Source organism: Oryx dammah, unplaced genomic scaffold (assembly GCF_014754425.2).
Source record: "Oryx dammah isolate SB20612 unplaced genomic scaffold, SCBI_Odam_1.1 HiC_scaffold_25, whole genome shotgun sequence".
Taxonomy (NCBI): Eukaryota; Metazoa; Chordata; class Mammalia; order Artiodactyla; family Bovidae; genus Oryx; species Oryx dammah.
In genome coordinates this window covers 75,029,980-75,102,068 of record NW_024070209.1, presented here as the reverse complement: position 1 = coordinate 75,102,068, position 72,089 = coordinate 75,029,980, and the positions used below count along the sequence as shown (strand labels likewise).

General features: G+C 42.3%; 1 long non-coding RNA gene and 1 other non-coding gene across 2 annotated transcripts; both read right to left on the bottom strand.

Moving 5' to 3' along the window:
* Positions 1-21,816: 21,816 nt before the first annotated feature.
* TRNAC-GCA lies at positions 21,817-21,888 on the bottom strand. The gene has a single exon. It is a non-coding gene; the product is annotated as a tRNA-Cys (tRNA).
* A 6,072-nt stretch (positions 21,889-27,960) lies between these two features.
* Positions 27,961-70,137, bottom strand: LOC120851624. The gene is made up of 4 exons (XR_005718364.1): positions 69,864-70,137; positions 69,719-69,752; positions 65,112-65,214; positions 27,961-29,312 (listed from the first exon to the last, which is right to left on the bottom strand). It is a non-coding gene; the product is annotated as an uncharacterized LOC120851624 (long non-coding RNA).
* Positions 70,138-72,089: the final 1,952 nt, after the last annotated feature.

The following is a 72,089-nucleotide window of genomic DNA, read 5'->3' as shown; positions in this document are numbered from 1 at the left end:
TTAAACACATTGTTAAAATCATGTCAATAGCTAAGTTAGAAACCCACAGTAAAAACATTTTATCTGCAAGCTCCATTTTATAGCCTGGTAAGATGATATCACATCCACCTCTGTGCCTTTCAAGATGATAGAAAATTTGCCCAGGTACCTCTATGCCATTCAATCTTTTCTCTCAGATTTACTGAAATTAGCTAATGGAAAAGTCACTCTAACAAGCTCATTCCACCAAGGCTGCTCCAAGCTGGATGGAGAGATGAATTCAAGTCCCTCACACACCAGTGTGGTTCCATTTCCATTTCCTTCCCTAATCCTAATGTTCATAGGGTTGTTTATTATCAACCATTTTATAGATCTCTAGTTAATATTTGCTCAGGGCTTATGTTGATTTCTCAATACATGCAATTTTCTGGTTTCATCTTTATCTTTAAGGATTAGATTGGATCGAGCCGCCTTGTAGTAATTTAGTTTTTATCTTATGCCTTACAGTTTTATGTTCTTGTAATAGCACTTGCTTCTCCTTTTTATTTAATTAAATATATCTTCTTTCATAACTACAGCATTTTTGTTTTGAGTTTATTTATTTAACAGCTGGCAGGGTGCTGGTGTTTTGTAGAGGGAACCACTCTGGGTATTTTTAGAAATTCAGAAGTTGGGGAATGCACCAGCTGAGAAGATGGAAGGAAAATCTGAACTTGGGAGATGAATGCTTAGAGATTAAACTTGGATTGCTTTGGTTGCATGATGGAGCACCATAGATTAAGTCCTTAAAACAAAAACAGAAACAAAAACAAACAACAACAGAAATGGATTTAAAAGTTCGCTCAAGAAAAACACTCCAATACTCTCGCCTTGTCCTTCTAGAGAACAGCTGGCTCCATTCATCAGCTCAGCTGGTACAGAATACAGCCACTGCTAACACCTGAGGGCCACCTCCCCCAGCTGGAGAGGGTGGTAGAGATTTGCAAGGCTTTCCAGCCATATTTGTCTTCACTGACCAGCTCCATGCAAGTCCAGCAGACAAAATTTGGGTCCATACAAGACTGGGGTCAAGCAAGGTTTTACAACCCTGAGTCATACCACCTTTAATTTCGTGTTTTCCAGGAATAACATCCACGTGCTCAGTAACCATAGTGTTCTGTTGAAAGCATGCCCACAGCAGTGTTCAGAATCCTGAGAATGAGTTAACCATGAAAGAATAGTGAACAAGGCTGGAACGGAAGAGGAATTACATATGTTGAGAGCATGCCACTGGCCAACCCTGTTGATTAATTCCCTTACAATGTCTCATTGAATACTCACCAAAACCCAAAACCAAACAAACAAAACACAAAACAAACAAACAAAAATCACCTGTGAAGGACTGATGAAAGCTGGGAGACCAGTGTGTCCAGGCCCAGAGTCTCTGGGGTAGAAAGCGAGGTAGGAACAGGTATAAGAAGATGAAAAGTGAAGAGAAAAAAACCCATGCTTGCTCATGCTATTTTGTTGTTATTGTTTAGTCGTTATGTCCCACTCTTTTGCAACCCCAGGAAATATAGCCCCCCACCCCACCCCAGCTCCTCTGTCCATGAGATTTCCCAGGCAAGAATACTGGAATGGGTTGCCATTTCCTTCTCTAGAAGATTTTCCCAGCCAAGAGATAGAACCCGAGTCTCCTGTACTGCAGGCAGGCTCTTTACCACTGTGCCATCAGGGAAGCTCTTACTCATACTAAGCCCAGCCCAAAGGCCAAGGTCTTCCTTCAGTGCCTTTCTAGGACATAAGCATCCAACAGCCAGTTAGGGCTCATCCTATAAATGCTTCATGCATTTCCTTTCCTTGCTGACTGTTGCTGAAACAAGTCAAGGAATGCTTGTCTTTGGCCCTTGATCTGAAGACCCTGATGCACCATTTGTGCTGAGTCAGACAAGCAGAACTAGCCTCAGAAAGAACACAGGAGGCATTAGGGCTGGTGGGATGTTGGGAGCATTGATGCTGGGAGCCCAGGTTCCCCAGCCACAGTTCTGCCCCTCATTCATCCTGTGACTTTACTTGAGGCAAAGTCCCACCTCAGGCACTGCTAGACCTAGGGACTAGCTTCTGTTTTGCTGAGTTTGCATGTAACCAGGTCACTGAATTAGCCTCTAAGGCCCCAAATGATGTTAGAGTCAGTGTCCAGCATATTGGTCAGGCAAATCCCCCCTGCCTCCAGGCATAATGAAGTGGTCAGCTGAAGATGCAGTAGCTACAGAAAAGCTGCCATTAAACCAACGTTCATATCCCAAGCCCGGCCAGGTGCCACCATCTGCTGCCAGAGTCTCTGCTGGAGCCTGGCATGAACCCTGCATCTCAGGTCAGCATGAGGAGGGGGCTGCTTTTGGATTTTTTGTTCTCATCATCTGAGGCTTTCAAGGGTATTTTGCCTTCCAGATTTATTTCAGCAAGTTGCTGTTAATTGTGTTTTCAATTAGTTATGCTTAAAACATCTTGAGGTTTGGGCAACTGAAATTGCAGTGCATTAATAATTATTAAACAGAGGTTCTAATCCATTATTTATTGAATAAATTTTTAATACTAATGCAGAATCCATTGTCACTGCCACCATGAGTTTGGCCATTAAGGAAAAAGCTGACGGAAGAAAACTGAAGCTCCAGGATCCTTAAACAAAGGCCCGTGGAGCAGAGCTTCCTGGAGTAAAGATTGGCAGCTGTTTCTCTTTCATGTCTGTTTAATCAAGGCTTTGTTGCCTAGAGAGAGAGAGCGAGTTCCCACGTAGTAGGTACTTAGTAAATGTTTGCGCAAGGAGCGAATGAATGAATGAGTAAATAAATGAATTTAAGAGGAATTAAACTAGGAGAGACTCTTTAAGATCTTTTTCTATTTTAACCATTAACAAACACTTAGAGCATTCAGCTAGGCAATGAAGTGTCCATGATGGATAAGACAGTAATCCCTTCCCTCTCAGTCTGACAGATCATCATAATACAAATTTAAACACAGTGATAATAAATTGTAGTAACCCCACGTGGCACGAAAACCCACGTGGGGGATGACCCTTGCTGGAGCAGTTAAAGAAGGCTTCAGTAAAGAGAGGGTGTGAGGCCCAGATGCTGACTTTTCCAGATATAGAAATGAGGAAAAGATACCATAGCTAGCATACTTATGGGTACATGCAAAGACATGGATGTGGGTGAAGTCAAGACCATGAGGAGTTTTTGAGGAGCATGGGAAGTAAGACTGAGGAGGATGGAGGGGGAAATAAACCACACTGGGAAGCTGGTTTTCACTTGCAGACAAACCCGCAGGTGGGTGTCAAGCAATGGACTGCCTGTTCATATTTGTATTTCATGGTAATTCATGCTCTACTGAATAATCTAAGCTCTATGCAGAGAGATCGTGGCTAAAACTGAGGGATAGATGAGGAGAAGGGGTGGGATGAAGATCAATCTAGCAGCCACAAGTGTAGAGCCGAGACACCATCTCGTAGAAAGGGTGAGGGGGTAAGAGATGAACCCAGTGTTTTGGCTGTAGAGGTTTTGAGGAAGAAGGTCTAGGTTGAGCATGTGCTCAGGGTGGGCCTGATAAATACAACAGAAAGCTTCAGAAATGCTAACTCTGAAGTCTCTACAGGATATTCAGGTGGAAATCCAGCAAGTGAGTAGATATAGAGGTCTGGAAATCAGCAAGAGGTATGGGTTGAACTCTAGATGGAGATTCACATATACAAGGTGGCAGTTTGAAGCATTTGTTCAGAATATACTACATCCAACACTTGGTGAGATAAACCATTTGCTGAGGAGAGTCATTAAGAAGGATTATCTCTAGAATGCTTTAGTAAAATTAATGAAACATAAGGAGAGTCTAGGAGATCCAACCAGTCCATTCTGAAAGAGATCAACCCTGGGATTTCTTTAGAAGGAATGATGCTAAAGCTGAAGCTCCAGTAATTTGGCCACCTCATGCGAAGAGTTGACTCATTGGAAAAGACTCTGATGCTGGGAGGGATTGGGGGCAGGAGGAGAAGGGGAAGACAGAGGATGAGATGTCTGGATGGCATCACGGACTCAAAGGACGTGAGTCTGAGTGAACTCCGGGAGATGGTGATGGACAGGGAGGCCTGGTGTGCTGCGATTCATGGGGTCGCAAAGAGTCGGACACGACTGAGCGACTGAACTGAACTGAACTGAACGTCTCTGTGTAGGGCAAAGAAAAGAAATACAGTAAGAAAGCAAAGCAGTGGAATGAAAAGAAATCTTTTTCAGAATTCACACCAGTCTTAGACTCAATTGAAAATGAATGGATCCATCAGTTAATATTACAAAGCAACACCTCTTACCTTAACCTTTAGGAATCCAGCAATACAAAGATGACATCAGGCAGTCCCCTCCCACCCTCACCAAAATCCCTCAGACACTTTGAGCCTCATCTTCACCTGTCTGCCCCACCTGCTTTCCAGAATCTTCTCTGACCACTGAAGACCAGAGAGCTTCAACATTTGAGCACCTTTAGCTTTGTCAACCTCTAATCCTCTGGAGGTTCTGAGCACGCACTGAACCTGTACACCTAAGGCTCCTGCAAGATCACAACCCATCTCACCCCTACCCACAGATTCCAACAAGACCCAGCACAGGGCTGAACATGTAACATTTTGTCCTGATAATTTTTGGTCCCCCAGCAACACTGCCAGCCCTACAAGGTCTCTACTCTCCCACCTCTGCCCCACCTCTAGGGTGGTTCCATTTGGTCAACCACAGAGATGAGCTCCCATTAAACACCTCACATTAGGTGTTTAGGGAGAACTTGGGTGTAATGACCCATTGGATCTGGGTCCTCACACCTCCTCAGGCAATTTCCAGCACCAGCGGAACTCAGCCCCTGGCTTATGCAACCTCACCAGCTGGAGGGAAGGGAGATGGAGACAGAGAGAGGTGAGATGGGTTAGATCCAGTCACCCTCTGCCCTCCTTCTTACTGAAATTCCTTCCTGGAAATACTTTAGAAGCCCTCAAGGCATGTGTGGCACTCCGTCACTTCAGCTGTGTCCAGCTCTTTGTGACTCTGTGGACCATAGCCCGCCAGGCTCCCCTGTCCATGGGATTCTCCAGGCAAGACTACTGGAGTGGGTTGCCACGCCCTCCTCCAGGGGATCTTCCCAATCCAGGGCTCGAACCTGGGTTTCCTGTACTTCAAGCAGGTTCTTTGTCACCGAGCCCCTGGGGAAGCCCAGAATTCCTCAGTACCGATATCCAAAGAATATGACACAATTCCTGTGACAAGGAAAGTGCAAATGAGAGGTACGACGTCAGAATGTAAGAGTGGCCAAGCCTACCTTCAGATGACATGAGCACAGGCCAGCAACCTCGGAAATGAGGTCTATAAGTACTGCCAGAATCAGAGGTGTGGAAACAGAGCCCATGCAGGATGTGGAGCAGTGAGAAGTGAGCCAAGCCCAGAAGCCATTCCCATCCTTCCAGGCTAAACCCCTGACTCTTTCCTTCATCTTCTCACATTTTTCTATCTATCTTTCTACTCATTTTCCTACCCCCATCCTAGATATGAGCTCCTTGAGACTGGGAACGTGAATTTCTCGCTTTTGTATTCTCTACAATGTCTAGCAATGACTTGGCACATTGTAAACCCTCAAAAAATGGTTGATGCCTACAGGAATAAGTGAGCCCTATTTTTAAGAAAGTTTATTTACTATGCAAGAGTTGAGAATTTCATAAATGAGCTTCAGTTCCTTCTAATCCATCATCAAGTTGGCAAGAAAACATAAAACAATACAGTGTCAAACTCTACTACTAAATACTGTAATGTGACTTTCTGAATACATTCTGCATATCCAAGAGGAACAGAAAGAGCAGAGAGGAGAAGTTGAAGGCCATTACATGACTGTGTGGGGTTTCAAACTGGGTCAGTGTCTTCCAGGAGGGACTGAAGATCCATTAATAACATTTGGATTTTAGGGGAAATCTTTTTAAAGGAAAATGTTGTGCCTTGCAAATATTCTGTGTCCTCAGGGAAAAGAAAGCCAAGGAAAGAAAAACTGCAACCAGCCCACTCAGGAGGAATTGGGTTGAGGCCAGGAAATCAAAATGAGAATGAATTTAGCATTGGTGTTGCTGGAACTAATTATCAGGAAGATTCTTTATATATATATATGTTAAGGGCAGGAGGGAAGAAGGAGCAGTACTCTTCATTAAGATGACAGCCAATAAAAGGCAGGAGTGGGATATTCCTTTTTTAGCCACTGGATGTAGTATGATCATGCTACTGAGAAAGGCAGGCCACTGCCACATTTGACATATAAACCCAATGACTTTTTCAATAACAATGGCAACAACATAAGTAATAAAACATATTATGATCTCAAAGATTACATGATCTAATTTGACTACCTTCTAAATACAGCTATTATTGTCCCTGTCCACAGGTGAGAAATTGAAAGTCCCAAAGTTAACCAGTAATAGATCTGAGACTCAAATGGATTTTTTTCTGACTTCTATCCCTATGTGCTTTTCCCCCTCTATTTGGCTTGGAGAACTTCCCAAAAGCAAATTCCCTCTAGGTCTAGGAAATGGTGGTAGTTTTTAATTCCACATGAGAGCTGCAATGATTGAGGTCCCAGCTTACACAGAAAACTAAGAGCCATGGAGGCCCTGGGGTCTCTCCACCCAGTAGGACTTGAATCTCATAATTAGTAGCATGACACATCCATTTTTCCCAGGCATGGATTCAGGATGGAGCTGGCCCCGCTTAGTAGCCTCAAAAGGTTTAGTTTAAAACAAGGCTGCCTAATGGCCCTATCAGAGGGCTGTTCACAGTTGAAACCCAAGGATCAGAGCAAGAAAGACACTTCAGAAATCATGAAACCCCCAAGGGGGTGGCAGCTTCAGTGGCTTGTCCTTAGATTACACTTCCAACCCTGAGACCCCAGCTCCCCTAGCCTGCTGCTTCACCAGCACACTCACTGTGAAATAGGAATGAAAAGAGTTCACACATGGGCTTGTTGTGAGTAACACACTAGAAAAAAAAAGCATGAATGAGCTCTTGTTAATATACCCGATCCTAGCTGAGGAAGAGAAGTCTAGAGATGGGCACAATCAGCCTCTTTCTCCTTACTGCTGACCTTGACCCCAAGGACCAAATATGAGAGAAGACAGAGATTCAGGACTCAGTATACTGGTTAGGGTTCTCCAGAGAAAGAGAACAAATAGGATTTATATAGAGAGATCTATCAGAGGAGACCGATTGTGGGGACTAGATAAGGTGGTCATAGTGGTGGAGAAGCCCCACCATCTGCCTTCTATAAGATGGAAAATTAGGAAATCTAGTGTCATTATGAGTCCAAGGCCAAAGGCCTGAGGGCCAGGAGCTCCAGTGTCTGAGGGCTGGAGAAGATACAAGTCCCAGCTCAAAAGAAAAAAAAAAGGTCGGGGAGAGAATTCACCATCCCTTAGCTTTTTTATTCTATTTGGATCCCCAACAGATCAGATTGGTGGGTGAGTGAGTGCAGATCTTCTTTACTCCATCCATAGAATCTAATGCTCGTCTTTTCCAGAAACATTCTCACAAACAAACCCAGAAACAACGTTTTACCAGCTACCTGAGCATCCCTTAAGCTAATCAAGTTGACACATACACTTAACCATCCCATTCAGGATACACTACAGCCTCAGAACAGAAGTCCAGCCTGGCTCTGTCCCCTGAGTGTGGTTCTGAAATAGAGAAGCATACATACATGCTCACTGGTGCCGATGGCACAGTGTTCCAGGGCTAATTGTGCCCACCTTGCCCTATGCAGACAATGAAAGCATCTCTTAAATGCAAACCCATCTCTTTTCCCTTGACCACACTAAACCTCCTAATTTCTCTTTCCCTCCTCTCCAGTTAGTAACTTAAGTCTGCTTGGAGCTAAATGACCCAGTTAATACAGCCTGGCTGGGAACATGGCTAACTGTTAAAGCACCATCCTGCCCTCACTGGGGAGGGACCCTCACAGCACAGGGGCTCGTACATGTGCCATCATTTTCTATTCCATTCCAAGCTTAAGTTTCTAGGTCAAGAACTCAAGAGGCTAGCAGGTTCTGGACCCTCCCAAAGAGAGCCAACATCACCTAAATCTGACCTTGCCTGTCACACGGTTCATCTCCCACCAAGTCTGGATGGATGAGCACAGGGTTTATTTTGTTTATTAAAGGGGAAATGCTTTCTCTTTTAGAGAAATACACTGAGATATTTATATAGAGGAAATGTGATTTATAAGATTTCCTTCAAAACAGCCTGAGGCAGGGGTAAAGAGGCTCCTTAAATAAGCTTTGGGGGCCTCCAAGCCAGAGAAAGTCCTGTGTTCCCACTGAAGGGGTCAGATTACTCTTTCCAAGCTAAGTCATAGCAACCATGGTGAGCACTCCCACAGTTCTGTCGCTATGCACTAAACCAGCTTCCTCTGAAGCAGGCAAATCTCCTCATCCCCTCCAGATAATACAAAGCCACTCCAGGCTGCTGCTCTGTGGGCATGGGACATGTACATAATACAATGGGTAACTGACTCTTACTACACTTCCTAAAGAAGGTGAGGACCGGCATGACAACAAGAAAGAGCCAACTAGTGCATCTGAGACATGGCTTGAGATCATCCCCTGCTCCCAAGGCAGCTTGATCTAAATGAGCAGGAGGTTGGACTTTTTCCCCTGACTGTAAAAAAAAAAAAAAAATTATTGGAGAAGAGTTGCTGGAGAAATAACAACCACCTCAGATGATACCACTCTAATGGCAAAATTCAAAGAGGAACTAAAAAGCTGACTTAATGGACATGAGTTTAAGCACACTCCAGGAAATAGTGAAGGATAGAGAAATCTGGCATGCTGCAGTCCATGGTGTTGCAAAGAGTGGGACACAACTTAGTGACTGAACAATAGTTGTTTTACAATGTTGTGTTACTTTCTACTGTACAGCAAAATGAATCAGCTATATGTTATACACATATTCCCTGCTTTGGATTTCATTCCCATTTAGGTCACCAGGGAGCACTGAGTAGAGTTCCCTGAGCTATACAGTAGGTTCTCATTAGTTATCTATTTTATCCATAGTATCAACAGTGTGTATATATAGCCATCCCAATCTCCCAATTCATCCTACTTTCCCTTCCCCTCCTTGGTGCTCATATGTTTGTTCTCTCCATCTGTGTCTCTACTTCTGTTTTTCAAACATCTATACCATTTTTTTCTAGATTCCACACATATGTGTTAATAACAAAACTTGTTTTTCTGACTTAGTTCACTCTGAATGACAGTCTCTAGGTCCATTCATACCCTTGAATTTTTAGTGATATGGAGGCTGAGATTCAACAAATTAAATCATTTTAAAGATTTTAAAAATAGTAGGTATTCAGTAAATATTTACTTCAGTTCAGTTCAGTTGCTCAGTCGTGTCCCACTCTTTGCGACCCCATGAATCGCAGCATGCCAACTTAACAAGTGAAAATAATCAGACTGATACATCAGACTGCAGCTTCTTCTTTCTTCTCCTCTAAGAGCCTCAACCTCTAGAGGTAAGGTAAGATCACAAAGAAATTACTTCATTGCACTGATTTCATTTAATCCTAAGAGTGAAGTGAAGTGAAGTCCGCTCAGTCGTGTCCAACTCTTTGCAACCCGTGGACTGTAGCCTGCCAGGATCCTCCATCCATGGGATTCTCCAGGCAAGAATACTGGAGTGGGTTGCCATTTCTCTGCTTTTCCAAACGAAAGACTCTGATATTGTGAAAGATTGAAGGCAGGAGGAGAAGGGGATGACAGAGGATGATATGGTTGGATGGCATCACCGACTCGATGGACATGAGTTTGAGCAAGCTCTGGGAGATGGTGATGAACAGGAAAGCCTGGCGTGCTGCAGTCCATGGGGTCCCAAAGAGTCGGACATGACTGAGTGGCTGAACTGAACTGAGGTACTACTTGTTTTTGAGAACTGTCACGTGTGTTCAGGTTGAATCATAGATAGGGCTTCCTCATTCTCAGAGCTACTGGCTGGAGACACCCCCTTAAAAGTAGGATCCTAAGTTCCTGGTGGGGATGAATCCTTTCATTCTCACCTTCTTCTAATGAACAACCAAACCAGCTGCAGAGGCAAGTTTTCTGCACGTTTCTCCCATCTAATGGAACTGGGCTTAATAGAGAACAGACAGCAGCCACATCTGTTGTACTCAGAGAGGCAAACTATAGGTGTATCACTAAACTGGAGATTAAGTGTGGGCCAGAAGTTACTAAAATTACTAAATTGGGCACTGATTCCAACTTAGCCCCAGCCTTACCAAGGTCTTCCCCTGTGGTGGTGAGGAGTGACCCAAGAGATGAGAAATCTGGTCATTTCTGATGATCAGAATCTCAGGGTCACTTTGTGTGTCCTAGTAAGACAGCTGGAATGTCATCTCAAATGTCAAACAGTGTTCTTACATTTTTTCAAGAAGCTTTGTATCATGTTAATAGATCCTCAGGACAACCCCATGAGAAGGGTGGGGTAAGGATTAGTATCCTCACTGTGTACAGGGCAATATACATCATTCAGCATCATTCAACAAGTCACCTGCTGTCAGACAGGAGTCACTGACAGAGTTGGGTCCAAATCCTGGGGGTGGCCACCAACTCTCCCTACTGGTGACAGCAGTCACTCACTGTCACCATTTCTGGTGCTCAGTACACTCCTCTGGGCCCTCGACACACTGAGAGATCAGAAAGATATCTATCAGAAAATGTCTATCTTCCTCAACTTTTCTCTCTTTACCATCCTTCTCCTGAACATGGTGTGGAACTCACAGGAATGAGGCCAGGTCTGCAAACATCAGCTCTTCCTTGAACCTTCTGGGGAGAGTGCCATATAACATATTCCCAGATTAATCTGGGGAAGGTATGACCTAAACCAAATCCCTTATGATTATATAGTAGAAGTGAGAAATAGATTTAAGGGCCTAGATCTGATAGATAGAGTGCCTGAAGAATTATGGACGGAGGTTCGTGATATTGTACAGGACACAGGGATCAAGACCATTCCCATGGAAAAGAAATGCAAGAAAGCAAAATGGCTGTCTGGGGAGGCCTTACAAAACTGTGAAAAGAAGAGAAGTGAAAAGCAAAAGAGAAAAGGAAAGATATAAGCATCTGAATGTAGAGTTCCAAAGAATAGCAAGGAGAGATTAAAAAAGCCTTCCTCAGCGATCAATGCAAAGAAATAGAGGAAAACAACAGAATGGGAAAGACTAGAGATCTCTTCAAGAAAATGAGAGATACCAAGGGAACATTTCATGCAAAGATGGGCTCGATAAAGGACAGAAATGGTATGGACCTAACAGAAGCAGAAGATATTAAGAAGAGGTGGCAAGAATACACAGAAGAATTGTACAAAAAAAAATCTTCATGACCCAGATAATCACGATGGTGTGATCACTCACCTAGAGCCAGACATCCTGGAATGTGAAGTCAAGTGGGCCTTAGAAAGCATCGCTATGAACAAAGCTAGTGGAGCTGATGGAATTCCAGTTGAGCTCTTTCAAATCCTGAAAGATGATGCTGTGAAAGTGCTACACTCAATATGTCAGCAAATTTGGAAAACTCAGCAGTGGCCACAGCCCTGGAAAAGGTCCGTTTTCGTTCCAGTCCCAAAGAAAGGCAATGCCAAAGAATGCTCAAACTACCGCACAATTGCACTCATCTCACACGCTAGTAAAGTAATGCTCAAAATTCTCCAAGCCAGGCTTCAGCAATACATGAACTGTGAACTTCCAGATGTTCAAGCTGGTTTTAGAAAAGGCAGAGGAACCAGAGATCAAATTGCCAACATCCGCTGGATCATCAAAAAAGCAAGAGAGTTCCAGAAAAACATCTATTTCTGCTCTATTGGCTATGCCAAAGCCTTTGACTGTGTGGATCACAATAAACTGTGGAAGATTCTGAAAGAGAAGGGAATACCAGACCACCTGACCTGCCTCTTGAGAAACCTATATGCAGGTCAGGAAGCAACAGTTAGAACTGGACATGGAACAAAAGACTGGTTCCAAATAGGAAAAGGAGTATGTCAAGCCTGTATATTGTCACCCTGCTTCCTTAACTTCTATGCAGAGTACATCATGAGAAATGCTGGGCTGGAAGAAGCACAAGCTGGAATCAAGATTGCTGGGAGAAATATCAATCACCTCAGATATGGAGATGACACCACCCTTATGGCAGAAAGTGAAGAGGAACTAAAAAGGCTCTTGATGAAAGTGAAAGAGGAGAGTGAAAAAGTTGGCTTAAAGCTCAACATTCAGAAAACGAAGATCATGGCATCTGGTCCCATCACATCACGGGAAATAGATGGGGAAACAGTGGAAACAGTGGCTGACTTTATTTCTGGGGGCTCAAAATCACTGCAGATGGTGACTGCAGCCATGAAATTAAGACGCTTACTCCTTGGAAGAAAAGTTATGACCAACCTAGATAGCATATTCAAAAGCAGAGATATTACTTTGCCAACAAAGCTCTGTCTAGTCAAGGCTATGGTTTTTCCAGGGGTCACATATGGATGTGACAGTTGGACTGTGAAGAAAGCCGAGTGTTGAAGAATTGATGCTTTTGAACTCTGGTGTTGGACAAGACTCTCGAGAGTCCCTTGGACTGCAAGGAGATCCAACCAGTCCATTCTGAAGGAGATCAACCCTGGGATTTCTTTGGAAGGACTGATGCTAAAGCTGAAACTCCAGTACTTTGGCCACCTCATGCAAAGAGTTGACTCATTGGAAAAGACTCTGATGCTGGGAGGGATTGGGGGCAGGAGGAGAAGGGGATGCCAGAGGATGAGATGGTTGGATGGCATCACGGACTCGATGGACGTGAGTCTGAGTGAACTCTGGGAGTTGGTGATGGACAGGGAGGCCTGGTGTGCTGCGATTCATGGGGTCGCAAAGAGTTGGACATGACTGAGCAACTGAACTGAACTGAACACTGATTGTCATGAATGTCCTACTCATAAACACAGCACATTTTTTTCTTTTTTAAAGTCTTAAATGTCCTTTAATATAATATTTTCTACTTGTGTTTTATACATTCTTCATTAGATTGATCCTTACATATCCTGCAGGGTTTTCTTGATACTGTGAATGGCATTTTATACTCAGTTATGTCTTCAATTTTGTTACTTCTGATGTAGAGAGACACTATATACTTTTACATCATCTTGTTTCATAACTGAACTCTCCTATTGGTTCTAACAGTTTGTTGGTTCTGATAGTTTTTATAAGAAGATAGTACCAGTCTTGTATCATCTTTTATAATTGTGTGTTTGTGTTTGTGTGTGTGTCTTTTTGTGTATGTGTTACTTCATTGACCAGGACCTCCATAATTCTGTGACTTAAGAGTGATTTTTGTAATTTAAGTCATTATTTTTGCCTGGTCAGTTTAGCTAAAGATTTGTCAATTTTGTTGGTATTTTCAAAGAAACAACTTTTGCTTTTTTATATTCTCTATCATTTTCTATATTTCTACAATTTATGCTCAAATCTTGTTTCCTTCCTTCTGTTGGCTTTTTTATTAAATAGGAAAAAACTTGATCCTGGGAAAGATTGAAGGCAAGAGAAGGGGTTGACAGAAGATGAGATGGTTGGATAGCATCACTGACTCAATGGATATGAGTTTGAGCAAACTCTGGGAGATGGTGAAGGACAGGGAAGACAGACATGCTGTGGTCCACAGGGTTGCAAAGAATTGGACATGACTGAGCGACTGAACAACAAGAAGGATAAATCCATTTCAGATTTTCACCAATTTAGTTACACTGTGACATAGCAGTGTTACTCCTATATAAACTTATACTTTCTTCTCCCCTGTTGTGCTGTTACTGATATATGTATTATATGTAGATAAGCTACAAACCTCAAAATATACTCTCATGGTATGACTTTATATAATTTTATGTCTGTTAAAGAAGTTTAGAGAATAGAGGAGAATTAATATTTATTTATAGAGTTTGTTGTATTTACCATCTTATTTGCCATTTCTGGTTCTTTGTTCCTGTAAAAATTCAAGTTACCAACCAGTGTCATTTCTTTGTTCCAATACAGTTTTCTCCCAATATCTCCTGGTACTTGTATTGTCAAAAAATATCATTTCTCTTTTTAAAATCCCAAACAATAGAATTGTACACATATTGCTCAATAAATTAATTTTTAAATCATTTGAGAAGAAAAAAGAATATACTTTTATACTATCTTTTATAATAACATAATTATCTTTTAGTCTTTTTTTAATATGGTTTCAAATTACCGTCTGGAGTCTTTTTTTTTTTTTAATCCTGAGAATTTCCTTTAGTATTTCTTGCAGACCTGCCAGCAATAAAAGCGCTCAGATTTTGTTTATATGGGAATGTTTTATTTTATCTTCATTTTGAAAAGATTGTTGTGCTGGGTATATGAATCTTGGTTTGACAAGTTTGGGGTTTTTTGTTGTTGTTGTTGTTTATCCAGCACTTTGAATATGTCAACCCATTGCTTTCTGGGCTCTAATTTTTCCAATAAAAATTAGTTCACAATACTATTGAAGTCTCCTTATATATTATGAGTCACATTCTCTTGCTGCTTGCAGCTCTTTTAAAGTGATATATCTGGGCATAAATCTGTTTATGGTCATCATTTGGAATTTGTTGAGCTTTCTGGTTGCGTAAATGAAAGGCTTTCATCAAATTTAGAAAGCTTTCAGCCATAATTTCTTCAAATACATTTTTTTTGCCCTTTTGGTATTCTCCTTATGGTATTCTCATTATACATATGTAGCCCATATTTCTCTGAGTCTGCTCATTTTTCATTTTTTCTGTTATTCAGATTGCATAGTTTCTAATTGTACTGTTAAGTTCACTGATTCTTTCTTCTGCCGAATTAAACTTACAGGTAAGCCCCTCTAGTAAAATTTTAATTTTGGTTACTGTACTTTTCACCTTCATCATTTCCATCTTGTTCTTTATCATTTCTATTTCTTCATTATTATTCTCTATTTTATTAGACATAGTGATTATACTTCCCTTCCTCCCTTTACTTTTAAAAGTGCATTTTCCTTTAGTTCTTTGAATAGATTTATAATACTGGTAGACCTCATTTTATTGCACTATACTTTACTGAACTTCACAAACACTGCACTTTTTACAAATAGAAGGTTTGTATCAACCCTGCATCAATTAAGTTCATCAGCACTATTTCTTGACAGGATTTGCTTACTTCATGTCTCTGTGCCACATTTTGGTAATTCTCACAATATTTTCCATAATTAAATTAATAACTTCTAAATTATTGTTATATTTATTATAGTGATCTTATCTGTGATCAGTGATCTTTAATGTTATTACTATAGTTGTTTGGGCATTTTTTAGCAGTAAAGTATTTTTAAATTAAGATATGTATGCTTTTTAGACAAAATGCTATTTCACACTCAACAGACTATCAGTTCAGTTCAGTCGCTCAGTCGTGTCCGATTCTTTGTGACCCCATGAATCACAGTACTCCAGGCCTCCCTGTCCATCACCAACTCCCAGAGTTCACTCAGACTCATGTCCATCAAGTCAGTGATGCCATCCAGCCATCTCATCCTCTGTCATCCCCTTCTCCTCCTGCCCCCAATCCCTCCCAGCATCAGAGTCTTTTCCAATGAGTCAACTCTTTGCATGAGGTGGCCAAAGTACTGGAGTTTCAGCTTTAGCATCATTCCTTTCAAAGAAATCCCAGGACTGATCTCCTTCAGAATGGATTGGTTGGATCTCCTAGACTTTCGTACAGTGTAAACACAGCTTATATACACATTGTGAAATCAAAAACTTAGTGAGTCAGTTTGTTGTGATACATGCTTTATTGAAGTTCCCTGGAACCAGACCATTGCCTGGAACCAAATCTGCAATATCTCTGATGTATGCTGATAGTTGGGGCTTCCCTGGTGGCTCAGGGGTAAAGAAGCTGCTTGCCAATTCATGGGTTCAATCCTTGGGTCAGGAAGATCCCCTGGAGAGGACATGGCAATTCACTCCAGTATCCTTGCCTGGGAAATCCCATTGACAGAGGAGCCTGGTGGACTACAGTACATGGGGTTGCAAAGAGTCGGACATGATTTAACAACTTAACAACAACAATGCCTATAATTACTTTAAAGTCTCTGTCTGCTAAATCTGACATTTGATCCCTGACTGACAGTTCCTGTGGCCTGCTTTTTTCCCATCTGGGTCACCTTCTGTTTCTTTGCATGTCTCATAATTATTGAAAACTGGACATTTTAGATAATGTACCACTGTATGCTGATCTCCTCCTCTGGGGTTTGTTGTTGTTTGCTATTTGTTTGATGAGCTGGCTGGATTATTTTATAGCTTATTTCTCCCTAAGAAAGCAGCCTCTGATATCCCTGCTCAGAGGGTTCAGCCTTGGGCATGCATATCGTCACTCTGGGATGGCAGTGATTTTATTAGTGATCTTTCTGTCTCTTTTGCTGATCTCTCTGTTGTCTGCCTCCATTGATACTGTGCCCAGCTATTAGCCTACACTAATTGCTGACTGATTATTCTATTATTTTGACAATGCCCTGGGGCATAAATTGTTCCACAGTCTGTTGCAATTAAATGCAGGTCCCTTTGCAGGGGTAATCTTTGAGGACAGTCTTGGAGGTTTGTTTTAACCCCAGGAGGGTTCTTGTTAGTGATCTCTTTCCATAGTTCTCTCTGGTAAATTTATATATGGTCTAATTTCTATATGGTTTAGCTTGTTGGTCCCATAGTACTACCAATTTCCTCTTAATTGCTTGTCACTATAATGTCCATTGGTTTGAAGAATACTCCTGGGTTTGAACTTCCTCATACCATGATACAAATAAAGTCAGTTCTCTCAGGGATAGCTTTAGAGCTCTAATTCTTATGGCCTGCCTCTCCTCTTGAGCAGCAAATCTGTACCATTGCTCCATAGCTGGGAGCAGGGACAATGACCTACTTCTCTCAGAGTCACCCCCCGATCCTTGACCTTTAACAGTATCATGGGCTAGGACAGCAGCCTCGTCTTTGCAGCTTGCATTTCCTGGAAAGGAGACTTTGCCTTATAACCAAGCTAGGGTGAGGTGACTGGGTCCCTCTATCTCTGGCCTTCCATGCCTGAAATATATTTTCCACCTTATAAGAGGGGACTGGGTAGAGGAAGAAAGCCCCAGACCTCTTAGTTATTCTTGCCAGAAATAAAGCCTCTGAAACACAGAGATGGGAGGGCTGGTAGGGTGAGATGTGCTGATGGCCTGTCCTTCCCTAGGAGACATCACAGCCCTTATCAGGGAACTGAGTGAAAAGGGAGTCCTGTGATCCTGGTTGCATTTGCCTAGAGTGGGTGTTATAGTAGCTGGGAGAGTGAGAAGGGAGGGACATGAATTGTAGCACAAATGTTTCACACTGTTAATGCTCTTATTGAGATTCAGGTAAAGTATCTTGAGTAAATATTTAATTTGCTGTATACCCTGAAGACAATTTCCAGAGACTCTGAATGGAGAGGGTCCATAAAGCATCTTATACCACCATTCCAGAAATTGTGTCACCACAAGTCATTTTGAGGGTGGTACTGGTGGTAAAGAACCCACCTGTCAATGCAGGAAACTAAGAGACACAAATTTGATGCCTGGGTTGGTAAGATCCCCTGGAGGAGAGCATAGCAACCCATTCCTGTATTTTTGCCTGGAGAATGCCATGGACAGAGGAGACTGGCAGGCTACAGTCCACAGGGTTGCAAAGAGTCAGACACAACTGACTTAACACACATGCACAGAAGGTAATATGCACTGTAAGATACTGGTGGCAACTTGGATCCTGGACCAGTGAGAATGGAGACAAAAAGTAGAAGAGATAAAAAATGTAGAGTGTTGGGGAAGAGAGAGATAAAAAGGTGGAAGAGATGTCAAATCATAAGTTTGAGCATATTGCAAGAACAAATAAAAATGAATCTAACTTCAGCCAGTGGCAACTCTGGACACAACTTGGAGGTGTGCAGACATGGTCTTTGGCAGCTCTGCCTTCCATCTGTGAGCTTCTCCCCATTCTAGTAGCCTCCAGGTGAGGGGATTTGTATTCTGGACTTTTTTCTCCCTCATATGGTCTCTTTCCAGCTTTGCGTTTAAGTTCTAGAGGAAGTTGCCAGCCTTAATTCACACTAAAGGAGGTGTCACTGTCTGGGAACTGCTTAATGTGAGATCCTGCTATTGGAATTTGCCTTTTAACAGAGAAAAATCCTACTCATCCCAAATGCATAATCATCTAATTGGGAAATTTAAGAATTCATCACTAGATCAGCCCAGGAGAGGTTAGGCCAGAGAAAAAGGGGTTTTTCTGGAACATTAACTGAGGCATTTTCACACTTTCCTGAGGCCTCTTGAGCCAGACATTCTGTCTGTGGAATTTCTAGCATGTCCACAAATCTGAGGAAGCACACTTTCTCAGTAAGCACAGCTGCTCTCCATTTGGTTAATGATAGCCCGTCTCAAATTTGGTGTATGCAAACAAAAGAGCTAGCAAGCCTAGCTCTATATAGGTTGCCCAGAAAGGCCTCTGTGCCTTAGGCTGCCACACAGTGTCTGGTAGAGACAGAAGTGTCTGTGTTGTGTCCACTGCATCAAGGCTGGACTGTGTCAGGTGAGTGACAGGGATGAACACTGGGATATACTGTGATCTACCAGCATTCAGTAGCAGACAGGGCAGTGAAGGGATTGCAGAAAGATACCAAGGGCTATGCTAGTAGCAATGACAAGGAGTTTCTAAGGGTAGTAGATTCCCAAATCTACGCAAAAAAAAACTGGTTCTCAGAGAAGGTATCAGTCCAAAGTCATACACTTAGTAAATATTTAAAAAGTTAGAATTCAAGTTTTGATATTTTGATTCCAAAGAACATGCTCTGTGTTTTGTGTTTTCTTTTTAACTGATTATTTTACTTTGGATGATTGTTTAGGGCAGCAAACGTGTCCTTTGTGAAGTTTCTGAACTCACAATGCATGTGTCTTTAAATAAAGTCATACCTAAGAATTAAAAGTGGTCCCTTTATGCCCTGCTAAACTTCCCCAGAGTGAGTTTTGCTCCAGCCATTCCCTGAGCTAATCGCCCCTGTCCATGGTGCTGACTTTAAAGACCCGCATAGTTGGCATAAAGCAAAAACAAAGTAATCTGAATCTGGGTTGTAAGGGATCTTGAATACTACTCTGAACTGGCCATTGAAAATCAATAAAGGCTTTTCCAAATCCTCTGCTTTAGCCCACAAGTCTTTCCTTTTTTCCCAAAATCATCAGGTTGAACTGGAGAGAATATGTGAGGCTTTCAATTAACAAGAATTGTTCAAACCAGTTATCTTTTCAGTTCCATAATTCCAAAGATTCTATTATCTGGGAATAAACTGATGAAAAGAGAACATGAGAAAATCTATTTCATAAACATCAACACAGATCTAACCAGAGTTCAAATAAAAAAAATCAGAAACTAGAAACCATCAAGTAGGACTGAAGCCACAGCACTGAGCTAACACGGGTGCTGAAGCTGGTACTGAGAACAAAGGCTGAAGACAGAGTATGTCTTTATATCTGGTACAGAATTTATTTTCAAGCCATAAAAATGTTAGTTAAGGGACACTGACATGAACTAGGGCAGGGTGGGGGGAAAAAGTTGGAAAATAGCAAGTGCAATTTCAGGCTTATGAGAAACAGAATTAAAGTTAAGGGAAGGAAGGCAATCTATTGTTGTCCAGAAACTGGCAAACAGCACAGCCACTGCATCATTATAGTGGCAACAACCTGCTGTGTTCATTTGTCTCTGAGCTGTCTGACCTAGGAGCTGAGTGATTTATCTACTTTCCACAGCTTCAGCTGGACCAGGCCAAGAGGATAACTTGGAGAAAGGGGTGGTAGTGGGGGTGCTGACACTCAAGCACCAAGCCAATGAACTCCATATGTCTTGTGTTAGAGAGCATGCTCATAAATCAACCAATATCACACATTTATTTCACACCTACTATAAACAAATCTCTGTGCTAGAAAGATGCTGGTCATACAAAGATTGAAAAGGGCAGAGTCATTGGCCTTGGAGAGCTTAGAATCTAGTGGCAAAGATTAAACACTCAGAAAATAAATTAGTAACGTACATTAGGTCATGGCTAGAGATGACAAGAGCTATTAGAATACAGAGGAGGACTGTTCACTTTCATATCATGGAAGGCTTCTGAGAAGAGACAGCACCTGGATTGAATTTAAAGAGCAGGCAGAATATGCATAGGCAGGAAAAATGGGGATGAGAACTTGAGAATAAAGTAATCATCAAAGCCTCAGAGGCAGGAATGAGTTGATTATGTTTGAAGAAGGGTCACACTGCTCGTCCAAAGACAAATTCATCACCTATAATTTAGATACAAGACAGACAGTACCCAAGTTCTTCACAACAAGGCAGAGGGGTGGGGCAGCAATGAATACTCAAGTCTCTGTACACCAATACTGGGCTGAAACACTTTGTCAAAAAGTGAATGACATCCAGTATGAAAATTAAATGTCTAGGTTTCTGGGCACAAGATATTCTGCTAAAGTATAGAAAAGCATCCAGACCAAGCATTGTTTCACCCCACGATCCTCCCCAAAAGTTATCTGCAACCAGAATAGTGTATCTACCTCAAGCTAGTGTGCTCTTATCCTGGTAAATAAGAAAATTCAGTAATGAGGCTTAATTCTAGCAGGAAGAATAGAGAATCCATAAGAATTGTTAGAAGTTAAACAAATAACATTACGTTCATCTGTCTTGGGTTCAGCAACCTCACTGCAGACTTGCAACACCATTTAAACATATCACATCCTCATTAGAAGTTGACGATCTCAAAGAGCAGCCATCACAGCACAACAATTTAGAGAATCAGCAAATGGATTAGAGGGAGGAAGGAAAGCTGTGGAACCCTCAAGGTACAAGGAAGAAAATGTCATTTCTAATTCTAGACATATTTCTAAAACATACCTAATTTTTAATTCTAGCCCATGGAAGGAAAGGGAAGAAAGTCAAGATGAAAATTAAGATGCCAAATCTCAGAGATAGTGGTTTTAAAATAATAGTCTTGTTTGCATTACAACAAAGGGGACCTGGGTGTGTGAAGGGGGAGGCCAGAGCAAACATGTACTTTGGAGTTGCAAACAAATCTGCTACAGAGGACTCATCCTGAGGAAAGATCAAAGATATATGTCTTCAGGCAAAGAGAATTCAAACAAACAAAAGCAAATAAAAAGGTATCTAGCGATTTGGTATTATTCAACTAATGGAAATTCTAGAGAAAAAAAATACAAACTGCATTCAGAGAGAGTAGTGCACCTGGACAACTGAGGCCTGACCACACTGTAGCACTGAGAATAGGCTCTAGAACATGCTCAGTGATCTCCCGATTGCCAACTTCTGTGCATTCACACGCATCAAGCCATTATGTGAGTCAGCTCCCTTGATGAGTTCAACTCTTGAGGCTCCCTGGTCCATTGACTTCTGCCACCAGCAACTTCTTAGTTCTCCTTCAATGTTTCCTAGCAATCCAATTCAGCCTCCTTTTCAGGACACTCTTTCTCTTCTCTCCTCTGGATTGACTGTTCACCCTGAAATTCTTTCTCTACTTCTTTCCCATATTAAACTCAATCCCAGGAAGAGAAGGGCAAAAGGCTTAGAATTTAATCTTGAAGTGAAGTGAAGTCACTCAGTCATGTCCAACTCTTTGCGACCCCGTGGACTGTAGCCCACCAGGCTCCTCCGACCACGGGATTCTCCAGGCAAGAATACTGGAGTGGGTTGCCATTTCCTTCTCCAGGGGATCTTCCCAACCCAGGGATCAAACCTGGGTCTCCTGCATTGCAGGCAGATGCTTTAACCACTGAGCTACCAGGGAAGCCCATAGAATTTAATCTTATGGATCTCCATGACTAGCTTTCCAATGTTGGCCAATATACTTCGCTACTCTCAATTGGTTTCCTTACCAATAAAACACAGATGATAATCTCTTCTCAGGTTATGTCAGTTGACTGTTTCAGAAATCACATGAGATGATAAAAGGGAGAGTGTTTTGAAGACTGTAAAGACTTTGTAAGTTGTTCACCTCTAAGATAAGATGGATGATGAAAATTGTAGTGAATCCACTCTCGTCTAGACTGCCTCTCCTACAGCTCCTTCACGATTTCTCTTCCCACTAACTTGCTTCCAAACACAACCCTCAAGGTGTGCCCCAAACATGCTGATTACTCCCCTCCTTCTATCTCCATTTTATCACTCTTAAGACAATCACTTAAAAAAAAAAAAAAAAGCCCTTCGTTTAGGACATGGATTAGGGGGAGAATTGGGATCAACTTGGACAAGCCAGCAGCTGGTGTAACTGTAAAACACATTGTTGTTCTAACCAAGAAACAGTATTGTGTTTAACCATGAAGACTCAGAAGTTATACTTTCTGGGTTCAAATTCCAACTTCACCAATATGACTTGTTCTTTGACCTTGAGTAAACTGCTTGACCTTTCTGTGACTCAAATTCTTCAGCTATAAAACAGGGATGTTATCTACCTCATGGGGCTCTTGTAATTTTTACATGAAATAAGACACATATACTATCTGAGACACCGTAAATATGGAATAAATACTCAGTCTAATTTCATATAGTTAGAGGTGGTAACAAGAACTTAATCATTCAACAAATATTCAAGGATTAATTAGAAATCTATTTGCTCCAAGAACTGAAAATACAGAGAGAACAAAGCAGAGTTCTACTCAGATTTATGAGTCTAATGTGAAATATAAACAAGTAAATAAGAAATTGAAGCAGTGATAAGTGTTGTGATAGGGAAAATATACAAGATGCTGTGAAAACACACAGAAAGGGCTTCTTGGAAGGACAGAAATGGGGAAAAAGCAATAAGATGCTATGGGCTAAATTTTGTCATCCCGAAAGTCATATTTTGAATTTCTAACTCCCAGTACTTCCCAATGTGAATGTACTGAGAAATAAGGATTTAAAGAGAAGATTAAGGTTAAATAAAGTCATTAGATCAGGTCCTAATGCAATGATGTCTTTATAGGAGGAAAAACCTTGGACGCACACATAAAGGGCAGACCATGAAGACACGGGAGAAGATGGCCATCTATTAGCCAAAAAAGTGAGGCCTTCATAGGAAATCAACCCTGACAACATCGTCATCTTGGACTTTCAGCCTCCAGAACTGTGAGGACATAAACGTCTGCCACTGAAGCCACACAGTGGTCATATTTAGTTATGGCTGCCCTAGTGTACACAGTGTATTCTTGCCACCTCTGCTTAATATCTTCTGCTTCTGTTACATTCATACCGTTTCTGTCCTTTATTGAGCCCATCTTTGCATGAATGTTCCCTTGGTATCTCTAACTTTCTTAAAGAGATCACTAGTCTTTCCCATTTTATTGTTTTCCTCTATTTCTTTGCATTGATCACTGAGGAAGGCTTTCTTGTCTCCCCTTGCTATTCTTTGGAACCCTGCATTCAGATGAGTATATCTTTCCTTCTCTCCTTTGCCTTTTGCTTCTCTTCTTTTCTCAACTATTTGTAAGGCCTCTTCAGACAACCATTTTGCCTTTTTGCTTTTCTTTTTCTTGGGGATGGTTTTGATCACCACTTCCCTGTACAAAGTTACGAACCTCCATCCATAGTTCTTCAGGCAATTTTTCTATCAGATCTAATCCCTTTAATCTGCTTGTCACTTCCACTGAATAATCGTAAGGAATTTGATTTAGGTCATACCCAAATAGTCTAGTGGTTTTCCCTACTTTCTTCAACTTAAGTCTGAATTTTGCAATAATGAGTTGATAATCTGAGCCAGTCAGCTCCTGGTCTTGTTTTTGCTGACTGTATAGAGTTTCTCCTTCTTCAGCTGCAAAGAATATAATCAGTCTGATCTTGATACTGACCATTTGGTGATGTCCATGTGTAGAGTCATCTCTTGTGTTGTTAGAAGAGGGTATTTGCTATGACCAGTGTGTTTCTTGGCAAAACTCTGTTAGCTTTTGCCCTGCTTCATTTTGTACTCCAAGGCCAAACTTGCCTGCTACTTCAGGTATCTCTTAACTTCCTACTTTGGCATTCCAGTCCCCTATGATGAAAAGGACATCTTTCTTTTCTTTCTTTCTTTTTTTTTTTTTTTTTTTCTTGGTGCTAGTTCTAGAAAGTATGGTAGGTCTTCACAGAACCATTCAACTTTAGCTTCTTTGGCATTAGTTGTTGGGGCATAGACTTGGATTACTGTGATATTGAATGGTTTGCCTTGGAAATGAACTGAGACAAAGGTCCACATAGTTAAAGCTGTGTTTTTTCTAGTAGTCATGTATGGATATGAAAGTTGGACCATAAAGAAGACTGAACACTGAAGAACTGACGCTTTTGAAATGTGGTGTTGGAGAAGACTCAAGAGTCTCCAAGTCTGCAAGGAATTCAAAGCAGTCAGTCCTAAAAGAAATCAATCCTGAATATACATTGGAAGGACTAATGCTGAAGCTGAAGCTCCAGTACTTTGGCCACCTGATGTGAAGAGCTGACTCACTGGAAAAGACCCTGATGCTGGGAAAGATTGAAGGCAGGAGGAGAAGGGGATAGTAGAAGATGAGATGGTTGGATGGCATCACTGACTCAATGGACATGAGTTTGAGCAAGCTCTGAGAGATGGCGCAGGACAGGGAAGCCTGGCATGCTGCAGTGCATAGCGCCACAGAGTCAGACATGACTGAGTCACTGAACAACAACAAGTGTGCACAGGGTGTTTCAGTGGGATCTTCAGAGAGACGTGACAATGCATCTGAGACCAAGTATGCGTAGGAGAGGGCCAGGGCAGAAGACACAAAAGAAAGGTCAATGCCACAACTGCTCATAATACCACCTTTCATCTCTCTATATACCAATGAATATATGTATACTCATATATATTCCAAGTACTTTGGAGCATATTATTAACTTCTTTTGTCCTCACAACAGCCTTGAGGTGGTTGGACACATATGATTCATAACTATCACTGATTTCCAGAGATCAAAACTAAGGTTCAGACAGACACATGATAAAGGCTGGCATGGGGCTGAACTGGACTCCCCCAAACTAGAGAAGTGCAAAACTGTAGGTCTTAGTAAAGAAACAGCAAAGCTTTCCCTTCCTTGTATTTGGTACTGAATATGGTTTATCTTTATTGATGTCATGGAGCAGGAAAAAATTTAATTCCAAGTATAATCTTATTCAGAAACAGCTAAATAATGTAAGATAATCAGTTTGGAGGCAGATAACAAGAAAACAATTTGAAAAAGAAAGAATGGTTGAAGATGGGCTTACAGATGCATTAGGCCAACAGATAAAAAGGGAAACTGAACACAACAAGTATTTTACAGGGGTTGTGGGCACGGGGTAAATTTGGTGAAATCTGTGTGTTATTCATTGAAAAAGAGAGGTGAATAGTGAATCAAAACTTCTCCCCTAGTCCTCAAACATCTTCAGTGGTGATTTAAACAGTTTGCTCCCCACACCTAGCACATCTACCTTGAGATTAACAAACCTGAGTTTAGCGCTTTCAGATGAATCCACACTGCACGAGGACTTCTAAAAAGTAACAAGGTGGGACTTCCCTGAAGGCATAGTGGATGAGAATCCTCCTGCTAATGCAAGGGATATGGGCTTACCCCACTTTGCACGGAGCAACTAAAGCCCGTGGACCACAACTACTGAGCCTGCGCTCTGCATTCCGTGAACCACAGCTACTGAGCCCAAGCGCTGAAGCTCAAGAACCCTAGAGCCTTTGCTTTGCAAAAAAGGAGAAGTCACTGCAGTGAGAAGCACACCCACCGCAATGAAGAGTAGCCCCTGCTCACTGCAACTGGAAAGGCCACGCACGGCAACGAAGACCCAGCACAACCAAAAATATTAATTAATTTAAAACATTTAAGAAGTAGCAGAGGGAGGTGAACTTGGTGTTTCCACTGTTCTGACACAGTCCAGTGACGGGACGTTGACAGAGTTAACTAAGAAAGCATTCTTAAAGCGTCCCCTCAGTTTCCTCACCTGTAAGATGTGTGCTAAGTCGTGTCCGACTCTTTGCGACCCCATGGACTGTAGCCTGCCAGGCCCCTCTGTCCATGGGATTTTCCAGGAAAGAATCCTGGAGTTGCCATGCCCTCCTCCAGGGGATTTTCCCAACCCAGGCATCAAACCTGCATCTGCTGCATCTGCTGCATTTCCTGCATTGGCGGGCAGATACTTTACCACTAGCACCACCTGGGAATAGGGCCTCATTGAATGCGAGAGCTAAATGAAAGAATTAGAGGAGAGATCTAATGCTTGGTCTAAAACATTGTGCCTGGTACAGAATAACAGTGCCAGGATAAACAGTAGGTCCTTATATAAAATTTTAGGAGAGAAAAGGAGCTGCTTCTAACTTGAGACTGAAGAATGTTTTAGATACCACTAAGCTCCTTTCCATTCTGAACTTGACACTATTAAAATGCATCAGTTAAGGATTAACACTTCCATGGCCATGAGATCCCCAGAGCAGACAAACAACAACAGCTGACAGCACCCAGCATCACCTTCCTACTTTCTGAGATGAGCAAGCTAGAGTCAAAAGAACCTAGTGATGTCAAGTAAATGTATGGGAGCCTGTCATTGGAAAGTTCCTAATAAGGTTTCCAGGTGATTCATTGGGTGACGGGAGGCGTCTGACTCACCCAGGCTGCCCTTCCTCACATCCGCAGATGTGATGGACACCTGGGCTCAGACAGTGCTTTTTCAGAGCAATCCAAGGTGTTCTTCAGAGGACACTGAAAACACAATTATTCCCCTGAGAAATAATGAGAACCAAAAATATCAACTATATTATCTTCACCAAGGTATAAGCACTGGAAAGATGAGAACCAAAATTTTCCAGGGAGAGTTGTTGTTCAGTGGCTAAGTTCTGTCTGACCCTTTGTGACCCCCATGAACTGCAGCACACCAGGCCTCCCTATCCTTCACTATCTCCCTGAGTTTGCTCAGACTCAGGTCCATTGAGTCAGTGATGCTATCCAACCATCTCATCTTCTGTAGCCCCTTTCTCCTCTTGCCCTCAGCCTTTCCCAGCATCAGGGTCTTTTTCAATGAGTCAGCTCTTCGCATCATGTGGAAAGAGAGGTGCTGTTTTTCAAGCCTATAAGGGGTCAACACAAGAACCATCTGATTACCCCTGGGGCTCATGGTGGGCTGCACATGTCTGTATAGTCACAAAGTGCCATATTATAGAAATGTCACTAAGCCAAAGGACTTCTAAGCTGGGCATCCCATAAATTCTGAGCAATGAATGAGGTCTCATCTGGCTGGACTCCAAAAGCAGAGCGTTTGGGAATATGATCTTGCTACACAGAGCCCCCAGATAGCGAATGGAGGACAGCCTGCCAATCACCACTGAAAGATGCTCCTAGACAGCCCTCTGCAAGTGTAAAATCTTCTGACCATATCCTCTTTGCTTCTCTCTACTCTCACACAAGCTCCTGCACCCTTCAAGGAATTCCTGATATTGATGTGTTATTTGATTTCTGCTAAAATAATGCTTTTAACATTGTTCAAATGTTCCACCTCCCCTCCTTAATCTTCACTTCTTCAAGGGCGACAGGAAGCCAATCTCCAATTTTTCATGTTCCCTGTTCTTTCTCCAAACCATGCCTGCCCCAGACCTCACTTCAGCCCTAACCTCAGCACAGGCCCCACACTAATGCCTGTGCTATGACTTAAAGAACAGAACCCTGTTTGCTTCAACCTCAAAACACATAGAAATCCCAGGATACAGAATTCATATATGACGTTGGTCAAGACAACTGCCATGTACCAGCATCATGACAGGTTCATTCTCGCATAGCAAACTCCTTCTTAGACTAATTTTTCAGTTCCTTACAATGGCTTGTAATTTGCTTTCCAACCTATGTTATGTCTGTGATTGGTTTTCCTCAGGGCCAGGTATTGAGGATGGTCATGATGGATTGGTACTATCTGTACATTTCCCTTTTCACTTCACATTGACTTTGCTGAATGCAGAAGATTATGAGACTCTCAATGGGGAGGTAGAGGGATCTTTATAAAGATGCACGGCTTCCCTACTCACAATCAGACCCTGGAAAATTGTACAGGCTCGGGCCTCTAAAAGGTTTAGAAACCAGGTTTTAAAGACCTGCTGCACCTTAAGGCTCTGACCACTGCTTCTAATGTGTTTTCAGAATAGTGCTGTCCACAGGAAACACCTTATGACCCAGGACACCCCTGTGCCCCTCCTAAGATATCCAGGAGGACCTGGAGACACATACGAAGAACGATATCTTTTCTTCTCTCTTGCTTTCCATCTTTTCTAGCTAATTTCTCCTTTTCAAGCTCCACATACATATTCACATTCAATGCCCAGTTGGAAAGAATGAGAAATATCTCACCAACTGTGACCTCATTTTTGAATTATTTGCCCAAACAGAATAGAAGGCAGTAAACATCAAAAATTTTACATGTTAACATAAAATTAGTATCTATGAATTAACTATGATTTAGTTAACAATGAAATTAGTAAGTACTCTGTTAAAAAAATTAGAACAATTCAAACCAAAAAGTAAAAGTTTCCACATATATATGGTTTACAAAGATTATACAAATTAAAAAATCAACATTCTTGTTAGCATTTTGAGCTACAAGCTCTGATTTATCTTCTGAAAGATAGTATATGATTAGAACATTTGTGGAAAATCATATCAGAAAATGATAACTATAATTACTTCTTGAAATGGAGAAAAACTTACTTTTCATAACCTTTTATACTGTTTGAATTTTTCACTCTAAGCATGCATTGCCTTCTAACAGCAAAGATAAACAAATCAGACAATTAATCAATTGGCTAATTTTTAAAATTTGTTCTTGTTAAGAAGTCATCAAACCCAGTCCCTCAAATTAAAGTTCTTTTCTGGTGTGAGGATCTGAAAATAGAAGCTTTAGTCCCAGCCCTCTCCTTAATATTTCTCATGACTGTGTTTCCAGTCCACGAACACAGAATTATTCCATTTATTGATTTCCATCTATTTCTTTTCTAAGTTTTGTAGTTTTCCACATATATACCTTGTACATATTTGTTAAATTTATACCTAAGCATTTCGGCTTCTGGTGCCATTGTAATTCTTTTAATTTCAATTGCTTAATATAAGAAAACATTTGACTTTTGAATATTAGGCTTATGTCCTATGACCTTGCTATGTTCACTGATTACTTCCTTGAGAGTTGTTTGTTTCTCAGTTCTTTGGGGTTTTAGATAATCTTGTCATCTGTAAACAAAAAAAAATAGTTTTTAAAATTATTTTTTGTTTTATACGGGTGTTTTCAAAAACAGAAGTATAGTTAATTTACAATTTCTTATTAGTTTCAAGTGTACAGCACAGTATTCATGATACACACACACATATATATACACTGTTTTATATATATATATAATATATATATACTGTTTCAGATTATTTTTTCCATTATAGATTATCATAAGATATTGACTATAGTTCCCTATGCTATATAGTAGGTTCTTGTCATTTACCTATTTTATGTCTAGTAGAAGCGACTTAGCAGCAGCAGTGTGTATATGTTAATTCCAAACTCCTAATTTATCCCCCTACAACCACCAGCTATACCTCTTGGTAACTGTAAGTTTATTTTCTATGACTGTGAGTCCATTTCTGCTTTGTAAATAAGTTCACTCATACCCTTTTTGCAGATTCCACATATAAGTAATATTAATATTATATATTTGTCTTTCTCAGACTTACTTCACTTTATACCATAATCTCTGTGTCCATCCATGTTGCTGTAAATGGTATTATTCCATTTTTTTTTATTGCTAGGCAATAGTCCATTGTATATACATATACATACATATATATGTGTGTCATACATATGTGTGTGTGTGTGTGTGTGTGTGTGTGTGTGTGTATACCATATCTTCTTTATCCATTCATCTGTCTATGGACATTTAGGTTGCTTCCAAGTCTTGGCTATTGTAAATAGTGCTACAATAAACACTGGGGTACATGTATCATATTGAATTAGAGTTTTCTCTTGATACATTGCCAGGAATGGGATTGCAGGATCATATGGTAACTATATTTTTAGTTATTTAGGAACCTCCATACTGTCCTCCACAGTGGCTGTACCAATTTCCATTCCCATCAACAGTGTAAGAGGGTTTCTTTTTCTCCACACCCTCTCCAGCATTTCTATACACTCATATTGAAACATCAGAAAGAGAAATTAAGGAAACAACCCCATTTGCCATGTATCAAAAGAATAAAATGCCTAAGAATAAATCTACCTAAGGAGGTAAAAGACCCATAGTCCAAAAACTATAAGATGCTGGTGAAAGAAATTGAAGATGACATAGATGGAAAAATATACCATGTTTTTGTGTTGGAATAATTAATATTGTTAAAGTAACTACACTACTCAAGTCAATCTATACATTCCCTGAAATCCATATCAAACTACCAGTAGTATTTTTCACAGAAATAGAGAAAAAAATTTTTAATTTGTATGGAAACACAGAAGACCCCTAAGACCCAAGTAGCCAAAACACTCCTAAAGAAGAATGAAGCTGGAGGAATCATGCTCTCTGACTTCAGACTATAGCACAAGGTTATAGTAACAAAATCAGTATGGTAGTGGCACAAAAACAGACATATATTACATGAATGGAGGGAGGTAGAAACCCCAGAAATAAATATATACACTTATGGTCAATTAATCTATGGCAAAGGAGGCAAGAATACACAATGAAAAAAAGACAGCCTCTTCAATAAGTTGCGCTGGAATTGAACAGCTACATATAAAAGAATGATATTAGAACACTTCATAACATCATACACAAAAATAAACTTAAAAAAGGTTAAAGACCCAAATGTAAGACGAGATACTATAAACCTACTACAGAAAAACATGGGCAGAACACTCTGACATAAATCACAGCAATATTTTTTTGGCCACCTTCTAGAGTAATAGAAAGAAAAACAAAGATAAATAAATGGAACCTAATTAAACTTAAAAGCTTTTTCACAGCAAAGGAAACCATGAACAAAATAAAAAGACAATCTACAGTCTAGGGAGAAAATATTTGCAAATGATGCTATCAACAAGGGATTAATTTTCAAAATAAACAAATAGCTCATTCAGCTCAATATAAAAAAGCAAATAAAATAAAATAAAAAAACAATCAAAAAATGAGCAGAATACCTAAATAAACATTTATTTCTTCAAAGAAAACATACAGATGGCCAACATGAAAAGATGCTCAATATTGCTAATTACTAGAGAAATGCAAATCAAAACTGCAATGAGGTATCATCTCACAACAGTCAGAATGGCCATTATTTAAAAATATACAAATTACAAAGACAGTTTTATTTATTCCTGCCCAATTTGTATAATTGTCTTTATTATCTTTTTGCATTAGCTGGGACTCCAGCGTGATGGTGAATAGGAGTGGCAGAAGAGGGCACCTGAGACTTGTTCCCAATCTTAAGGAGTAAGTTCCTCATCACTAAACGTAGTCAACTGGAGATTTTCCGTAGGTGTTCTTTATAAAACTAAGGAACTTCCCCTCTAATCCTAGTTTCCTGAGAGTTTTTATCATGAATTGATGCTGTATTTTGTCAAAGGCCTTCTCTATACCAATTTCTATTATCACATGACTTTTCTTTTTAACATGTTAATGTGGTGGATTATACTGATTGGTTTTCTGATGTTGAACTAGCCTTGCATACCTGGGATAAATTCTATTTGATTGTGCTGTATAATACTTTTGATATCATGTTTGACTCCATTAATTAATATTTTGTTGAAAACTTTTGCTTCTATGTTGATGTAGTTTTCCCTTCTTATAATGTCTTTATCTGATGTTTTTATCAGGTCAATGCTGGCTTCATAGAATGAATCAGGAAATATTCCATCTGCATCTCTTTTTCTGGAGGAGATTGTTGAAAATTAGTATCATTTCTTCTGTAAATACACAGCACAGCACAATCAACCAGTGAACTATCTGGGATTGATGCTTTCTTCTTTTGTAAGGTTATTAATTATTGATTTTACCTCTTTAATATATATTAAAGAGATTCATATAGGCTATTCATATAACCTATTTATCCTTGGGAGAGTTTGGCAGGTCATGTGTTTCAAGGAAGTGATCCATAAATCTAAATTATCAATTTATTGAGCATAGAATTATACATGGCATTCCTTTATTATCTTTTTAATGTCCACTGACTCAGTGGAGACATTCTTTCTTTATCTGGGAAGTTTTGTGTCTTCTCTCTTTTTTCCTTGGTTAGCCTGACTAAATGTTTTATTGACTTTCCCTATGACTTTATTTTCAGCTTCATTGACATTTGCTCTGATTTGTATTATTTTTTGACTTGCTTTGGGCTTAAATTGCACTTCTTTCTCTAGTTTCCTAAGGTGGAAGGTAGGTTATTGATTTAAGATATTTCTTTCTTTTTCTATCATATGCACTAAACACATTAATTTCCTTCTAAGCACTGCACTTTCACTGCATTCCATAAATTTTGATGTTTTATTTTCATTTAGTTCAAAATAATCTTTAATTTCCCTTGAGATTTTTTCTTTTATTCAAGTATTATATAGAAGTGTTGTGTTTAATTTCCAAATATTTGAGTATCTTCCAGTTACCCTTTTGTTACTGATTTCCAGTTAATTTATGGTCTGAGAATATACTTAATAGGATTTCCATTATTTTTAATTTGTTAAGATGTGTTTTATGGCCCAGAATGTCACTATTCCATGTGAACTTAAGAAAAATGTATATTCTGTTGTCATGGAATGGAATATTGTACAAATGTAAATGAGATCAAGTTGATCGATAATGCTATTTAGATCAAGTATATAATTTCTGATTCTGAAACTACTTATCTATCAATGACTGAAAGAGGTATTAAAGTCTGTAACCATAGCATGGATTTTTCCATTTCTCCCTGTAGTCCTGTCAGTTTTGTCTCATGTATTTTGGCACTCTTTTATTAGTTTGTTGTTTAGTGGCTAAGTCATGTTCAACTCTTTTGCAACCCCATGGGCTGTAGCCCATCAGGCTCCTCTGTCTATGGGATTTCCCAGGGAAGAATATAGGAGTCAGTTGCCATGTTCTTCCCCAGGGACCTTCCCAACCCAGGAGTCAAACTCACGTTTCCTGGATTGGCAGGCAGATTGTTTACCACTGAGCCACCAAGCCCTCATATACCCCCAAATTTTAGGGGTCCCTGCCAGACTGAAGGGACTTCTAAAATTTAGGGGTGTACAAGACCCAACCCAGAGCTAAGTGTTCCCATCCCAAGAGTCTTTGCCTGTCGCCTGGGCAGGGCTCTGAGTCTGGGAGGGGAATCTTGCTGTGATTCAAAGCTTACTAAATGTCCCTGGTGGAGTCCAGACAGATGTAACCAAAGCTACCACTAAGCAGACCTGGACTGGCTGTGATGCGTTAGCTGCACATACATTAAGGATTATTATGTCTTCTTGGACAATTGACTCCTGTGTTAATATATAAATATGACCCCAATATTATTATATAATTTCTTTATTCCTAATAATTTTCCTTGTCCTGAAGTCTGCTTTTTCTGAAATTAATACAGTAACTCCAGCTTTCTTTTGATTAATGTTAGCATTGTATATCTTTTGCCATCCCTTTACTTTGAAAATATCTAAAACATTACATTTAAAGTGGTTTTCTTGTAGACAAAATATAACTGGTTCTTATATTTTTATTCACTTTTACAATTTCTCTCTTTTAATTGGTGTATTTAGACCATTTGCATTAAAGGGATTACTGATATAGTTGGATTCAGTTCAGTTCAGTTCATTTGCTCAGTCGTGTCTGACTCTTTTCGACCCCATGAATCACAGCATGCCAGGCCTCCCTGTCCATCACCAACTCCCAGAGTTCACTCAGACTCGCTTCCATTGAGTCAGTGATGCCATCCAGCCATCTCATCCTCTGTCGTCCCCTTCTCCTCCTGCCCCCAATCCCTCCCAGCATCAGAGTCTTTTCCAATGAGTCAACTCTTTTTAAAAAAGAAAAAATTAGTGATTGCCCTAGAGTTTGAAATATATATTTTAAATTAATCTAGGCCTACCTTCTGGAGAAGGCAATGGCACCCCACTCCAGTATTCTTGCCTGGAAAATCCCATGGGTGGAGGAGCCTGATAGGCTGCAGTCCATGGGGTCGCTAAGAGTCGGACACGACTGAGTGACTTCACTTTCACTCTTCACTTTCATGCATTGGAGAAGGACATGGCAACCGACTCCAGTGTTCTTGCCTGGAGAATCCCAGGGACGGGGGAGTCTGGTGGGCTGCTGTCTATGGGGTCGCACAGAGCTGGACACGACTGAAGTGACTTAGCAGCAGCAGCAGCAGCAGGCCTACATTCAAGTAAAGGCATACTGTTTCACATTTAGTCAAAGTGCCTTATAATAGAGTTTTCCCAATTCCTCCTCCCGGTCCCTTATGACACTTCTGTTAGTCATTTCACTTATCCATAAACCAAATAATACAATTACATTATACAAGTAAATTATTACTATGATTACCTCAACAGTTATCTTTTAGATGAATTAAGAGTAAGAAATGTTAAAAAAAAAAAAAAGAAAAAGAAAAAAACCTATTTTACTTCTGTTCTCCAGGTAAGCATATTTCAGTGTGACTTTTCTATATTCACCTGTCTCTCTAGATTTCAAAGTGCTGGTTTGCTCCACAATATAATTCTCTGCTGGTCCAAGAAAAAGTTGGTTTTCAATTTGCTCAGCTTTTTTCTTTTTGTAAGAATGGCAGTGATGACTTCCAAGCTCTTCAAATGTAAGATTTAAAATTGAGAGTCCCTTTTGGCTTGTGTTTTAATATTCTTACCTACACAATGGAAATGATTCTGCCCTGAAGGCTTCAAGGTATTGAATCATACAAGGAGGGAGACTTTCAGGATAATCACAAGCCAGGACATTCTGGTAGGAGATAATTTTTATCTTTTTATTTTTTGGCCTACTGTGTGGCATATGCCAGGATGTTCTATTTGATCTATCAGCCTGTCTTTCATTTTATCAATGTTGATTACTTTTTCATTCTACTCATTCAGAATTTCACAGACTTCATGTATTTTTGCCCATGGGGATTTCTGAATTGTCATAAAATACTAGATTATGTATTCCTCTTAGCCTTTATATCCCTAACATTTTGCCCTACTCTGCATTTTCACAGTATAGACTCTACCAAAAATAGAATCAGACTCAAGTTAGGAATAACAACGGAGGAACTCAGGTGAGTTATAGACTGTGGATTTAGAGATTGTTGTACTAAGTGAAATAAGTGAAATAAGTCAGACAGAGAAAGACAAATATCATATACCATTTATATGTGGAATCTATAAAAAGGGGTACAAATGAACTTATCTAATATAAAATAGAAACAAAGGTAGAGATGTAAAAAATAAACTTATGGTTTGTTTTGCTATACACCTGAAACTAACACATTGTAAATCAACTATACTCCATTAAAAACTTTTAAAAATTGTAATAGCCACTTTTTCTAGAATTCTAAAATACTCAATATACAAGGAAGATGAGAATTCATGCAGTTCAGTCATCCATCCAAAGCAAGAATCTCTCCAAGCCCACTTACATTACTAAGATAGTAGTTCTTGCCCTCAGCCAAAACTCATCTTACAATTTTTTTTCTCAATTTATTGTTCAAGACTTCACCTTCTGAAGGAATTATCAGAATCCCCCAGTTGAGAACCACCTGAAGGCTTCATTAACATTAAGGATTTACTCCCCACATTCCTATGAGAGGAATAAACTGCTGTCTGTCTCCTCCTCTGCTTTGGTCTTCTGGCCACTCTTAATCCATGTGACAAGGGCCCATAGAGCCAAGGTAACCCAGCTTTGAAATAAATGATGTGAACCCTGGTGCCAAATGTGTAAGTAAAGTTCAAAGATTTATGCTATCTTTTAAAATTCAGCCAATTCCAGCGCACACGAAAAAAAAATCAATTGTTGGGCCTGCTTTGTTCTTGAAAAAAATCAATCATGGTTCTTGCCAAGGATCCCATTACCCTCTGGATGCTGGGGTCCCTCCTCCACATCCCCCATCACGTGTTGACATCAGCTCTACTGAACTGCGTTTCCATAAGGCTTCTGTCTCGGTTTAAGATTGAAACCACCTTTTATACTCCCTTCTCCTCCAAGTATCCTTAGATCCCTATTACTTTTCCCCAGAATAGCTGTAAGTGTGTGAACTAATTAGCTTAGAGAGTGCAAGCTCCCTTAATGCCTTAGGAACCCTGCCATCCCACACTGATTTCTCTACATTCTGAGCTACAAAATAGCCCCTCACTCGGTTTTGGCTTAATTATTCTTCAAGGTCATCCCTGTGTCACTCCTGTCCATGTTCCTTTTCTTCTCTGCTTCTGTTTTTAAGAGGATTTTTAAATAGGTTCGGCAGCTCAGCCGTTTTTGAGTCATTACTAGCTTCAATCCCCTTTCCCACTTATGACTTGTCCTATTTTTCTCTCGCCTCACCTCTTTCTCTGCTATATTTGCAAGAGTGTTTCTGATTCTCTCTGACCCCTTTGCAGGCTGGAATTGTTCTGTGTTTTTGTGGCCTGTACTTTCCCCCCACACTTTGAACTAATCTCGCACGGCCTTGATTTGGGAACTGGCCCTCCCCTTCCCTGTTTATAGCACAGACAGATCTTTCCCTTCACCTTTCAGTTGCTCCTTCAAGAAGAGGGACTGAATGTTCCCTCAATCATCAAGATGCCCACAGAACAGGGGAAAGCTCTAAGAAGACAACTTGCCTGTCCACGGTGGTTCAACAGCATCCCAGCCTTCTGGGTTTACAATCCACCTACCAATTTATATGTTCACCTTTGACAGAAACCAGAATCCTGAGGTGAGAATAATAAAAACAAATGCAACAATTATAATAATAATGCCACCTCCCACTGGAGAACATGGAAGACTTTTCAAACACTTTCTTACAAATTATCCCATCCAGAAGACACATTACATAAGAGACTTTTTTATTTCTTGCTTTCTTCTCATTATGATTCTGATTATTTTCTATTTTCCTCTAACCTCCTATTGTAATTTATCTTTCCCACTCACTTTGCATTATCAAGCATCACCTTAAAGAACCGTGGAAGGCACTTCAGAGCTGAGTCTACACCAAAGAATTTTGAACTTTGTGAAGGAACAGAACCCAAAGTTGATACTGACGCCAGAGCTCACATCCTACAAGGAATGTGGAAGGATGATCAGAAAACCAATGATTAAAACCTCACAGCCAAGCACACCCAACAGAAATAGGACAGAAGACCCAAGCATCACTCAGTAACCCTAACCGCAGGTTCTGGGCAGCACCTCATTCTGGGTATCACAGATCACATTGATAGAAATGGGTTCTTAAATGAGACTGAACCTGGTTGTCAAGTAGAACTGAGTCTGCAAGGTATGGGCCTCTGCAGATAGAAAGTCTGGGCAAGTAAGCAGAGTAGTGTGCTAGGTAGAGATGTGAGAAAAAGAAATACCCAGCAACAAAGCAAGGCAGTAAACACAAAGACCAGGAAAACAGATCTTCAGAAGTACACTGTGATGGCCCAAACTGGAGATAGGGCCTTTAAAGAGGTGGTTAAGCTAAAATGCAAAAAAGCAAAATGGCTGTCTGGGGAGGCCTTACAAATTTCTGTGAAAAGAAGAGAAGCGAAATGCAAAGGAGAAAAGGAAAGATATAAGCATCTGAATGCAGAGTTCCAAAGAATAGCAAGAAGAGACAAGAAAGCCTTCCTCAGTGATCAATGCAAAGAAATAGAGGAAAACAACAGAATGGGAAAGACTAGAGATCTCGTCAAGAAAATTAGAGATACCAAGAGAACATTTTATGCAAAGATGGGCTCGATAAAGGACAGAAATGGTATGGACCTAACAGAAGCAGAAGATATTAAGAAGAGGTGGCAAGAATACACAGAAGAACTGTACAAAAAAGATCTTCACGACCAAGATAATCTTGATGGTGTGATCACTCACCTAAAGCCAGACATCTTGGAATGTTAAGTCAAGTGGGCCTTAGAAAGCATCACTATGAACAAAGCTAGTGGAGGTGATGGAATTCCAGTAGAGCTATCTCAAATCCTGAAAGATGATGCTGTGAAAGTGCTGCACTCAATACGCCAGCAAATTTGGAAAACTCAGCAGTGGCCACAGGACTGGAAAAGGTCAGTTTTCATTCCAATCCCAAAGAAAGGCAATGCCAAATAATGCTCAAACTACTGCACAATTGCACTCACCTCACACGCTAGTAAAGTGAAGTCACTCAGTTGTGTCTGACTCTTTGCAACCTGATGACTGTAGCCCACCAAGCTCCTCCGTCCATGGGATTCTCCAGGCAAGAATACTGGAGTGGCTAGCAAAGTAATGCTCAAAATTCTCCAAGCTAGGCTTCAGCAATACGTGAACCATGAGCTTCCAGGTGTTCAAGCTGGTTTTAGAAAAGGCAGAGGAACCAGAGATCAAATTGCCAACATCTGCTGGATCATCAAAAAAGCAAGAGAGTTCCAGAAAAACGTCTATTTCTGCTCTATTGACTATGCCAAAGCCTTTGACTGTGTGGATCACAATAAAATGTGGAAGATTCTGAAAGAGATGGGAATACCAGACCACCTGACCTGCCTCTTGAGAAACCTGTATGCAGGTCAGGAAGCAACAGTTAGAACTGGACATGGAACAACAGACTGGTTCCAAATAGGAAAAGGAGTATGTCAAGCCTGTATATTGTCACCCTGCTTCTTTAACTTCTATGCAGAGTACATCATGAGAAACGCTGGGCTGGAAGAAGCACAAGCTGGAATCAAGATTGCTGGGAGAAATATCAATCACCTCAGATATGGAGATGACACCACCCTTATGGCAGAAAGTGAAGAGGAACTAAAAAGCTTCTTGATGAAATTGAAAGAAGAGAGTGAAAAAGTTGGCTTAAAGCTCAACATTCAGAAAATGAAGATCATGGCATCTGGTCCCTTCACTTCATGGGAAATAGATGGGGAAACAGTGGAAACAGTGTCAGGCTTTATTTTGGGGGGCCTCCAAAATCACTGTGGATGGTGACTGCAGCCATGAAATTAAAAGATGCTTACTCCTTGGAACAAAAGTTATGACCAACCTAGATAGCATATCCAAAAGCACAGACATTACTTTGCCAACAAAGGTCGGTCTAGTCAAGGCTATGTTTTTTCCAGTGGTCATATATGGATGTGAGAGTTGGACTGTGAAGAAAGCTGAGTGCTGAAGAATTGATGCTTTTGAATTGTGGTGTTGGAGAAGACTCTTGAGAGTCCCTTGGACTGCAAGGAGATCCAACCAGTCCATTCTGAAGGAGATCAGCCCTGGGATTTCTTTGGAAGGAATGATGCTAAAGCTGAAACTCCAGTACTTTGGCCAAAGACTTGACTCATTAGAAAAGACTCTGATGCTGGGAGGGATTGGGGACAGGAGGAGAAGGAGACGACAGAGGATGAGATGGCTGGATGGTATCACTGCCTCAATGGACGTGAGTCTGAGTGAACTCCGGGAGTTGGTGATGGACAGGGAGGTCTGGTGTGCTGCGATTCATGGAGTCACAAAGAGTCAAACACGACTGGGCGACTGAACTGAACTGACTGAAGCTAAAATGAGAAGGCCATTAGTGTGTGCCCTAATCCAATCTGACTGATGCTATCACAAAAAGAGGAGATCTGGACACATGAAGAGAAAATAGTAGTGTATACACATTGAAGAAGAACCAGGTGAGAACACAGCAAGAAGGAGGCATTCTGCAGGCCAAGGAGAGAGGCTTCAGAAGACACCAAACCTACCCATACCTTGATGTTGGAATTCTAGCCTAAAAAAATAAATTTCTGTTACCTAATGAGCCATGCAACTTGTATTGTTATGACAACCAAAGCAAACTAACATGGTCACCCATAGGATAAATTAAGCAGAAGACTCTCAAGTCAGATTCCTGGGTTCAGGTCTCACCTGACCACTTATTAGCTATATGACCTTGGCAAACCAATCTGTGCCTCAGTTCTTTCATTCATTTAACAAGGATGATAATGGTACCTAACTCACAAAGTTGTCATAAGGGTTAAATAAATTAATCCTTGTGATGTACTTGGAAAACTATCTGGCACATGCTATGTAAGTATTTGTTGCTACTAGTATTATTACTACTATTGTTATCATCATCATCGAATGTGCTAGATTTTTCATGGACCTCCAAAAGGTAGAAGAAAATTGATGAGGGACTTCCTTAGTGGGCCAGTGGCTAAGATTCCTTGCTCCCAATGCAGGGGTCCCAAGTTAGATCCCAAGTCAGGGAACTAGATCCCACAAGCCCCAACTAAGAACCCACATGCTGCAAATAAAGATCCCGCATGCCACGAGTAAAGCTCCCGTGTGCCACAACTAAGACTAGCACAGTCAAATACATAAATAAACATCAAAGGGGAAAAAAAAGAAAATTGATGAGCGTAGAGAAAACATGTAAACAGATGGATTTTTGAGGCAGAAAGTTTGTGACCTCAAGCTTCTACCCGGCAAATATCAATAGCTAATTCTGGGAAGTGAAGACACGTCCAGAAGATGGAGTATGTCTCCCCTTTAATTCACACTCATTGTTGGAAGCCTGGGCTTCCCAGAGTTCAGAAGCATTTCAGCAATAAACATTAGCACCAACATTTTCATTAATATGAAGAAAAAACAACAATAAAGACAAATAGCATCTGTGCTTATGTGCTGGGGGGCAGACTTTATGCCACCACAGTTCAAAATCAGAGGAAGAAATCTTCTGGAGTCACATCAGTTTCTGATGTTAAATTTCTGCATGCCTGAGTTTGTGCTAAGTCACCTCAGCTGTGTCCAACTCTATGCGACCCTGTGGATTGTAGCCCACCAAGCTCTTCTGTCAATGGGATTCTCCAGGCACGAATACTGGACTGGGTTGCCATGCCCTCCTCCAGGGAATCTTCCAGGCCCAGGGATTGAACTCGCATCTCATGTTTCCTGCATTGGTAGGTGGATTCTTTACCACTAGTGCCACCTGGGAAACCCAAATTTCTGCATACTCTTCTTTTATCTCATTGCATATGAGTAAACATAAATACTCCCTTTCCTTGATACAAAGATCCCCCTGTGACAAAAATGAGGTGGACAAGAGATAGAGTTCAAACAGTTTGATAGTTAGTCCTTTTTATGAATAAGCAATAATATCCATGTTTTTAGATGAAAAAATTGTCTGAAAAAGTAAGCACAGGCTCTGTGATGTGGTCATAACATGGAAAACTAAATATTTGGCCCTTTCAGTTTCTTTGGTCATCATTTCAGCCTGCCTAGGAAAAAGGAGATTGAAGCCACATTCCCAGAAATGTCATGTTTATTGACAGTGATAAATTTCTCAGAATCTGAGGGACTCATCTGCACTTAGCAGCAAAGATTCAGAAAATGGGCAATTGCTTCTCCAGCATGAAAAAAGTATCCAAGAGTTGAGCAATTGATTGGAAAAAATGAGCCTAAACTCAAAGATGAGAACTCTGGGAGATCATCCACGATCAGAGAAAGGATCCCAAGCATGGCTAAGAAAGGCAAGCTAACCGGTACAATGGAAGGGACTGGGTAGTGGCTGCTATTACCAACACAGGGAGTATGATTATGGTGAAACTCTTAGTTTTTTTCATCAGTTAGAAGACTGAGACCAAACTGCTTATCTCTGAGTTCTACTGGTCTACAAATCCATCTCAGAATCCCTGGTTTTAGTTTTGTTTTTCTAAGGCTCAAGAAAGACACTGTTGGTTTCAAAAGGGATTATTTCAAACTATTTTATTCTGATCCCCTGAGAAATCAGATTTTTAAAAATATTTCAATTAGATTTGTACCCTCATGATCCTTCATCCCACGACAACATCTCTAACAATGAAGTCCAGGAGCTATAATTTCTGTGTCTGCCAAACAAAAAAGAGTGTTAATAAGACCAAATAAAAACTGAGCCCTTGGTAAGGCAGGTAGGGAAGAGAATGCATAGGCCGTTCATTGGTTTAGAGAGTTTTTGAGGATATTTGCCCTTGTAGCTGTGAATGACCGACCCCATGAGCATCTCTATTCTACTTACTGTATGATAGATTGGCGACTTCTAATCTATACAAACCTGGCTATCTTATGTAGCTAACACAACCTCTGTAGATGCTGAGGGCTGTTGGCATTACTTTTTTCCCCTTATTTATTATTATGTGTTGACGTCCAAACAGATTCTCAGGCAGGTCCTGGAGATTTCAGATTTTCACAATATTACAATTTCAGCAAGCTGAATGTTAAAAAATGGAAATTGGACAGACTGTTATCAACTTTAATCGACCATTAGAGCATCGGAGCCTGAAGGCACAGTATTTAACGGTTGGAATGGGGTGGTCAAGTAAAATGCTGTCTCTTTCATTTGGAATCTGGGAATAAAGCCAACCCAGATAAAAAGGGGGGAAAAAGCCATTACTCTGACAGCTGTGGCAGAGCACAAGGATCAGTGTTGCAAAGGAGGCCAAGATGCAAATATTGCAGTACACTTGGGTAAGGTTTGTCTACGAATTCTGGTGTGCAGCTTTCATACATAATGCAGATAAATAAGCCAAGGAATGAGACGCTGACCTATCAGAATGAAGGCTATTATCTAATATCAAAAATGGATCCTGTGACATCATATTATATTGCCAGGCTTGGCCTCAATATGTCATCACCTTTCTGTGCAGAAATGGCTGTCTTCTCAGAAAGGCAAATAATTTGCTTCCTTGGTTAGGCTTCTCTGCCTCAGCCTCTGGGCATGGTACACTGTGAATGCTTCAGAGAATCAATCCAGAATTAAGGTTTTTAATTACACCTGACATTACTGAGCTCTCACCTGTTGGCAGCCATTTTCTTAAAACCACCCATGGGACAAAATTATTTTACTAGAAGTTAAGGTTCTTTTCTACTTTATGCCTCTGTTGGCCATGCCAGATTCCTTCCTGACACCATTTACTCTGCTAATGTGGTTTTGCCCATTATGAACTTTCAGAATGTTAAAGTGAGCACAGTTTTCTTTTAAACAAAATATATTGTTTATGTAAAGAGTCTAATGGCCCATAGCAATCCAATTTACATGTAAAGTACAAGATTTCATATTGAATCGGTTTTATTACCTCACATATAAAAGATATTGAGCAGTGGTAGGTATATTGTATTTGCATCAGAAAAATACAAGGGCAGATTTACTGGGTTTGTGCTTAATAATATTTGAATTGATTAACACAATGAGAAGTGTGACATCTGTTCATTATGGGAAGAAACATCATTTCCACCTCACCTCTGCTGTCCAATGAACCCTTTCCCCTCTTCACTCAATGAAATAACCATACTTAAAGGGTTAATAAAGCTTCCCAAAGTGATACCACTAACTGTTTCTCAGTAGCAAGGGAATATTGTTGATATCATTTAAAATTTATTAAGCATATTTGGTTTGCTGGGCATTGTACCAAACTGATAAAACATAAGATATTTGATCACTGGTTGCTTTTGTTATGATAACGATGTTGATTCCCTTGACCTCTCAAAAACTAGATTTAATTTTTTCCATATTTTTTACATTATGGAAACCCCACAACCTAGTTTTCTTTGTATTTTAACTTTTCTTCCTGTGAACTCCAGTCATTAGACAATCTCTTTGCAGAGTAAACTGTACTTTCATAAACTATAAGCTGTTTGAAATATTTTGGGAGAGAGCTAATCTTTTTTTTATTAATCTGGAAGGTTGTTCTGTAAGTACTGCTGTTGAGACAGAAAGGTGAACCCTATCGAATGTTCCTAATAAACAGATTCTCTAGATGACTCCTCTCCTTTTACCACAATAAATTTCCATTCGATGTAATTGAAAGCCTCAATTAATATTACTTAAATCAGAAGGGGTGAAAACATATTCTTGAGTTAACAAAAACTGAAACTAGCAGCCAACTAGGGACACACAATAATTTGAAATGGAACCAATGGAATAGGAAATTTGCTCATAATGTTCTTCTGGAAGTTTTGTTATATTTTTGGATACAAGATTTTGTTGTATAAATTTTCACTTGCAAACATTTTTTTTTTTCCTTTCCATCATTTCAGGGTAGAAAGAACTTTCTTTTCCACCCCTATTTGCTTCCAGGAGTAAAAGACGGTCCTGACGGTCCATGTCTGAATTGACGTGATGTGCTTTGGGATTTAGTTAGAATGCTTGCCTTTCCCCATGTCCCTCTAGCCTCCAGGCATGCAGCAAAGTTCAAACACAACACTTTAAGTAAACAAAAGTAAATTGAACAGCTAAAGCCTTCCTTTAAGGAAAGACATACAGATTAGTGAAGGCCAGACCACAGGGTGACTCTTGCTTATACCCCAGCAATAACTCAACCACACTCTGGAGAGAAAAAAAAGTGCATCTGCTGTGTGAGTGTGTGTGTGAATCCACACACAGTTTGCACTTCCTGTGCTCTGTACAACATGGCCTGTGATACAGATTCTATCTAAGACCATCACACTGTGGACGTCAGTGCACTAGCCCTGCCTTCCTTCAGCAGAAAAAGAACTCTTCGCCAAAATACTGAGTTTACATTAAAAAAAATGTTTTCTCCACAAGAAATCTTCCTCCCTGCAGGTTCCCAAGTCTAGACTTAGCTGCAAAATCCAACCTTTGCCGGCAGGAGTGCTCATCAAGCCTTGAAGGAGTTGAAGCAGGCGAACCTCTGTTCAGGCAAGAAGCAGGCACCCAGGTGGGGCATGACTGCATGATGTCTGGGTTCCAAGGGTCACCAATAATATGCACCTGTCGAATAAAGGCGCCCTCGGGTACTCCTGTCTCCTCAGATCTCAGAGACTAGGATGCCAATGGGAGAAAACACACATTTATTAATAATCAGCTAATAAACTTACTTTTAAGAGGCTGTCCTAATGTCTTGACAGAGAACTTCTACCTTTTATGTGTTACAATTTCTACTCTTAACCCCTGCCCCACCCTCTTTTACTGATGCATATATGCACACTAAGTCATTTCAGTTGTGTCCACCTCTTTGCGACCCTACAGACTGTAGCCCACCAGGCTCACCTGTCCATGGGGATTCTCCAGGCAAGAATACTGGTGGTGGGCGGGGGGTATTGCCATGCTCTCCTCTAGGGGATCTTCCAGACCCGGGAATTGATCCCACCTCTCTTACATCTCCTGTATTGGCAGGCATGTTCTTTACCACAAACGCCACCTGGGAAGCCCCTTTCACTGATATGCATCCCTTATCTCAGGTGGCACTGGTGGTAAAGAACCCACCTGCCAATGCAGGAGACATAAGAGATGAGGGTTCGATTCCTGGATTGGAAGATCCCCTGGAGAAGGAAATGACAACCTACTCCAGTATTCTTGCCTGGAGAATCCCATGGACAGAGAAGCCTGGTGGGCTGCAGTCCATGGGGTTGCAAAGAGTCAGACACAACTGAAGCAACTTAGCACCTTAAGCAAGCATCCATAGTACCTCACTCAACAGGAAATGGAAACGGCTGTCTTAGTCTGTTTGAACTGCTATAAGGAAATATCACAGACACGGAAGCTTATAAACAGAAATTTGCTTCTCACAGTTCTGGAGGCTGGAAGTCCAGGATCATGCTGCCAGTATGATCAGGTGAGGGCCATCTTCTGGGCTGCAGGCTTTTTGTGGCCTCACAATGTGAAAGGGACCAGGGAGCTCTCTAGTATCTCTTTTATAAGGGCACTGATTCCATTCATGAAGACTCCACCCTCATGGCTTAACCATCCCCCTAAAGGCCCCACCTTCTGATACCATCACCTTTGGGGCTAGCATTTCAACATGAATTCTGGAGGAATACAGATTTTGGACCATAGCAACTCCCAAAGGACTGGAGTATCTTGATCAGTCCAGTTCTATTCACAGCTCTTCACAGGCTAATGTCCAAGCCAAGTGGCCAGGTTTTGTAGGAAAGATGAAGATTTAGGAAATATGTTCTGTTCTTTTAGAAATTCATAGACTCTGGAGAGTGTCTTAGTCCATTCAGGGGACTATAAGAAAAATAGCATGAACTGAATGGCTTGATAAACTATCAGCATTTATTACTTATAGTTCCAGGGGCTGGGAAGTCCAAGATCATTGCACCAGTAGATTTGCTGTCTACTGAGACCACTTTTTGGTGCATAAATTATACTATTTTGCTGTGTGCTCACGTAATTCCAATCGTGAGGACTCTCCCTTGTGATCTAATCACCTCCCAAAGTACTCACCTCCTAATGCAATTATCTCGGGGGTTAAGATTTCAATATATAAATTAGGGGGAAGGGGGTAGAAACATTCAGAACATAACAGGGAGATAAGATTCTTATGTGATATAATTATTTTATATATCACAAAGAAATATGTGATTAAAACATCAAAATGTGAACTTGTTGAGGTTCAGGGAAACAAATACTCTGTTATTTCCACTACGTTCTATTACCAAGGCAAGAAAGTAGATTAACATATTCTTGAAATATTTCCAATAGTAATTGAAATAATGAGTTCTCCTTTCATTGCCTATAAGCAGACAAGTCAAGTAATCATATCATGTTGCTACTCTGTTGTTCCATTTACTTGGTGCAGCAAAGGAAAAGCATCAATAATGCCACTATTTTTATATAAATTGAAACGTCTTTGGTTCTACCTTACTTCCTTTCTTAATACAGAATGCATTTTCCCAGAGAGACAATGAAATGCATATGGCAATTAGTATTGCTTCTAGTCCAGACCTTTAAATGTACTTGCCAAACCCATGTCAGCTGTTAGGAGAAGCCATAAAAAAGTATTCCTTCCAGGACATTCCAAGTCCCCTCCAGCCAACCAGTTCCAACTGTTCCCTACCATAGTTCTCAACCCTCTTCCACTGTCTTTGATACAGATTTGGGCTGTCAAACTCTATCAAGTTCGTTGACTTGGCTTTATCACCCCTTTGGAACATGACATACCTACCTCTGTGCTCCACGTGTAGAAAGACCCTTTATCCCCTCACTCTACTCATGCCTCACGAGAACACACCCCTTCAAGACTTTAAGAGTGATGGTTGGTGCCGAAGGATCACTGTAAGAGCCAAAAGTGTGAGCGTAAAAGACCATGTGCTGAAAAGAAGCAGAGTTCTCTCTGCCTAGAGAGCAGTATTATAAAATATGTTTGTTTGTATATATCCCCCACTGGTGGATGAGTTCTTCAAAGTTGGGACAAGGCCTTCCTTATCTCTTCATTCTAACACCCTGAATAGAAAAATAACACACACATGGTTTTTTAATTAATTAATCCATGCTCCAAGGTTAATTAACTCCCCCAAACAAAGCTTCTATTTATTTAGTAGTCTCAACTAGAGTTTGGGAGGCAAGTGATCTAATTGAATTAATTTACTCTAGGGCTTCCGTGGTGGCTCAGAGGTTAAAGCGTCTGCCTCTAATGCGGGAGACCCAGGTTCGGTTCCTGGGTTGGGAAGATTCCCTGGAGAAGGAAATGGTAACCCACTCCAGTATTCTTGCCTGGAGAATCCCATGGACGGAGAAGCCTGGTGGGCTACAGTCCACGGGGTCGCAAAGAGTCGGACACGACTGAGTGACTTCACTTTCACTTTCAAGGCATACATTATTAAAAATACATCATTCTGATATGGGACTTGATGGCAAAGGTATTTTTTAATCTCCCCAGAAGATTTTCATGAGCAGCCTGTCTTGAGAGTTGACATAAAATGTCCTCAGTGCTCTGGCCCCAGCTTCTCCAGTCATGCACTGCCTGCAAGTGCCTCTCTAGCTGCACTGAAACAGATGTCCTTCTTCATGAACACCATGTATACCCAGACCCCCAGATCTCTTTCACCATACTTGGAAAAATCTCAAACTACAGATGATGTTAGTGTTTCTTCTTTCAAGATCTCCCTATCCCTATTATTTGCCTCCTATGGTCTGAATGCTTATGTCCCTCTCCCACTCCAAATTCATACACTGAAATCCTAACCCCAAAAGATGATCATATTAAGAGATAGAGTCTTTGGGAGGTTCTTAGGTCATGAGGGTGGTGCACTCATGAATGGGATTAGCACCTTATAAAAGGCTCCAGAGAGATCCCTTGCTCCTCCCTCCATGTGAGGACACAGGTAGAAGGTATCTACTGTGAATCAGGAAGAGATTCCCTAACCAAATGCAACCACCTTGGTGCCTCCATCCTGGACTTCACAACCTCCACAATTGTGAGACACACATTTCTGCTGTTTATAAGATTATCAATCTGTGGTATTTTGTTGTGAAAGTTGCTCAGTTGTACCCAACTCTTTGCGACCCCATGGAATTCATACAGTCCATGGAATTCTCCAGGCCAGAATACTGGAGTGGGTAGCTGTTCCCTTCTCCAGGGGATCTTCCTAACCCAGGGATTGAACCCAGGTCTCCCGCATAGCAGGTGGATTCTTTACCAGCTGAGCCAGAAGGGAAGCCCGACAAAAACGTATTTTGTTATAGCAGCCCAAATAAACTAAGATATTGTCTTGCAAATCAGATTTTTGTTGTTGTTGGTGGTGGTTTTTTTTCCTGGAAATGGATGTCAGAACTAATGTTTCATTTTGAACAAGAGTTAAATCACCAGAGTAAGGAAACCAAATCAAAAGCTACTGTTGGGTTTGTGGGAAATTTGATGAATCTAAATGAGAAGAAAATACAGAGTGAAGATCTTTAAGATTCATCTGCAGCAGCTCATCTCCATGGTGGATAGATTGTGTTAGCATTGGTTTTCTTCATCTTAAGAGTAAAAGCCATTGTCTAACTACAGAAGGAGATTTATTGCAGTTGCCAGAGCTATGAAAGGGAATCATAATTCCTGACACCTCTTCCTATTCTTTCCTCATCCTCAGCATAAAATATCCAGACAATTTGTTTATGACTTAGTAGGTACTGATGGTAGAACTTAGAGTTTCATTTTGATGGATTCAAACCCAACCCATCCTGCAGGTCTTCAGTAATAATAGAGAAGATCTCAGAGACCAGAGTGAGTTCAGGGCAGTTCTAAAGTACGTAAAAATGGGTGTTTCTCTTGAAGTCAACCTAGTCATATTAGGATGATGAATCTGCTACACTCGTGACTCCATCTGAAATATTTAGGGCTTGTTCTTTTAAGATGATCCTGAAACACCTCCTCCAGCTTGTCTTCCACAAACACATCTTTTCTGAGCAATTTAGATGTAGCAGGAGGAAAAAAAAAAAAAGGTAGGGGGATTTATCAGGATTAATTAATACACAAGAGGAAAGAGATGTATCTGATTAAACTAACCTCTCAGGTTCATTATAAATATTTTATGCACTTATGTGATTCTGAATTCTGTCTTTGTCATTTAGAAAATAGCCCTAAATATGAGACTTGAAGGCTCCTATGAGTAAAAATAAGGTGCTAGGATACTTATACCAGTCCTGCAGTTGGAAAGACTGAGAGAGCAGCAAGACTTCTGTCAGAAGGGGTAACACTGTCCAGGAAATAGGAAGGGACACACCATCACTGCCTGCCCTGTCTAACTCTGATTCTCTGGAGACAATATATGTAGGAAATACAGGACAAAGCTTTGGTGGATGAAGGACAGCTCCCAAAGAAGTAGATGGCTGGGGCAACATCCGCAAACTCTCCTTTGCACAGGCCTCTCTACTGACCTCTGGAGATGCCCTGAGCTTTCCCTCCTCAGCACCTTACTATCGTTTTCTCCACACTACCCCCTAGGCCGCCTCCATGCAATGGCCTCCCTTTACTCTTCTGTCTGCCTGGCTTTTCATACTCAACCCTGGAAATGAGGCCCCAGTTCATTTCCATCATGAAAGCTACCATGACATTACACGTTCAGCATGATCTCCAATCCCCTAAACCAGACATTCTATTTCAGAGTGGGGTTGATTTCAAGAAGTTAAATTTGAACCACCCAAAGTAATTAAAAAGGAATTTCATTCTCTACTCATATTTCTCAAAAGAGGTGAGAGAGTCTCCAAAAGCATAGTTTATAGTTATATTTATTAAACTCTTTCATCATTGTCCTTGCTATCCCCAAGCTACTCCCACATGATGGGGGAGGAGGATTGAAGTAGAGGACACATGATTCTCTTTGTTGTTCTTGGGGAAGGGCAATGACTTTGAACATGTAGACCTCATGAATTTGTATCCTATCATACACTTATCACATATCCTTATGTTTTAGGCATTTTATCCTGTGTACTGATTCTCTCTTCCCAAATAAGCTGTGGCTCCTTTAAGAACTATATTTTAATCACCTTTGTATTTTAATACAATGTAGGTTATCAATAATAGTTTTAGGATGAGTGAAAGAATTAAAATATATGAAAGTAGAAGATTAAATTTCATATTTCACTAATACCTTCTGCAAATATCACACACTACATACTCAATTACTATTTGCTGATGATAATAAAATAGGAAGCAGTCCATTCAGGGGGCAGGGAAGGGGCTAAGGGCCAGCCCAACCCTGGAGTCTTTCATCCATAATGAGCTCAGTCAACCAAACCTCCAGGATTTCTCCACCCTGGTACCTGTTATTCAGCCTCTTCTACCACAGACTTGTCCAATTCATTATATCAATTTTTTTTTTTAAGAATTTGCTTTGATTTCATCTCTGCTAAAATTCATATTAGATATGAATGTCCTTTCAGCTCTTTGCAACCTGTTTGGGTTTGCTACACACCATGATCTCTACTCTCTCAGGACTAACCCACACGGCTCTAGAGTCACCTTTTTATTTTTAGTTATTAATCACATCATGAGAGAAACTTATCTCCACCACAAGGAACTGCAGGTTGTAATTTGAGCACCAGGTACACACATTCAAATGCATATTTATACACAACACACAGGGGAAGGTGCCCACCCCTCCCGCTCCCAGTGGAGGCAAGAACTGTGTCCTTTTTCTGACAAACCCCTCAATACAACATCAAAACGGGTCCAGAGCACAGGGTCGGCAGGAAGTAGTCTGCACTAGGTACTGCCTGGTTGGAGCTGAGAACACTTGCTGGGGCCATAAAGAGCGGGGTACAGGCCACAGTGAGGCAGGAGGAGGTATAGCTTCCCAAGGCGTGGCTTGAGCATCCCCTTGCCCTCAGGGAGACTCATGCACAAAAAGTTCTCAGAAGGAAAAGTAGGGCCCGTCTGCTGAGCTCTGATTAATATTACAGGCCAGTGCCTTCAGGTGCCTTTGCTTTTACTGTTACCAAATCAGTGACACAAATCTTCCACGAAAAATGTGAAATCATTAATCTGCAAAATATTATGTACAAAAAGGAACAGGAAATGACTTGCCAAATATTTAAACTACTGACAGGATGCTTCCTCACTATTTGCATTTAAATCTACTGGCATTTCTGGAGAGTGAAATAAGTCAAAAGAAAGAATACAAAACAAACAATAGAAACACAAAAAATAAAATGTTAATGATTTGAAGACATTTTATGTGATTATCTAGAAAATTTAACATATTCTATGAACTCTTAGTTAATAAATGAATTGAGCAAGGTTCTCAGATGCAAAATTATTAAACATAAAATTAAGACTCAACTCAATTAGGCAATGTGTTATAAGGTCAGTAAGCACCAAAACCAGAACCAAAAGGTGATCTGATCCAGCAGCAACTGCTGCTGCTCTGACCCAAGGATCATGCGTGTGTGCTCAGTCTTTGCAACCCTGTGGACTGTAGCCTGCCAGGCTCCCCCGTCCCTGGGATTCTCCAGGCAAGAACACTGGAGTGGGTTGCCGTTTCCTCCTCCAGGGACCTTCCTGACCCAGGGATCAAAATCATGTCTCTTGCACCTCCCGTAATGGCAGGTGGAGTCTTTACCATTTGCACTACCTGGGAATAAGATACCTGCTGGTAAACCCACAACTTGCATCAACCCAGACCTCAGCAGTGCCTCCCTGCCACATGCTGCTGCGTCCATCGAGAGGAAAGCCCATAGCTTGTAGAAGCGTCCATGCAAGTCCTTCCTCCTCACCTAGGCCACAGGGCAAAGCCACTTCCTGCCCACAGTCAGCTCCCACTTCTTCTCCCACAGTGACAATGCCAGGTCTCCATCCTCCTCCTTAGGAAGCCCTACCTCACCCTGCCCCCTTTCCTACCAGAGGAGGAACCGAACTTCTTATTTACTAGGTTCACTTTTTACCAGCAACTTATCAATGGTGTTGTGGTTACAGAGCCCAACTGAGTCCAAAGTTGGATCCCCCTCCTTTCCAACTGTATCATTTCAAGCACATTAGTTAGTCTCTCTGAGTCTCAGTTTCCTTATCTGTCAAGGAGGATAAGAAGAGTGTCTACTTACTGGGCAATCCCTGGGCAGTTTGAGCAAACTGATGAATACAAAGCAGTGAGAACAATGCACCCTGTGAACACGAGATGCATTCTGGGTGACATATCTGTCAGCTCTGGGAGCCTTGAAGACAAGATGGGCACAGCCCCTGCTATAACCCTAACACTGGAGTCAGTGCTAAGCACGTTTTGGATAAATAATTCATTAGAACTGAGATGCGAGCTCTAAAGGAAAAGAACAAAGGGCAATAAGAGCATTTACAGAGGGTCAGGCTGAGTAGGAATCAGGTAGCTCAGGGGTCTGCAAACTATGGCTGGACAGTTTTAGTAAATAGAGTTTATTGGCACACAGCCTCGCCCCTCCGTGGATGGACTGTCTGCGGCTACTTTGCGCCACAGTTCTAGAGTCTAGGCAGAGACTGCATGGCCCACAATGCCGAAAATAATGACTATCTGGCCCTTTAAGGAAAAAGTTTGCTGAATCCTTTGCTACCTGATGAGGGAAAGAGAGAGATGATCCCTACAAAGTATGTAGGCAGGCTGGCCTGGGGCTCAAGGAATTAGACAATGTGAACCGCTCAAGTGCATGAACTCCCCCAACTTCCTAAATCACATCACCCTTACCTACAAACACCTCCTGCTGTGCCTTCTTGCCTGTGGGAGAACTCTGACCTTCCCCATACCCCCATCATTCAGGACTGAAGCTGCCAATGCTCAAGATTTCCTCCTCTCTTCGAACCTGCCCTCCCAGGTTCATTGTTTCTCCCTCTCTCCTGCCATTTCCACTTTCCCCTCCCTCTGCACTCTCCCTCCAAATCCCCTCCTCTCTAACTCTAGTCATCCTACTTCCAGCCCTAATCTTTCCCACCATCCTCCCCACTCTGCCTTCAGGGTTATCAAGCTAAAATGCAAATTGTACTTTGTTACTCCCCTGCCTAAAACTCACTAGGGGCTCCCAACTGTCTATGGATAGGAGTCCAGACTTTAAAACAAGACATACAAATATCTATCTGCTCTTATCATATCTATAATTTTATCCCTGGCACATGAGGACCACCTATCTTATTGTAACCATCATCTTTCTTTCTTCTATACCACCTAACACCTTGGGATGCCCTCCCAACGTTTCACAAATTCCTCACCTCATTGGTTTTTTGAGAAGAGAACACAAACCAAATGCTCAGTTCCCAGCTTCCCTTGCAGCTATGGTCCATGTTGCCTGAGGTCACCTCAACTTCCCCAGTCAGATGACTGCAAGCCAGGTTCTGAATGTGAGGCCAGCAGCATGAAGGAGGATGCACAGCACTGAATTCATCCTGCTAAATGTGGGGACAGCAACATCCAGGCTCTAGTGACAGCACCCCAGTGCCCAGCACTGTGGCATCAGTGATGAAAGCCACTATGGCTGTGTCCAGCAAAGGGGTAAAGACACCTCCTGTACTAAATACCAGACACTGTTCTAGTTCTGGGAATAGAGCAGAGGACAAGACAGAAAAGTTCTCCACCTTCATTGGGATTATATTTATGAAGTAGCATCTGACTTGTATTTATCTTCAGTGCCCCTCATAGTGCTGGACACAGACAATGTACTCAGTTCATGTTTGTCTTTTATGTTTCAAGCCACTCCCCTGGTTTCACTTCAGCCCTCTGGCTAAGACCTCCTGGTGCCCGTGAACTTCATCCTGAAGGTTGTTGCCTCACCACCAGCACCATGGCTGTGGAAGTGGGGCAGACTCCACAATGGGCTCTGATCTTGTTGGCTTTTCATGAAATCCCTGGCATAACTATCGTATTCCATTTAAGTGGCATGAAGCCGAAAGATGGCTCACTGCATGTTCCTATTGTTTGACCTATAGGTCACTAAAGCTTTTTTTTTTTTTTCTCTCTTCCTCATGTTCCCATTAGCCTAAGCCATCCCAGGACTAGGAACACAGTAGGTGTGTTCAACGAATTTAAGTCGAACCTGACTGAGTTGTTAAATGTGTGTGTATATGTTCTCCCAAACAGAGCCTGTGCAGAGACTCACAGAGTCTAATTTTTGCAGGAAAAATTCAGAACAGCTTCTGATTAGTGAGTTTGTTCCATTTCCCAAGAAATCGTTTTAACCTTTAAACACAGAAGGTCAGTCTCTCATCTCTCTGTTCATGCATAATTCCCCCTGCCCTCTGCTCTTGGTGCCTCAGCAACCCACCTGAGAGAGAGGCTGAGTCGGCGGGAGGGAGAATAAGGGTGCTCAGAGGCTTGGGTAGCCTCTCTGGGACCAGCTAAGCCAACAGAATACGTGGCCTTACTTGCTACATTATTAATAAAATTGCAAGAAGTTTGGAAGAAAACTTTTTTCCCCCACCTAGAAAAATTAGCATTGATGCCACACGAGATGCAAACTCAGGAAGATGAACATCAATAAAACAGAAAATGTTCCCTTTGAATGTTTTTCTGGAGCTAGTGCCAATAGAGAACTTTGAAAGGGTGAAGGGACTGGGGGAGCTCAGGGTGAATAAATCAGTGTTGCCAGTTATCTGGGCACCGAGGGTGGCCCCACATTCAGGCCAGAGGGAGAAGGGGAGTCCAGTTCGTCCCAAGTGTCTACAACATTAATCACAAATCCTGGATGGCAGCATTGGAAATGATCAGTGGTAGGATGTCCTTCATGTGTGATGGTTCACAAGAGCCCAGGAGATCCAGATTAACCAAAAAGAAGCCAAGGTCAGGCAAGCTGGCTTGGTGATTTTCTGAAAACCCTGGACTGACCTTCAGGGCTGATGCTGCAGCTGGAGGAAGTCATGGGATCATAAGTAGGCTGAGGTATCCAAGCAGGTCACACTAATTAGTGGGAATAATTAAGTCATAGAACCAGGGATTTCAGTAGCTTTTTAGCAACCGTGTCAAACAGCCAACAGGCCAAGTGTTACCTCCTTGTAGAAGTCTTCCTTGCCCCTCATTTGAAACAGCACCCCATCATTGTATTTCCCATTGCTCAGCTTTCTCCTTTCCTCTCACCATCCTTTGCCAGCCTGTATCATACAACCTACTTATTTGTACCTCATATTGTGCATTGCGCATTACGTTTTAATACCAGAATGTAAGCCATATGAGGATGATGTCATCTTGTTCGCTGCTGTGTCCCCAGCTCCTGGATCAGTGCCTGGTATCCAATTAATATTTATTGAACTCATAAATATATCCTGAACTAAAACTCTGAAGTATTTTCACTTGAACTGCTTATTGACCAGGTTTCTCTCATCTGTATTTGTACAAGTGCTAGTTTTTAATTTCAAAAATGCAGCACTTTATCTTTTGGGTTTTGGTCCATTTATTCAGCCTTTCAAGTTTAGTAAGTCTTGATTCCAACACAGTGATGGGTCGCCTCAACCTCATTTCAATGCCTCCAAAAGCCGAGCAGCATGCCATTGTCCTTCCATCCAAGTTGACGTGCCAGTAGACACATCCCCTCAGCCTGGATTAATTGTTTTTCACCATTTGCACCAGGAATCATTGAGATAGAGGCTCTCTGCTCTGGAAAGGGCCTTTGGGATCAAGTGATCAGAAGCTTTGATTTTACAGACTGGGGTTCCAGGACCACATGGGGAAGCGCGTGACAAATGGACAGCCTCTCTATGACATCAGAAAAAGTGCACTGATAGGTTCATAAAGCCTCAGCCACCCTGCATTGAGAAGGCACTTCCATAGCAACAAGCTCCCAGGGTGGCCTTGGACCGGCACCTGAACTCTCCATCATTCATGGTAGACTGGTGGGATCCTTCCACAAAGCCTGTCTCTTCTTTATCTATTTCCATCCTGAGGGTGGTCCATGAGCGACAGCTGGAAGGACTCAGAAGCCAACCCAGGGCCCTGGCTTCTCCCCTCTTCACCCTGGCCTCCTTTCTCTCTCCTCCTGAGGTAGCAATGCTCTTCTTTTCTCTTCCTTTTCCACCCCATTGTGACATTTAAACTTATTTAGATGGGGTACAGTTGCTGAGAATACACTGATGAGCTACAGCCAACAGAAACTCAAAGACAAAAGAGAGGTTTCTTGGCACATTTGAGAGCACAAAATTCTTTGGCTCTCAGTGACTAGTGCAGCATTTAAAACAAAATATGTCCTGAGACAGTCAACAATACAAGAGTAGAGGGAAGAGCTGCGGTATATATTTGTTGAATGAACGAGTAAATGAATGAATGAATGAATGACTTCAGCATATGAAGTAAAGTAAATGGACATAGTAACAGAACCACTGGTGACAACCCACTCCAATTTTCTTTCCTGGAGCATCCCATGGACAGAGGAGCCTGGCAGGTCTACAGTCCAAGGGGTCGCAAAGAGTCCGACACAATTGAGTGACTTAGCATTACACAGTAGGGCAACTTCTCAGATTACCTTGGTCTAAGTGGGAAAATCACAAGGAATCAGAGCCGGTGCCCCCTGCCACTGCCTGGGAAAGGGCAGGCAAGACAAGTCCAACACTGGGGTTCAGTGAACCCTACAAAGGTCATTGTATGCACACCTGAGACCACATCCTTCTTTGGCCTCTATCCCTGCTCCATCCTTCTCTCAGTCCCTGCCCCTGAGAGCCTCTCATCCATAAACCACTTTCTCAAGAATCCCCATTACAGGGTCTGCTTTGAGGAATGTAACCTAAGACACACGATAGAGTATTTTGAATTGAATCTGGCCCCTAACAGGACTTTAAATTCCTCTCACCTGACTCCCCGCCCCACATCACTGGTTCCCAGAACTTTGTATCACCAGACTGACTTCAGCAGCCAGTTTGGGCTTATGGCTGTGATATTAACGGCGCTCATCACAACACAAAGACGCTCAGCAGTAAACTGTCTGGAGCCACAGTTTTAGACACAAGGTGAGCAGTTCAGCTTGCAAAGTTTCAGAGCTGCCAAAAGGTGTCTTCAGTTATGGGAACAGAACCCGCTGTCACAGTCATTAATTATTTATGGAACAGACTTGGGGAAGAGGCAGGGGCAGGTGGTGAGGCAGGCAATACAGAAATGGAGACAGAAAGGTTTGCTTATCTTAAAAACTCCCGGGTGGGCTCCTCCCAACCTTTCATCCAGGAAAGCCGTAACTCAGGCTGCCCTCTGCCACGGCCACCTCTCCTCCCTCCCTCCCTTCTGAGAGGCTGAGAAGGAGGCAGGTGCCTTGGAGGAGACAGCTCTGATCTGCCCAGCCTGCTCAGTTTTAGATTTGGAAAAACTTCAAATTACAGGCCCAAGCTGGCCACGTGGTATGGTCTGGAGGTGTCCCCTTGGTGCTGTGGCCTGTGCACAGAGACTCCCCAAGGCCACCGGAGAGGCTCCTGGCCAGCTCACCCTTTCCCTCTCTTCGGGGCTCCTTCAAGCATCCCCCACTCACCCACCTGTTTCCCACCTTCCTCCTTCTCACACGAGCTTGCCTCCGACTTCACAGGAAACGCAGAGGCAGCAATGTGTGAAGTGCGGAACCTCTGGTTTCCACACACACACAGCACAGACAACACAAAACGACACACAGTGCACGTATAGACAACACATAATGCACGTATAGCAGACACACAACACAGAAACCACACACGATGCACACACACACACACCCGCTTCTCTACCCGCCCTTTCTTCCTGAAAGGTCAGAAGAGGAAGCCTGCTCCTCACATACCCCCAGTCCACTGCTTCCTCTTCTCCCCCAGAACTTCAACCCCTCTCGTTCTGCAGCCCTTTCCCATGAGCTTTTACTGAGCTGCAGTTGCACTTCTTAAAAAAAAAAAATGGGAAGAGTCATAAGTAACAGATTACACCCCCTCCTACCTGCAGTGAAAATAGAAGCATCAGATGCAGGCCTCCCTTGCCCTCCACGTCTGCACACCTAGTGGGGGCCCCTGGGTGGCAGCCAGGCTCTCCCACCACAGCATCACCTGCGCTCCAGGCCCACCCCTTCCTGCCTTACCAGCCAAGACACAGTTCCCTGAGTTAAACCTTCTCCTGAATATGCAACTTCTTCCATCGCCAGCTCCTTTCCTACTTGAAGCCCTGCTCTTCCCTGGGTTCCTTCACTCCCCAGCTTCCAGTGTCTGGGTGACAAATGATAACTCCACACTCACAAGTCCAGCCCAGCTCTCCTGCCTGGTTGGCCACAGGTGTGACAAGTTCCTAGCGGACAAGAGCCTCGAACAAAGCATGTCTAAACTTCTCAGAGCTCACCTCCCCACCCCACCGCCCCTTCTCTTGCTCCTTATCACTAATGTCTCATTTCAATAAAGCCCGTCAGTTGAACAAACCATTGTCCAAACTAGAGACCCGTATGTGGTCCTGAACCTTGGCCTTTAACCTCCTTCTCCCTTAACCAGTAATCTTTCATGACCTATCTCCATGTCCCCTAAGTCCATCTCCTTTCCCTATTTCCTAATTGACCCCCTCCTATCACACCCTCTGACAATGGAAGAGCCTCTGTCTTTCACATGGCCCACCTACCCCACCTACTGCAGCCACTGCCCTAAGAGGCAGACTGGAGCTTGCCACTCTCCCTTTAAGCCTTTTCCTGAATATCTGCCCTCCTTTACAGATCTCTCCCAGAAGAAACAGACTCAGAGAAGAGATATTGAGCAGAATATAGCAAATCCAGGGGCAGGGAAATTATTGATTTGTGCATTTATTCATTCATTAAATTATACCTTCAGAACCTGGACTTAGTCCTTCTGGGAGTCTCCGGGCTGAAGCATTTAGTTTTCTTGTTTATTTCCTTCATAGCACTTACCTCCTTAATTCACTATATTTATACTTAAAAAAAAAAAAACTATCTCCCCTTTAATAATAAGTCCCTTACATAAAAGGTACTCTCAGTCTGTTTGATACAGTATCCACAGCCCCTAGTCCCAGGCAGGGCATACGGTAGTCACTTAATAAATGTGTATGGGATAAATGATGGGATAAATGAATGACCACAATGACACGTGGTAGTTTCTGTCTAGAGTCAGTTCCATCAACACTAGTTTGAGAACCAAATACCCATCACCTGTCACCAAGCCGTCACCAAGCCTTCACCAAGTACCCGCCATGTACAGGCTGAATGGGGTGGACGCCAGGGGCACAGAGACAGAAAGTATGATTTCCACACTCAGGTGCCTCTAACAGAAGGATGAACTGGGTACAACAGGCTAACTGTCAGCAATGCAGGACCAGGACTCTCCTCCAGGTACTGGCCTCGCCTGAGGTGATGAACACAGACACCAGTCTTAGAGCAGGGACCATTCCAGGCTGATGAGGTGGGCCCTGGGGACTGTTTCCACTCCTCTGCCTTCTGTTTACCCAGATTCCAGACACGCATTCCATGTGCTTGGTCCCCAGCAGGAGGATGAATGGGCCTTCCATTCTGGTCCCGTGGGGCCAGAGCTAGAGAAGGGTGGGCAAATTTATCAAGAGAGAAGGAAGAACAGGAATGGGTTTAAAAAAAAAAAAACAGAAAATGAGAAGGAAGTTAGTTGGGAAAAGGAAAGAGAAAAAGCCCAATCGACACCTCTCATATCTCCTGTGCACTCCTGGCCCCAGGTCCCAGCGTGCTCGCCAGGACAATGCAGAGTCCTGCTTACAGCCTCCCTGAATGAACACACCCACCCCGGCTCCCAGGGAAATCCAAGCTCCAGCCAGGATCTGGAGTGAGCTTTTATAAACATTAAATCAGACTGCAGATGTGGCACTCACTGCTTAAAATCCTCCTTGGCTTCCCTCATGTTGAAAATAAAATCCAAATTCCATGTTCAGCCACAGAAAGCCCTGCATGATTTGGTATCTCTCCCTGAAGACTGCATCCAGCCACAAGAACCTGCTTTTTGCTGCACCTGAAAACACCAGGCTTCCTGAAGCCACAGGGCCTTTACCTAGCTGTTCCCTCCTCCTGAACTGCTCAGGCCCCTGATCTCCAGCAAACTGGGTCCTCGATGACACTCACCTTAAACACCACCTCAGCGAACAGATGCTCCCTTGACTCCCCCTGCCGAAGTAACAACAGGGTCCCCTCTCCATTACACTTCTAGGGGTTATTCTTCTGCACAATCTTTGTTGTTTAGTCGCTAAGTTGTATCTGACTCTTTGAGACCCCATGGAGTGCGGCATGCCAAGCTCCTCTGTCCTCCACTGTCTACTGGAGTTTGCTTAAATTCATGTTCATTGAGTTGGCAATGCCATCCAACCATCTCATCCTCTGCCACTCCCTTCTCCTCATGCCTTCAATCTTTCCCAGAGTTCCAATGAGTTGGCCCTTTGCATCAGGTGGCCAAAGTATTGGAGCCTTAGCTTCAGCATCAGTCCTTCCAATGATTATTCAGGATTGATTTCCTTTAGGATTGACTGGTTTGATCTTGCTGTAGTCCAAGAGACTCTCAAGAGTTTTTTCTAACACCACAGTTCGAAAGCATCAATTCTTTGGTGATCAGCCTTCTTTATGGTTCAACTCTCACATCCATACATGACTATTGGAAAAACCATAGCTTTGACTAGACAGAGCAAAGATGCATAAACTGATACGAAGAACTGACTCATTTGAAAAGATCCTGATGCTGGGAAAGATTGAAGGCAGGAGGAGAATGGGATGACAGAGGAGGAGATGGTTGGATGGCATCAACCACCAACTCAATGGACATGAGTTTGAATAAGCTCTGGGAGTTGGTGATGGCCAGGGGAGCCTGGCATGCTGCAGTCCATGGGGTCACAAAGAGTCAGACACAACTAAGCGATTGAACTGAACTGACTATACAGGACCTTTGTCAGCAAAGTGATGCCTCTGCTTTTTAATATGCTATCTAGGTTTGTCATAGGACAACATTTACCACTATTTGAATATTTTCCTGGACACATTTTTCTGCATTCCCCCATCTATTCATCTTGTACTACTGCTTCTACTGATGCATATTCATCTTCTACAAATTATCAGTCTTTTTTTTAAATTTAAATTTATTTATCTTAACTGGAGGCTAATTACTTTACAATATTGTATTGGTTTTGCCATACATCAACATGAATCCACCACAGGTATACATGTGTTCCCCATCCTGAACCCCCCTTCCTCCTCCCTCCCTGTACCATCCCTCTGGGTCATCCCAGTGCACCAGCCCCAAGCATCCTGTATCCTGCATCAAACCTAGACTGGTGATTCATTTCATATATGATATTATACATGTTTCAATGCCAGTCTCCCAAATCATCCCACCCTCTCCCTCTCCCACAGAGTCCAAAAGCCTGTTCTATACATCTGTGTCTCTTTTGCTGTCTCTCATATAGGGTTATCATTACCATCTTTCTAAATTCCATATATATGCGTTAGTATTCTGTATTGGTGTTTTACTTTCTGGCTTACTTCACTCTGTATAATCGGCTCCAGTTTCATCCACCTCATTAAAATTGATTCAAATGTATTCTTTTTAATGGCTGAGTAATACTCCATTGTGTATATGTACCACAGCTTTCTTATCCATTCATCTGCTGATAGACATCTAGGTTGCTTCTATGTCCTGGCTATTATAAACAGTGCTGTGATGAACATTGGGGTACACGTGTCCCTTTCAATTCTGGTTTCCTCTGTGTATGCCCAGCAGTGGGATTGCTGGGTCATAAGGCAGTTCTATTTCCAATTTTTTAAGGAATCTCCACACTGTTCTCCATAGTGGCTGTACTAGTTTGCATTTCCACCAACAGTGTAAGAAGGTTCCCTTTTCTTCACACCCTCTCCAGCATTTATTGCTTGTAGACTTTTGGATCACAGCCATTATCTCAACAGATGCAGAGAAAGCCTTTGACAAAATTCAACATCCATTTATGATAAAAAAAAAAAATACTCTCCAGAAAGCAGGAATAGAAGGAACATACCTCAACATAATAAAAGCTATATATGACAAACCTACAAATTACCATAGTCTTAAAAGCTTTTAAATCATTCCCCCCAACCATGTATTAGCTCACAGCCCTGTAGGTCTAAAGTCTAGGCACAGATGGACTGAGTACTCTGCCCAGGGTCTCCCAAGGCTAAAATAGAGGTGTCTGCCAGGCTGCGTTCTCATCGAGAGCTTGGGGTCCTTTTCCAGGCTTGTGCGGTTGTGTCAGGATTCAGGTCCTTCAGTTGTAGGCTTACAGGTTCCATTTCCTTGCTGGCCACAAACCAAGCCCTGAGCTCCAGAAGGCTGCCCACATTCCTTGCCCTGGGCCCCTCCAACTTCAAAGTCAGAAACAGTCTTCCTCACATTGAAACCCCCTCATGCTACACATTTCTCCCATCAGGAAAAGCCCAGTCCCCATGAAGAGCTCACTGACCGAGTCAGGTGACCATCAACTCCACCTGTAACATAACGTAGTCAAGGAAATGACAGCCCCATCACATTCATGGTCCACATCCATACTCCAGGGGAGGGTATTCCACAGGGCAGGAACACCAGGGCGCAGGAATTTGGGAACTTAGAATCCTGCCTACCCTGCCTCACTTGAGCAGGACCTTACCTGCTTTATCTCTGCACCCTATGGCCTAGGACAGGTCTTCCAACCACACAGAGAACAATGAAGACAGTGAAAATACTGCACAGCACAATGTGGGAAAGCAATAGCATTGCTCAGAACTTAGAGGTGCCCAGGGACCAGGAGCCCTGACCAATCCTGGTCCTGCCCCTCCAGCCCAGGGACAAGTAAATCAGAATCCCCCACCCTTGAACAAAGTCAGGGCCACTAATATGCCACTGTATATAATAGATGCTCATTAATTTGTTTTTCATTTACTAATGGACTGAAAGGAAGAGGATTCTCTCTCCTGGAAACTAGTGTTAGTCACTCAGTCATGTCCAACTCTTTGTGACCCCATGGACTGTAGCCCGTCAGGCCCCTCTGTCCATGGGATTCTCCAGGTCAGAATACTGGAGTGAGTAGCTGTTCCCTTCTCAGGGGGATCTTCCCGACTCAGGGATTGAACCCAGGTCTCTCATACTGCAGGCAAATTCTTAACTATCTGTGCCACCAGAGAAGCCCTCTTGGAAACTAGAGATGCAAAGAATTGAAAGAACTGGGGTGGCGGGGAGCAAAGCAGAAGCCAGGAGCCAATCGAGTGCTTCCTATTTGCCTCTACTCTTGGCCTGTTCCTTACCCAGCTCACCTCCAACCCCCCTCTCCCCCAGGAAGCCTTCTCTGCCCCAGCCTGATGTCCTGTGCACTGAGTACCTTCCTACTTCATTAGACCCTTTTTTGAGGGTTGTCTTTGACCCCTTCTCTCCTATTGTGGATACACAGGAGGTCAAGTCCTGCGTGCTGTTTGCAATTCACCACACTTGTGTCTCAGGTCCTTGTCTCCCCTTCACTCTCCTTGAGGAAGGTGGCCATCTCACCCACCTTTGTTTCCACCCAGTGCAGAGGGAGTGTGTTTAGGCTGTGCAGACCCCTGGGACCACTTTCAGTTCAGTCGCTCAATCGTGTCTGACTCTGCAACCCCATGGACTGCAGCACGCCAGGTTTCCCTGTTTATCACCAACTCCTGGAGCTTACTCAAACTCATGTTCATTGAGTTGGTGATGCCATCCAACCATCTCATCCTCTGTTGTCCCCTTCTCCTCCCACCTTCAATCTTTCCCAGCACTGGGGTCTTTTCAAATGAGTCAGGTCTTCACATTAGGTGGCCAAAGGATTCAAGTTTCAGCTTCAGCATCAGTCCTTCCAATGAACACCCAGGACTGATCTCCTTTGATATGGACTGGTTAGATCTCCTTGCAGTCCAAGGGACTCTTAAGAGTTTTCTCCAACACCATAGTTCAAAAGCATCAATTCTTCTGCCCTCAGCTTTCTTTATAATCCAACTCTCACATCCATACATGAGTACTGGGAAAACCATAGCTTTGAGACCTGCTGTGAACAGGAAATAGGAGATGGCCTGGGGAGGGGCAGTTGTAGGGTGAAGCATGCTGTGTGCGGGGGTGGGGAAGATCAGGCCCCAGGAACACAGTGGGAGGCCCTGGCATCTGTGAAAAGGTGACAGAGGTCAGGGAGAACACAGAAAAGGAGAGGAAGGAAAGCAACCAGACGGAGAGAGCTGGTCATCATCAGACTGGTGTGAGGACCCGCATCCAACCAACGGACGTCTCTGCAGATACAGGCTGTTTCTGTCCAATCCACCAGAAGAGCCACAGGCACTGAGAATCGTCTGCATTCTCCTTTCTCCTTGCTTCCAGTAGTGGTCAGTTTGGGTGCAAGTAAAATGATGCAGTGACGCCCGTGTTGAACATGATATGCATGTGTGAATGCTGTCGCTTCAGTCGTGTCCGACTCTTTGTGACCCTGTGGACAGTAGCCCACAAGACTCTCCTTTCCATGGGGATCCTCCAGGCAAGAATGCTGGCTGGAGTAGGTTGCCATGCCCTCCTCCAGGGGATCTTCCCGACTCAGAGATTGAACCCGTATACTCTGCAGCCAGATTCTTTATTGCTAAGCTACTGCGGAAGCCCAGGTGTGATATATTTTGCTCTTAACATCCAAGGGAGTAGAGAAAAATGATCTGGTACACTAGTATGCTAAAAGTTGACCATAGCCCTTGAGTGAGACTATCACCAGCATGCAAGCCCCACTGGGGTACGTGAACAGGAAGGTAACATTCATGCCACACGTTCAAGGAAGACTCTCATTGGAAGTAAGATGGGTCAGAACTTACTGGACTCCAAGTCCTGGATCTGGGCTCTTCTCCAAGGAGCCTGGCACTTAGCAAGGGATCAGAGGGCAGCCTCAGAGGTGATAAGCAGACCTGGCAGCAGGGCCTGGAAGGAAAAGAAGCTGGGATTATTCATTGGGGGAAGACAGGCAGGCGGGATTTAATACAATCTTCAGGTATCAGAAGAGTTCTTAGGCAGTGCAGGCTGAGTCTTGGCAGTGGCTACTGAGGATAGAATAAGGAGAGAAACTTAATCCCCAGCATAAGGGATTTAGGATAGCTAAGGGGGAGAATTTCCTGATGGTGAAGGTTGTTAAAAGTTGCAATGAATGGTCTGGGGAGAGACTGGGGCCTGCTCTGGAAGCTTTTACAAGTAGAAGAGATTATCCTCTGGCCGGGCAGCTTATCTCTAATCCTGCCTGAAGGCAGGGGAATGGATGCAATGACCTCAGGGTCTCCTTCAGACTTCAGAAAGCAGGCCTTCCCATCAGCAGGCCAGCCAACACTGCTGAGCAGGAGATGTGCTTTGAGGCAGGCCCAGAGTGTTCCCTGAAATAAGAAGAAGCCATGTGAGATCGCCTTCCCTTTGTCTATTTTTTAGCCATGGCTGCCTCATGGCAATGGCCAGGTACCTCTATAATCTCGGATCTAATCAAGGGCACCTTAGACAAGAAAGCCAAGTGCAGCCACAGGCTACACTGAGACAGATGACTCTCCACTCAACAGAGCACCCCATAGGGCAGAGCCTTGTCTTCTCCATGGAGGGCTCTGCATTTAAAAAGCCATCTGAAGGGACTTTTCTGGCAGTCCAGTGATGAAGACTTCGCCTTCTAATGCAGGGGGGTGTCAGTTTGATCCCACCTGCCTTATGGCCAAAAAACCAAAACATAAAACAGAAGTAATATTGTAGCAAATTCAGGAAAGACTTTAAAATTGGTCCACATCAAAAAAAAAAAAAAAAAAAGTCATGTGAAAAGCTTGCTGGCTCCCAGGAAGTCACAACAGGGCATTCTCAGCTTGCTGCTACCAGACGAATGACCGAAAAGGGCTGCACTAGCTCTGGCTTTCCCTAAACCACACTTTCACTTCCTGCCTATAAACTGACAAGCCTTCTGAGAACAATGGGCTATGCCCAGCTGTTCACCTTGGGGGCCAGGGAAGAAGAGCCCCAAACCCTGAGTGCACGGAGCCTCCATACAGGTTGAGAGCAATAACAGGAACACAGAGCACAAGCCAGAATGGCCTCAGAAGTCTTCTGTGCTTGGGGAAATCTCGAAGGAAGGGCGATACTTGGGCAGAGAGGAGAACCCTGACATCTTCTGAAGTAGTTTTCCAAAGCGCCGTGCAGATACCTGAACAACACCCAGGGCTGTAGTTGATTCAATGTTTGCTGAAACCCAGAAAGCCAAAGACAAGATGACCTTTGGCTTTCTAGAACCTGGGGGGGTCTAACTCTGCCCAGTAGTCAGATAAATTTGGAAGTGGATATTATTTTATTTTCAGTTCTATTTCCCCAGTGAAGAAAGAATTATTTAGCCCTTAACCCTATACCTTCACAGAACTGGATTCTTCATTCTTGCTATTTCCTTCTCACAAGTTAGCTGATGTCATTCCAGGGCTTTTTCTTTGTCCTATCTCTGATCCAACTCTTTTACAGGATTTACACCAGGCCCCTCTCTGCTTTCCACCTCTCAACACTTGATAAGTCCACCTATCCATCCCCTCCCACACACACAGAGCCCTGGGGCCAGTGTCTGCCCTTCAAGGACACCTTTCCTTCTGGAGGAGTAAACACCAGCCTTCCAGACTGTATCACCTTCAGTTAACACTGGTACAGGACTGGAACAAATGGTCCAGTATACTTAGGAGAAATAAGCATGTAAATGTATTATTCTGCCCATTGCACATGCCAGACACAGGCAGGAGCTGGTTGCAAAAAGCATATTAAGCATGCAGTCAGCTGCATCCTCATGCCCAAATAAAGCTATTTTCATTTCATAAAGCAAGAGAGCAAGTCAAGTCATTAGGGAAACAGAAATGGAGAGCTTAAACGCCTAATTGGAAGCTCTATTGCACTTGCAAAGTACCTTTGGTTTTTCTAAAAATTTAAGGGGAACACATTGAGCTTAGAATTGCAGATAGATCGATGCCACATCCATTCCTGCACTAGCACAGAAGGAACACCCCTTCCTGTGGGCTCATCCCAACCCCAGTCACACTGTGTAAATAGCAGTGAGGACCCAGAAGGAAGCAAAGGGCTCCTAAAAGCAGGAAAAATTGAAGGGACAGAGAAAGTCCTCTTGCTGTCCATGGAGGGCAGAATCTCATGACCACAGTGCCTCTCTGGCTGCTTTAGTTTAACTCTTCCATCTCTCAGCTAGAATTTTAATGAATCTGATGTATTTCCTGGACATTTCCTATGTGCCTGGTGCAAACTGCAACTTCTCTGGAACTTAAGGGATCTCTTCTGTCAACATGCTTGGTGATTTAGCCCTGGAATTCCAAAGAAGTACCTGGAAGCCATGGAGGAGAGGGCTCCACATGGGAGATGTACAGACAAGGAGAATTCTACTCCCTCACATCCATGCCCACTTGTGAAGTGAAGTGAAGTTGCTCAGTTGTGTCCAACTCTTTGCGACCCCATGGACTGTAGTCTACCAGGCTCCTCTTGTTCATGGGATTTTCCAGGCAATAGTCCTGGAGTGGATTGCCATTTCCTTCTCCAGGGGATCTTCCCAACCCAGAGATCGAACCTGGGTCTCCCGCATTGTAAACAGACACTTTACCATCTGAGCCACCAGGGAAGTCCAATTTAGGGATTCCATATAGGATATTAGGTTGGCCAAAAAGTTCTTTCAGGATCATTCATAAGCTAAACTGAATGAACTTTTTGGCCAACCCAATAACATTTGGTGAGGGTGGGGGAGCAGGGTTTCTGCTGCTTAAATACACACACACACACACACACAATCCACAATTGAGAGACTGTAGTCTCCTAATCTCACCACGCAGATGAGGGAAGTCCTCATTGACCAGATGGGTAGCTCAGTAATAGAATTTAGTGGCTCATGGATTCTATGGAGCATGTATTCCGGGAACTCAGAGCCCAAGAAAACAAGGATCATGTTTCCTGTGAAGGTTAGGCTTGATCTGTTGGGTGATCTTGCCCATGTGGCTCCTACATTTTTTCATAGAGAATTCATCTAAACCCATCTTTTGGCAACTCATCTAAACCATGTCTCTTACGAGGTGGAGAAACCAGGACATTAAGATTAACCCAGATGCTTATTTGGTCCTGGAGTCTTCTTATAGATAAGGTCTTTTTATCCAAGAAGTCTCTGGCTCAGGAGGATTGAGGGTGTTTATTAACACAGATCTCTTAAATCAAGAGGAGCATGCAGGATCCACAGAAACACAGGAGGAATAGTCTTCTCAAGCCAACACCATCATGTTTCTGAAAATTTCCATAGAGCCCTGAACCGCAAAGGAGTAAATTCTCACGGTTGAACATTGGGTACTCTGAGTGCACATCAGTTCAGTTCAGCCGCTCAGTCATGTCCGACTCTTTGCAACCCCATGGACTGTAGCACGCCAGGCTTCCCTGGCCATCACCAACTCCCAGAGCCTACTCAAACTCATGTCCATTGTGTCGGTGATGCCATCCAATCATCTCATCCTCTGTCATCCCCTTCTCCTCTCACCTTCAATCTTTCCCAGCATCAGGGTCTTTTCTAATGAGTCAGCTCTTCACATCAGGTGGCCAAAGGATTGGAGCTTCAGTTTCAGCATCAGTCCTTCCAATGAATATTCAGGACTGATCTCCTTTAGGATTGACTGGTTGGATCTCCTTGCAGTCCAAGGGACTCTCAAGAGTCTTCTCCCCTCTGGGACAACTAATTGCCATGTCCCTTCAAGAGGCCAGCCCTGCCAACACATAAAGACTCAGTCCTTATTGTTTTCTTCTGATCCCTAAAACAGGCTCACACTGCAGTCTGATGGGCACTTCTCCAGCTCATGGAATGTCTGCTTGACACACACACAACATGACAAGTGTTATTAGATTAGGTCATTACCTGCACTGGAAATGAAACCACAGACATGTAACAGAGGACCTGCATCCAGGTATACCCAATCTTTCTGCGATATCACCAAGTGGGCACCCACTTCTGTCCTTCAGCACAGAGTTCACTGGGAGCCTCACAGAGCATGAAAGTCAACAGCTTTCCCAACTGAAGAAGCAGTTAGATTTTCACAGGCAGCAGGGACCATAACTACCAAACCTCTAGGTTCTCCCCAGATTCTAACCCCAAAGAGACACAAGGTGTCCCTGGAGAAATGGAAGGATGTGGAAAGAGAAAGAGGAGAAAAGAGGAAATTGCAGAGAGAGTGATGAATGGCCAGTCTGCATTGCTGAACTAGTTATTACTGAGTTGTTTGCCATTTGGTCCCATGTATTTTTAAAGCATATAGTTAAGGAGCATTTATTAAAATGTTTTCAAGTTGTCCTTCTAAAGAAGAGACCCTGACAGACCACTCAGTATATTGCAAAGGTGGGTTAAATACTATTATCCGTGCTGCAGAGATAGGAAGACAACAGTATAATGGATTACCTTAATTTCCCAGAGACACGCGGTGCATTCATTACTGGCAGGGGGAAAAAAAAGAAAAAGACAATCAGATTAAAGAATCCTGAAACCTGGGCCGCCTTGCCAAGAAAGCCAACTGGTTTGAGGAAAGGAGAGGCGAGCCCCACACCTCCAAGGGAGCTGCTCCAAAAAACGCAGTCCTTAGAAACACAGACACCTTCACCTTCCGGAGCTCTGAATTAAAATGCGCAACAGAAACAAATTCGCCACGCGCAGAACCGCGAGGGCTCACCAATCTGCCATGTGAGGCAGATTGGGAGAGGAGGAAAAAATAATCCAGATCCTAATTTAGTTCGGGAGCTTGTTTTCTTACACCGACAAATCCTTCTAAAAATGATTTCCTGATTAGAGTCAAACGTTGGAGGCTCAAGCTCTCAGAGATTGTTGCGTCGTCAGCGTGTTAATGTGTTCCTTAGCAACTCTCTCCCTCCTCTTTTAGGAAGAAACAACACCTCTGCCAGTAACTCAAAGTGGGAGAAGATTCAGCACCTCTGATGATTCACAGCCGGGGAGGGAGGCCCAGATACCTGAGGTCCCTGTGCGGGTGGGACTCTGGTCAGTAGCCAGACTCAGACAGCAAATGCCAACGCAGGTGCCAGGCTGTGCAGGGAAACTGCAAAAAGCGAGAAGAGGGGACCGCTGCATCTCTCTGTCTCTATGTACTTGCAGCCATCGACTGCCATCTCGTAACTTGAAATGTGAATCCCAGTGCTTCTACAGAGATGATATCTTTCTCTCACCAGGCTTAAAGATGCAGAAAGCCCCTAAGGAGAAGTCAAGTCAGTGAAGGTTAAGGAATAGGGTTTTCTGAACTGATTTTATCTTAAACTTTGGAATTTTCAGGATCAGCTCGGAAGAACTGAAGATCAAAACTTTATTTATCCATTGATTAAGTATTTATTACCCATTGACAGTATGCCAGCTCTTGTTCTCTGTGATTTCAGATCAGTTCTTTTGGCAATGAGCGCTATCAATGAACCCTGAAGCTAGAAGGGACCATCAACTCTAACCATCTCATTTTCCAGATGAGAAAACTGAGACCTCGTGAGGTTCTCCTCCCTGAGATATGAGTAATTTATTGACAAAGCTAGAGCATAAATACAAGTATTCCCATCATGACTACTAATTCTCAGACCAGATGCTTCAAAACTGGACTTGGATAGTCTCTGCCTGAGAAGGGGAGACGTGATATTCAATTTGCCAATATTCACAACCTTGGAGGAAGTGATATTCATCCTAAGCCAAAACATATTGGTAAATTCTCTAATTTAGTCAGATGATGTCTCACTTTACATGATAAATGTTTCTAAAAAGTTGCATGCAAATCAAATTTTTGTAAATTGAATTACTTCTTTAAAAGCACAAGACAGATTGCTTTGTAAAGGAACCCTGGGCTGAAAATGAGAAATATTTCTGCAATTTAAATAATAACTACCTCCATAATTTATCTCTTCTGTAATTCATAATTTAATATTTCTTGGTTTTGTTTAGCATCACTTGCTTAAAACAAGAAAGATCTATATTTATGCAGCTACTGTCACCAAGAAGTTTGTAGTACATTAATAATAACTAGTATTCAATACTTTCCTTCTACATACTCTTAAGAACTAATAAGGATTTGGTATTCCCATTTGGCAGACAGGAAAGAAGTTAAGGCATGCAGGATAGATCTAAGATCACGGAGAAAGTCAATCAGGTAGACAGGACATCTGCACGTTCTTGGCTATAAATCCTGCATTTTTGTCTACCAGGTTAGGACACTGTAGGCAACTATTGTATTCAAGCTCTCCAGAGAAATAGACCCAATAGGATACATATGGATCTGTAAGAGGAGTTTTATGGGAGTTGGTTCATGTGATTGTGGAAACTGAGATATGCCACATGGGCTGTCTGTACACTGGAAAACCAAGAAACCCAGTGAAATAATTCAAGTTCAATGGTCTGAAAAGGGGGGAGGGGCAAAGGAAATGGAAGAAGGGCCACTGGTGTAATTCTCAGAATCTGAAGGCCAGAGAACCAGGAGCTCTGATATCCGAAAGTAAGAGAAGACAGATGTCCCAGCTGAAGATGAAACAGCGAAATGCCCATGTTCCACATTTTTTTCCCATTCACACCCCCAGTGCATTGAATGGATGCAATGGTAAGGGAGGGTCTTCTTCACTCAGTCAGCTGATTCAAATGCTAATCTCTTCTGCAAACATCCTCACAGATAAGACTCAGAAATAACATTTCACTAGTTATCTGGGCAATCCCTTAGCCCAGTAAGTTGAAAGATTAACCATCACAACTACTGTCTCCCAGGGAGATATTCTCCACATCTCAGATATGTGGACTC